The 72,089-nt window shown below is 43.6% G+C and overlaps 1 protein-coding gene and 1 long non-coding RNA gene across 2 annotated transcripts; both read left to right on the top strand.

The window, feature by feature from the left end:
• Nucleotides 1-30,921: 30,921 nt before the first annotated feature.
• Nucleotides 30,922-40,608, top strand: LOC137097369 (uncharacterized). Its single transcript, XR_010910166.1, has 3 exons — nucleotides 30,922-31,154; nucleotides 32,226-32,403; nucleotides 40,457-40,608. It is a non-coding gene; the product is annotated as an uncharacterized lncRNA (long non-coding RNA).
• Nucleotides 40,609-48,723: 8,115 nt separating this feature from the next.
• Nucleotides 48,724-60,571, top strand: LOC137097368 (gasdermin-A2-like). The gene is made up of 4 exons (XM_067470035.1): nucleotides 48,724-49,306; nucleotides 52,725-52,875; nucleotides 58,586-58,659; nucleotides 59,128-60,571. The coding sequence occupies exons 1-4, from the start codon at nucleotides 49,160-49,162 to the stop codon at nucleotides 59,359-59,361; spliced, it is 606 nt and encodes a 201-aa protein (XP_067326136.1). The 5' UTR covers nucleotides 48,724-49,159; the 3' UTR covers nucleotides 59,362-60,571.
• Nucleotides 60,572-72,089: the final 11,518 nt, after the last annotated feature.

The following is a 72,089-nucleotide window of genomic DNA, read 5'->3' as shown; positions in this document are numbered from 1 at the left end:
GAGACCAGGCTGTGCCTCCTCCCCGAACCTCCTCTGGCCCTTGGCTCCTTACCGCAACAGGAGGTCCATTCCCTCAGGGCAGATGCTGAGCTCTTCTAGCATCTCCTTGGAGGTTTCCTTGACGGACACCCGGGCCACCCTCTTCAGCAGCACGATGATGATCCTCGCCAGTTCTCTGCAGGAAAATGAAAGAACAAAGTTTACTTCCCAGTGGAGGGTTTGAGTCCCCCATCTGGCCCCCCAAAAGGCCTGGGAGCCCCACTGAGCCTTCCCCCCACCCTCTCCTTACTCTGGAGGAACGTAGATGCTGCTCTGGTCCCTGCTGGGCGCCTCCAACCCAGGCCTTGTGACCTCGATGTAGTTGGTCACCAAGGCGAGCAGAAGCTCCAGGAACCACCCCTCCAGGCGACTGCTGTCCTTGATATATCTCACGATCTTCCCGATGGCCCGCGTCGCTCTTGCCTGCGGAGAGAAAGAAGGAGGGTTAAATGCCAGGAGGGCTCCTGCTGAAGGCCAGGAAAGAGTGCCCCCTCTCCTTCCCCAGCCCCCCAAAGACAGGGTGTGGGAAGGGATGTCCTTACTGTGGCCGCATCCAAAGTGGGGCTCCGCTGTTCCTTGCCCTCCTTGGCCAGCCAAGGGCCCTCCTTCACCTTGGCCAGGAACAGGTCGAGCGCCGCCTCCGCGGAGCAGTAAGGTGAATTGAGAACGGCGCACATCAATTCACCACATTCCCTGCGAATGAAAATAGGGAAGAGGGAGCCAGGGTCATGGTCAGACTTGTCTCCAACCCCATGGGGACAGGGGAGTGGCACCCCCAGGCCCAGCTCTCTTACCTCCCGTTGGACTCCAGATAGTGGTCCGTGGCCATCTTGAGATGTTTGCGGGCCACGTAATCCACAGCCGGCATGGCCTCTGCAGAGGAGGGACTGCAGAGCAGCTGGCACAGACGGTGAAGGTGTTCTTGCGCCTGTAAGGAAGAAAGAAGGGAAACAGTGGCACTCGGGAGACATGGAAAGTCTCCTGGGACCAAAAGTGGAAGGAGAGGGATGGTGATTGTGTAGGAAACCTGTTGGGAGGCATGGGGCATTGGGGTCCCAACATACCTTTCCTGTGGCTAAAGAGAAGTCTACCTGAAAGCCGGACATCTCTAGGCCACACCTGCCACCTGGAAGGTCTATGCAGGAGGTCCCTCTCTGCGTCCTGAGGAAGGCGGTGGGCGATGCCTCCTCGGTGGTGGTCCCAGGCCTTGTGGGGGGAACTCTGGGCCTTACCTGCTCTAGGTCCATGGAGGACCATCTCCGAGGCTTCAGGGCCAGATCTTCCCCTTCCTCATGGCCCAGGGAGCTGGAAGAGAGGCATAAGGAGGCATAAGGAGGTGAGGCCTGATAGGCCAGGGACTGAGGACAAGGAGGGGCGCAATGGTCATCCCTCCCGGCAAAGAGCAACGCACCTGCTTGAACTGGGGAGAGGGTCCCACACCTCATCCTCCAGGCTGGGGACATCCAGAAGTGTTGCCTCTTCGGGGTCCTATAAAAGACAATTAGATAGAGAAGTGAAATAGGGGCAAAGGGGAAGGAACGGGAAGACAGCTCAGGGGAGGAAGGCTAGAGTAGGAGGAAGAAGCTTAAAGGAGGGGCAGGGAGAGGAAAAGAGGAGGGGGATGCAGAGGAAGGAACCCCCCTTTTTTCTGCTCCCTTCCCTTCCTTACCCTTGATGTCTTCTCAGGGGGCTCATCGACACTGCAAGGAGAGAGAGAGAACAAGGAAAGATCAGAAGGCATCCTCTCCCCCCCAAACCCCCTAGAATAAGGTTGCAGGCTCAAGCCCCCTTGGCGTCAATTGAAGGAGGGAAGGAGGGAAGGAGGGAAGGAGGGAGGGAGGGGATCTCTGACTGCGATGTGGCCCTGAACCTGGAAGGGATGTACCTCTCATTCTCGAGGTCCTGGGCCGCCCCCTCCTGCACGAACAGCTCTGAAGGAACACCAACGTCTTTGGAGCCCTGTTGAGGGGGAAGAAGAGGGAAGTGAGGGCTGTGGTCTTTGCCAAGCCCCCCCCCCTCTTTCTCCCAGAGAGAATTGGACTGAAACCCCCAGCCTTCCTCCCCAGTGACACACTGCCTGGGGCTGTTGGGACTTGCAGTCCAACAACAGTTTAGCAGTGTAGGAGGCCTCTTCAGCAAAGGGCCACCTAGAACTCAAGGGGTCTTGGGATGGCCCTGAGCCCGAATCCATTTCCCAAAGGACAAAGAGAGGCAATCTCCCCCCTTTCCAGCCTCTTTTTTTCACTCACCAACTCCCTGGATAGTTCTTTCTGTGGAGGAGTTGGGATTCTCTCCGATATGAAGCTGCTAGAAAGGCAAGGGGCAGAAGAGGAACTCAGCTTCTCCCTTCTATTCCCCCCAAGAAAGGCAAGCCCCATCCCAAGGATCTTGCAGCCCATGGGAAGAAGGCAACGTCCTGAGACGGCCCCCTCCAGATCTCCGGGCCCCAACCCCCCAGACCCCAGAATGCCCTCTCCCCAAAAACATGGACAGGAGGTACCTCTCTGAAGTCTCGTAGATGGCCACCAGGCTGCTAGACTCCAAGGGGGGTTCCTCTCTCCCCAGAAACTGCAGAGAAAGGAAGGGGGTCTCAAGACTTTACCAAAGAAGGGCTTTTCCTTCTGCCACAATCTCTCTCCTTCCACCCCATTATTTCTCCTAGGGCTGGCATCCCCAGACAGTGCTCGACTCCCACCCCCAACATTCCTCCCCATTGACCCTGCTGCCAGAGGCTGCTGGGATTTGCAGACAAACAACTCCTGAGGGCTCCAGAATTCCCTCCCCTCTTCAGAGAAGGCCCATCTGGGGACCAAAACAGAATAGCCCTACTTTCTTGAATGCCGACCACTGCCTTGGCCCAGCTTCTGTGAGAGACAGGGAGCAAACGATAAGGAGGAACCCAAGGGGAAATGGTGGCCATCTTCTGCTGGGAGTCACAGTCCCCATGGGACACTTGACCCACAACACATCTCCTCTTCATAACGCTTTGTCTCCCTCCAGAGGAGGGCATCTGTTCTGCTCTAGTCAGACCTTGCCTGGAATTAAACTGTGTCCAGTTCTTGGCACCAAAGGTCAGGAAAGATAAGGACAAACTGGAATCGATCCAGAGAAGGATGACCCAAAATGTGAAAAGTCTGGCAATTATGACTCCCTCTAAGGAGTGGCTGAGAAAGCCAGGAAAATTTGTCTTGGAAAGGCAAAGGCAGAGAGGGGACATGAGGGCCATGTTTAAATATTTGGAAGGGTGTCCCATTGGGTAGGAGGCAAGTTTGATTTCTGTGGCTACAGCTGCTGCTGGAGCATAGATTCACACATTCATAGAATCATAGAGTTAACAGATACCCCCAAAGGCCATCTAGTCCAGCCCCCTTCTGATAGGTAAACATGGCTCTCATATCCCTCTCGGCTTTCTTTTCTCCAAGACAAACATACCCTATTTCCTGAGCTGCTTTTCATAGGAATTCATGGTTTAAAGGCCTCATAGAAAGTGACCTGAGTGGCAGAAGGGGGTTGGCTTCCAGATCTATGATTGTATCCGTTGCCCTTCTCTAAACATATTCCAGTTTGTCAACAGCCTTCTTGATTCCCATCCACCCAAACATCCCATTCACCATGGAAAAAGAACATGAAGCAAAACTGCCATTTCTAGATGTTCTAGTCATCCACAAACCCAATCAACAATTGGGCCACAGAGTTTACAGAAAACTACACACACAAATAGATACCTACATAAAAACTCCAACCATTACCCAATATTTTTTTAAAGCACCATTAAAGCCCTGGCAGACCATGCAAAAAGCATCTGCAAACCCCACCTCCTCCAAGGTGACTTCAACCATCTAAACTGGCTTCTACCGGCCTATGGCTACTCCATCACCGACATCAGAAAACCTTCAAGACCGAGAACGAGCCACGAGAGTAAAGACAAAGATCCACCCAGAGGAAACGTGTTCTTACCATACATCAAGGGAACCACTGACCACAGAGAGAGAAGCTGATGAACTAACACAACCTACAAACTATCTATAGACCCACTAAGAAAATCCAACAAATGCTACGTTCAGCAAAGGATAAGAGAGATCCTCTCACCTCTGCAGGAGCTGCCGTATACCATGCAGCTGTGGATAAGTCTACATAGAGACCACCAAACGCAGCCTTGCCCAGACAACAAATCAAGGAACATGAAAGGCACTGCAGACTCATTCAACCCAAGATGTCAGCAGAGCACCTGAGGAACCAACCTGGACACAACATATTATTTGAGAAAACAGAAATGCTGGACCACACTAACAACCACATGTCAGACCACACAGAAAACCCACTGAAATCCACAAGCATGTGGACAATTTCAACAGAAAGGAGGGAACCATGAAAATGAACAATATCTGGCTACCAGTATTTAAAAAACTGTAAAATCAGGACAGTAAGTAAAGAATAACGCTAAAAAAACAGGGGAATTCCAGACAGGAAACAATCAGGGCCAGCTAAGCACCTCCCAACAAAGGATTCCCCCAGGCAGGAAACAGCCAAGCCTTGAGCTGCAAGGTTATTCAATGCTAATCGAGGTGATCATTTTAAACATTCACGCTTGCCTCAAACAGACAAGAGTTCTTTCTCCCACACGAGACATTTCACGGACATATAAACCACTTGCCTTGTTTCCAACGGACCTCACAATCTCTGAGGATGCTTTCCACAGATGTGGGCAAAACATCATGAGGGAATCTTTATGGAACATGGCCATACAGTCCGGAAAACTCCAAGCAATCCACTTCTTCAATGGCTTTGCCCAGAACTAGACACAGGGTTATTCCAGGTGAAGAGGTCTGACCAAAGCAGAAGGGAGTGGGACTAGGACGTCCCTCCATCTCAACACTGGGCTTCCATTGATGCAGCCTAGAACAGCCTGGACTTGGAAAGCTGCTGCAATAGACTCTTGACTCTGGTTCACTTTGTGGCCTATTAAGACAACTAATTCCGTTTCACATGGACTGTCGTCAAGTCAGAGGTCACCCATCCCATATCTAGGCATTTCATCTTTATTGCCCAAGTCTAGTACCCTACAGTTCTCCCGCTTGAAATCCATTTTGTTAATATTGGCCCACATTTTGAATCTCTTACGTTCCTTTTGGTCCCTTTTTCATGTGATTTTTTAATTTCATGAATCGGCCATGTAATTTTTTATTTATCTATTTATTTAATATATTTCTACCCGGCCTTTTTCCACAAGCGGACCCAAGGTGGCTTACAGCATATAAAACATACAATGCAGAAGTTAAAACATAGTTAAAATCAAATAGAATCATAGAATCATAGAGTTGGAAGAGACCTCTTGGGCCATCCAGTCCAACCCCCTTCCAAGAAGCAGGACAATCGCTTTCAAAGCACCCTCAACAGATGGCCATCCAGCCTCTGTCTATAAGCCTCCAAAAAAGGAGCCTCCATCACACTCCAGGGCAGAGAATTCCACTGCTGAACGGCTCTCACAGTCAGGAAGTTCTTCCTAATGTTCAGGTGGAATCTCCTTTCTTGTAGTTTGAAGCCATTGTTCAGCGTCCTAGTCTCCAGGGCAGCAGAAAACAAGCTTGCTCCCTCCTCCCTGTGGCTTCCTCTCACATATTTATACATGGCTATCATATCTCCTCTCAGCCTTCTCTTCTTCAGGCTAAACATGCCCAGTTCCCCAAGCCGCTCCTCATAGGGCTTGTTCTCCAGACCTTTTATCATTTTAGTCACTCTCCTCTGGTCACATTCCAGCTTGTCAATATCTCTCTTCAATTGGGGTGCCCAGAATTGGACACAGTATTCCAGGTGTGGTCTGACCAAGGCAGAATAGAGGGGTAGCATGACTTCCCTGGATCTAGACACAAGACTCCTATTGATGCAGGACAAAATCGCATTCGGTTTTTTTAACACCACATCACATGGGTCGCTTATGTTTAACTTATTGTCCACAAGGACCCAAAGATCTTTGTCACACGTACTGCTCTTGAGCCATGCGTCCCCCATTCTGTATCTTTGCATTTCATTTCATTCATTCAATCAATCAATCAATCATATCCTACCCAAAGAAAGACTCTGTGTCTGTGGCGCCACCAACACCGTTTGAAAATCTGAATCACAAATTACATAACTGCTGTTTGTATGAAAAAGAAAGGAAACAACATTTATGGCCTTTCATTCCTCATAAAACGAGCTGGGATGCAGCGACCAAAACCACATTTATACTAGCTGGTTATTATCCCGTTTTAACAACAAAAATTGCCCTTTATTTGTATAAAGCATCTAAAAGGAATATATTGATCAGATTAGTACACAGTGTAAGGGGGACGAGGACATTTGATGTATAGACTTAAGATTAAGGTATATTTGGTTACAAGTCCGCCACTTTTTCCCTCTGTACTTGTATATTTATATTTTTACTAGACTAGATGTATACTGCATGCTGTTTACATTGTTTACAAAGCGGGACTTTGATAATATCTCCTGGCTACACTATATGCAAATAAAGGAACATTATAATCAGGATTTATTTATTTATTTATTTATTTATCGTGTCAGAACAACCAGTCAAATTATATTACATTTCTAACAGAAACAAAGCAAACAAGCAGATTACAGAATTTGTGAATATGAGAGTTGATTAAATGTCCTTTGACCAGTATCTGGCCACTTGGAGTGCTTCTGGTGTTGCTGCAAGAAGGTCCTCCCTTGTGCATGTGGCAGGGCTCAGGTTGCATTGCAGCAGGTGGTCAGTGGTTTGCTCCTCTCCACACTCGCATGTCGAGGATTCCACTTTGTAGCCCCATTTCTGAAGGTTGGCTCTGCATCTCGTGGTGCCAGAGCGCAGTCTGTTCAGTGCCTTCCAGGTCGCCCAGTCCTCTGTGTGCCCAGGGGGGAGTCTCTCATTGGGTATCAGCCATTGGTTGAGGTTCTGGGTTTGGACCTGCCACTTTTGGACTCTCGCTTGCTGAGGTGTTCCAGTGAGTGTCTCTGTAGATCTTAGAAAACTATTTCCAGATTTAAGTCGTTGACGTGCTGGCTGATACCCAAACAGGGGATGGGCTGGAGATGTCTCTGCCTTGGTCCTTTCACTATTGGCTGCTACTTCCCGGCGGATGTCAGGTGGTGCAATACCGGCTAGACAGTGTAATTTTTCTAGTGGTGTAGGGCGCAGGCACCCTGTGATAATGCGGCATGTCTCATTAAGAGCCACATCCACTGCTTTAGTGTGGTGAGATGTGTTCCACACTGGGCATGCATACTTAGCAGCAGAGTAGCACAGCGCAAGGGCAGATGTCTTCACTGTATCTGGTTGTGATCCCCAGGTTGTGCCAGTCAGCTTTCGTATGATATTGTTTCTAGCACCCACTTTTTGCTTGATGTTCAGGCAATGCTTCTTGTAGGTAAGAGCACGGTCCAGAGTGACTCCCAGATATTTGGGTGCGCTGCAATGCTCCAGTGAGATTCCTTCCCAGGTGATCTTCAGAGCTCGGGATGCTTGTCTGTTCTTGAGATGAAAGGCACATGTCTGTGTTTTAGATGGGTTGGGGATCAGTTGGTTTTCCCTGTAATAGGCAGTAAGAGCACCTAGAGCTTCAGAGAGCTTCTGTTCAACCATCTCAAAGCTCCCTGCTTGAGCAGTAATGGCACGATCATCAGCGTAGATGAAACTCTCTGTCCCTTCTGGCAGTGGCTGGTCATTTGTGTAGATGTTGAACATGGATGGGGCAAGCACGCTCCCCTGAGGCAGGCCGTTCTTCTGTTTCCGCCATCTACTTATCTGACCCTGGAACTCAACAAAGAAGCTCCTGTTTTGTAGCAGGTTTCCTATGAGGCGGGTGAGGTGGTCGTCCTTTGTGATATTATACATTTTCCTCAGGAGGAGGCGGTGGTTCACAGTATCATAGGCTGCTGACAGGTCTATGAAGACAGCTCCTGTGATCTGCTGCCTTTCAAAACCATCTTCTATGTGCTGAGTGAGGTTCAACACTTGCGATGTGCAGCTTTTGCCTTTTCTGAAGCCAGCTTGCTGTGGGATCAGACATGGGTCTAGTTTTTCCATAATTCTATGCAAAATAAGTCCTCCAGAACTTTGTAGAGGTGGCACAACAGGGAGATTGGTCGGTAGCTTTTTGGGTCATTGCGGTCTTTGCCTGGCTTCAAGATGGCTATGACTCATAGCCATAATCAGGATAAAGAGATAGGCTTCAATTTAAAAAAAATCCATTTGGGATAGGATCTTTCAGACACAGAAAAAATTAATAACTAAGATTTATGATAAATTCTTAGAATTGTCTACAGAAACTGAGGTGGTAAAAAATTGTATGATTAGGTGGCTGGAAAATTTAAGAAGACCAATCCATCTGAGTGAATGGAAAGTAATCTGGAATAAAAACTAAAATATACATATGCGATGGATTTAAAAGAAAACTGGCTTAAGATGGACCCCCCCCCCCAAAAAATTAGGACTAGTGTATAAAAATATGGGGAAAAACTGTTGGAAATGTCATGACCTCGATGGAAGTTTCTTCCACATGTGATGGACTTGTAGAGAAGCCCAAAATATTGGAAGTGCATACACGAAGAGTCTCAAAAAAATTTGGGAATGTTATTCCCAAGAAAACCAGAGTATTACTTATTAAATATTACAGGCTCAGATCTAATTTTGGACCAAAATAAAGACATTTTATTCACTCACATCTCAACAGCAGCAAGAATATCATATACGAAAATTTGGAAATTAGACAAAATCCTAGAAATAGTCGATTGACTAAATAAAATACAGGACATTAGAGACATGGACAAACTAACGTTCTTTTTGAAGAGCAGCTCGGAAAGCCCAATAAAAATGACTGATTGGTCTTACTTCGAGAAATATGAGAAAGAGAAGAAGCAGAGAGACAGTCTTTAAAAATTAGACTTTTTTTCTCTTGTCAGTTTAAGGTTTTTATTATTATTATTATTATTATTATTATCATTATCTCATTTCTCTCTGATCTTTCCCTATTAATCATTATAAAGGAGTTTATAGAGCAAGATGAAAATACAAAAACAAGTAATTACATAATATTGGCAAAGACACAGAATGGAAGGCAAAGAGTTTTTTCTTTTTTTCCATTTTTTTCTATTTTTTATTTTTTAGGTATATATGTGTTTTTACGTTTCTTTTTTTTAAATCCATTTCTGTCTCCTCTTAAATATTTTCCTACTTTTCTATAATCTTAATGTTCTCCCACTTTCGATGTAAATCTAATAAAATTATGGTTTTCTTTGTGTGCATATAATAAAAATCAATTTTTTTAAAAAATGTTCCCACATCTACGGAACCTATTTTGTTTGTAACTTGGGAACTACCTGTATTTCTAAGAGGCCACCTTCCTTACCTCAAATGCTGGCAGTACTTGGATGAAGCATGTCCGGAGAGAGGGCTCCTCCGCACGGGTTCCTTGTGGCTCCGAAGAGCTGAAAGGGGCAAAAGAAGGCCACAAAGTGTGAGAGACTGGGGCATCCCACCCCATCCAGGGGTCCTGCAAACCCCCCGTCCCCTCCCTCCCTCCAACAGGGACCAGGCTGATGGTCCAGGAAGTGCACGGGCACCATGAGGGCATCCCTCTTCTCCACTCCGAGGGACTAGCAAGGGATTGACCCTTGGAACTGGCTGCCACTGGGAGAGAGGGAGGGGGAGGGAGGGTGATAGCAACTGGGGTCTGCATGCAGACTGAGTGGCAGGAGTTTGGGATTAGGAGGAGTGGTGGGATTTGCATGTGGCTGGTGACTGGCTGGCCCTTTCCACACTCACAATTCACTCACCCAATGAGCGCCTATATGCAAATTCCCACTCTGCATAGAAACCACTCCATTCCAAGGGCCCCTCCGGCTATCTCCTCCACCAGCCAATCAGCACCCACATGCAAATTCCCTCTCCCCTCACAACCCACCTCTGCAACCTAATATGCATACAGACCTCTCCCTCCCTGAGGCCCCTCCCTCCTGCCCCTCCCACAGCTAAGCCCCTCCCACAGGCTCTTAATTAATGCCTACTCACACTGGCTTCCAAACTGTTGCATGGAACCATAGAGGTTCCACAAAAAATCTTAACATCATATTTGAAAGGGATTTTAAAATCAATCTACACACAACTCAATATTGGATTACATAAAAGGAGGAATACATAAAAGGAATACATAAAATAGGAATACATAAAAGGAGGAACTTTGTGGAATCCCAATGCTTGGTTTAAAAAATACAGAAAGTTAGGGTTCTGCAGGAAATGAATGTCTTCTAAAGGGTTCTATGACCAGGAAGGCTTGGGAATCACTGGCCCAAACTATAGGCCTCTCTCACATAAAACATTCTAAGATGCTATCAATTGTAAGACTCACACTGATTTCAGCATCACCCAAAAGCTATATATAATAAAACATAACCATAAAATAAGCCCTAGTATGATATTTCATGATCCTTGTAAATAAGAACTACCCCCATAATAAGTCCCAGTTAAGATTGTCAGCTACATTGAGGCATTTACTGGTAATACATCCATTACAATACAAGACAGACATATTGTATGCTAAAATATTAATTTTAATATAGAATTAAATATTTATAAATAATAATATTGACATTATATTATGACAATGTAACAGAAGATGAAATGACTAGATTTGAATAAGTGTAGATATTTGTGCAAATAAGTCTAATGTGTCTTTTGGAGCAAAAATTAATTTCAGATCCAGTCATCTTTCTGGGGACATACGTTACATACACAACTTAAACTCTGCTGAAAAAGCCCTCCCTCGATCCCCTGGGCCTTAACCATCACAGACCAGTTTTTCTGTTCATAGAAACATAGCTACTTCTGGAGGGACAATGAATTCTATGAACAGAAAGATGGATTAGCCGTGGGGAGATCCCGGTCACAAAAAAATTCTACATGGAACACTTGGAAAAACAAGCCCTGGAAACAGCCACAAAAAATTCAGATATGTGGATGACACCTTTACCATTTTTAGCCATAGAGGAGAAGAACTAAACAAGTTCCTGGACAACCTCAACAGCATCCACACAAACATCCAATTCACCATGGAAAAAGATAATGAAGGAAAACTGCCATTTCTAGATGTACGAGTCCTCTGCAAACCCAATCAACAATTGAGCCACACGGTTTACAAAAAACATACACACACAGATAAATACCTACATACTGTGAAAGCTCCAACCATCACCCAAGTCAAAAAAGAAGCTCTATTAAAGCCCTGACTGGTGGTGCAAAAATCTGCAAATAGCACCACATCCAACGTGAACAGAACCACCTAAACTGGGCTCTACAGGCCAATCGCTACTCCACCACAGACATCAGAAGAGCTACAAGACCAAGAACAAGCCACGAGAGTAAAGACAAAGATCCACCCAGAGGAAAAGTGTTCTTGCCATACATCAAGGGAACCACTGAACGCACAGGGAAGCTGATGAGGAAACACAACCTACAACCTATCTACAGACCCACAAAGAAAATCCAACAAATGCTACATTCAGCAAAGGACAAGAGGGATCCTCTCACCTCTGCAGGAGTCTACCATGCAGTTGTGGAACCACCAAACACAGCATTGCCCAGGAAATGAATCAGGAAACATGAAAGGAACTACAGACTAATTCAACTAGAGAAGTCAGCCATAGCAGAGCCCCTGAGGAACCACCAAACTCTTCCAGTATTTTCTGTTGGTCATGGGTGTTCTGTGTTCCACATTTGGTTCAATTCCATCACTGGTGGAGTTCAGAATGTTCTTTCACTGTAGGTGAACTATAAACTGTATTGTGTATTTGTGCCAATTTTGGTCCAGTGCATGAAAATAAATCCCGCACATCAGATATTTACATTACAATTCACAACAGTAGCAAAATTACAGTTATGAAGTAGCAACAAAAATAACTTTATGGTTAGGGGTCACCACAACATGAAGAACTGTAATAAGGGGTCACTGCATTAGGAAAGTTGAGAACCACTGGTTTATCCCATTGCGCCACAACGGCCCATTAATCACCTAAGGAAGGGTGAGAACCACTGCACTAGAGAATGAATCCACTTTAAATCTGGCCCCTCTCTAAACAACAAACCCCAGAATTCTGCAGGCGGCAGTAACAGGATTTAAAGTGGATTCATTCTCTAGTGTGATGAGGTCCCTGGACACAGATATGCTGAACCACTCTAACAACCACCATGTCAGACTACATCAGTGATTCCCAAACTCCGATCTTCCAGGTATTTTGGTCTTCAGCCTCCAGAATCCCTGGTCATTGGTCAAGGCAGCTGAGACTTCTGGGAGTTGAAGTCCAAAATACCTGGAAAACTGGAGTTTGGGAAACACTGGACTACACAGAGAAGCCACTGAAATCTACAAGCATGTGGACAATTTCAACAGAAAGGGGGAAACCATGAAAATGAACAAAATCTGGCTACCAATATTGAAAAACTCTAAAATCAGGACAGTAAATAAGGAAAACCATCAGGGTCAATTAACACCTCCCAACAAAGGATTTCCCCGGCAAGAAGCAGTCAGACTTTGAAGCTGCAAGGACATTCAATGCTAATGCAGGTGACCAATTGCAACAATAACACTTGCCATAAGCAGAGAAGAGTTCTTTCTCCCACCCTGTAACAAATGCAACCTCACTTGCCTCGTTTCCAGCAGGCCTCACAACCTCTGAAGGTGCCTGCCATAAATGTGGGTGAAACATCAGGAGAGAATGTTTCTGGGACATGGCCATACAGCCTGGAAAACTCACAGCAACCCAGTGATTTCGGTCATGAAAGCCTTCGATAACATATTAAATACATAAACTAATAAGAATAATTAAGAGGAGCCCTTATTGATAAGATCTGGAAGAGAAGACAGGAAGAACATGGGACAACATAAGAAAAATGACAACCAGCTTTAACGTCAGATTTCAAGGCTATGCTCTATTTTGTTATTGACGATATATGGAATTTTGAATACTTTAGACAGTGTGTGTAATACTAATTGAGATCAAGAAAGAGATGCAATAATTGTAACAAATGCAAGGCTTCTCTTCTCCCCCAACCCTGTCGCTCTCCCTCAGTGACATATGGTACTATTAGGCAACCTTTGTAAAGATCTATTTAGCAACAAGAACTCCGCAAATCCTCTTTTTTTCCTTTTTTTTTTTTACTGAACTTGCTGACCAAAAGGTCACAGGTTTGAATCCAGGGATCAGCATGAGCTTCCGCTGTTAGCCCCAGCTTCTGCCAACCTAGCAGTTCAAAAACATGCAAATGTGAGTAGATCAGTAGGTACCGCTCCGGTGGGAAGGTAATGGCGCTCCAAGCAGTCATGCCAGCCACATGACCTTGGAGGTGTCTATGGACAACATCGGCCCTTCTCCTTAGAAATAAGAGATGAGCACCAATCCCCAGAGTCAGGCAAAACTGGACAATGTCTGTAGTATAGTGTGCCTTTAAGACACAGCCTTGGGTGGCCACACCGGCAATGCATTGTACTACTGGATGTTTTGATAAAAGCTCTCTCTCTGTAGTAAATGTAGTTGTTACCCCTACTCGTGTTGAATAAACATCGTTACCTCGGGAACTCCGCTGGCTGGTGAGTCTGTCACCCGAAGAATATTACATGGTGTCAGAAGTGGGATATAAACCTCTCCTGTGCTGCAACTCTGAAGCTAGAGTTCCCAGATAAGGAATACCAAGACATGGAGTCATTTCGTCCTCGTCCTCCTCTTGCTATGCAAGGCAATATGCCTGAGAACTGGAGACGGTGGGAACAGGCTTTTCAGTTGTATCTTTCTGCAGCAGGACTTGAAAGTGTATCAAAGAAGCGGCAGATAGCTATCCTGCTACATTGTGTGGGAGAGTAAGGAGTTTCTTTATATAACACGTTTGTTTTTGCCGAAGAGAACCCAAAAGATATTTCAGAGGTTCTGGAACAGTTTAGGACTTATTTTTTACCTCGGAAGAACATTGTTTTTGAAAGATTCTGTTTCTGGAACCATATACAGAGTCCTGGGGTTAAAAATGAGCAATTTATTGCTGAGCTGAAACTGAAGGCAGTCAGCTGTGAATTTGGAACGGCAATTAATGACATGATAAGAGATAAAATTGTCTTCAGCATCAAGGAAGAAAGACTGAAAGAAAGGCTGTTGAAAGAGGCTGATCTTACACTTGAGAAGGCCGTGGAGATATGCCGTGTTGATGAGATAACTAGAGCTCATCTGAGAACTATGGCAATAACATCAGAAGAAGTGTGTGAACTACAACAGACCCAGGGAGATAATCAAGAAATTGCAACTCAAGCTCTTAAAGTCAGAGAGTTAAGACACAGTGACAAATGGAAAAATCGGAACAAGTGTGGTTATTGTGGTACTGCTCATGAACTTCGTAGGTGTCCAGCGTTTGGAAAGATGTGCAACAAGTGTGGTAAAAAAAACCATTATGCCAAACTATGCAGGTCAAGGGTCACCAATCCTGAGAGCACACAAGCCAGACAACACATTCATGAGTTGAACGAAAGTAATCTAATGATAGGAAAGCTGGATGAAGTAATGATGGATACAGGTGTAGCAAATAAGGCAGGATGGTACGCTGATATTGCAATAAGAGATTGTATAATTAATTTTAAATTAGATACTGGAGCTGAAGCAAATGTGTTACCATTTAGTATATTTTCTAGAATACCCGGGACAAAGCAAATGTCTAAAAGTAATGTAGTGCTGGTAGCGTATGGTGGAACAAGAATACAACCAATTGGAACAGTTGAGTTTGAATGCACAACAGTAAAGGGAGCGTATAATTTATTGTTCTATGTGACAGATTGCTCAACAACCCCATTATTAGGTAGACCAGCTTGTGAGAATTTTGGCTTAGTTCATAGGGTAGATCTGATACAGACAGAGGGGTTATTAACACAAGAAAAATTGCTCAGCTTATACCCAGAAGTATTTCAAGGTCTTGGTGAGTTTCAAGGACATCACCACATACATATTGATCCAACAGTGGTTCCTGTTATCCAAGGATGTAGGAGAGTGCCCTTTGCCATACATGACAGGTTGAAAGATACTCTCAATCAGATGGAAAGTATAGGAGTTATAACAAAAGTTGTAGGACCCACAGATTGGGTGAGCAGTCTTGTCATTACTGAAAAAAAGAATGGGAATCTGCGTATATGTCTTGATCCTCGAGATCTAAATAAGGCAGTGCGAAGACAACATTATACCATCCCAACAGTTGAGGAAGTTCTAAGTCACCTAGCTGGAAAGAAAGTCTTTACAATAATAGATGAGAAAGATGGCTATTGGCAGGTAAAGCTGGATAAAGCATCATCAAGATTATGTACATTTAATACGCCTTGGGGAAGGTATTGTTTTAATCGTTTACCATTTGGGCTCAAGTCCTCAAGTGAAGTTTTTCAACAGAAAAATCAAGAAACATTTGGGCATATAAAAGGTGTATATATGATTGCCGATGATATGATTATAGCAGCTGCGACAAGTGAACAACATGATGAGATTTTACTCCAGGTAATGGAAACAGCACGTGCCAAGAATATCAAGTTTAACAAAGAAAAGATCCAGTTTAGGGTAGATTCTGTTAAATACATGGGCCACATTGTGACTGCAGAAGGAGTCAGGCCAGACATCGAGAAAGTAAAGGCAATTCAAGAAATGAAAGCTCCCAATGACAGGCAAGGGGTGCTTAGGTTTTTAGGGTCAGTACAGTATCTGGCAAAATACATTCCTAAAGAGGCAGAGTTGACAGCACCATTGAGAAGTTTGTTAAAGAAAAATATTATTTTTCAATGGATGCCAGAACATCAGAAAGCTTTTGATTCTATCAAACAAAGATTATGCAATGCACCTGTACTGCAATATTTTGATGTGACAAAACCAGTTGTTATTCAAGCAGATGCATCAAAAGATGGCTTAGGAGCATGTCTGCTGCAGGACAATAAGCCAGTGTCCTATGCCTCAAGGTCACTCAGTTCAACAGAGAAAAATTATGCCCAAATAGAGAAAGAATTGCTTGCTGTTGTATATGCAGTACAAAAGTTCCATCAGTATGTGTTTGGTAAAATTGTTTTAGTTCAAACTGATCACAAGCCTCTAGAATCAATTCATAAAAAACCAATAGGCAGCGCCCCGGCTCGTCTGCAAAGAATGTTGTTGCAGCTTCAAAGATATCAGCTTAATATTGTATATACCCCAGGTAAATTTATGTATCTGGCTGATACCTTGTCAAGGGCCACTGTTGATTTGCCTGGAAGTCAGGAAAACCCGATGGGAGATGAGAAAGTTATATATGAAGTCAACACCTTAGCCATGCACCCAGAAAAAAAGGGTATAGTGCAAGAAGCAACAAAAAGTGATCCCCAACTTAGGATGATTCAAACATACCTAAAGCAAGGATGGCCAAAATATATGCGAAAGGTAGCTCCAATAGCAAAACCTTTTTGGCCGGTTAAAGATCAGTTATGGTGTAGGGATGGGGTTCTGTTAATGGGAGAAAGAATAATCATTCCAGCAAATCAAAGACAAAATGTACTTGCACAGCTGCATGAGTCCCATCAAGGGATTCAGAGAACTAAAGAAAGAGCAAGACAGTTGATGTACTGGCCTGGCATGTCAAAAGATATTGAGTTGACTGTTGGAAGTTGTTCTGTATGTGCCAGTTTTGCCCCAAATAATCAAAAGGAACCACTTAAACCCCATGAGATTCCGGAAGTGCCATGGGGGAAGGTGGGAGTGGATATATTTGAACAGGACAACCATTCTTTTCTGTTGGTGATTGACTATTTTTCAAAATATCCAGAAGTAATAAGTTTACCTGATAAAACGGCAAGAACAGTCATTGTCAAGTTGAAATCTGTGTTTGCTCGACATGGAACTCCATTAGTTGTTGTGAGTGATAATATGCCATTTGCAAGTCAAGAATTTAAGGTATTTGCTAAAGAATGGCGATTCGAACAGTGTTTTAGTAGTCCAGGATACCCACAATCAAATGGAATGGCAGAAAGAGCCATTCAGTCCATAAAACAACTTATACATAAAGTAAGAAATGCAGGTGGGGATCTGTATGTAGCATTGTTGGAGTATCGGAATACACCTGTGACAGGATTATCGTACTCCCCTGCGCAAATATTGATGGGTAGAATGTTGAGAAGTAAACTGCCTATAACAACTGACTTATCATGTCCTAGGATTCCTATTAATGTGCGCCAAGATCTACAAAGAGCTCAGGAGAGACAAAAACATTTTTATAATCGAACAGTAAGACCCCTCCAGCCATTAAAAGAGGGAGATTTGGTATGGATGCAATCTAATGACCGCAAGGAAAGATGGCTTCCTGCCGTGGTAACAGAAAAATGCAAACAATTTCGGTCATATCTAATAAAGAATATGGAAGGTCGTGTATATCGGCGTAATAGGAGGCAATTAAAACTACGGAAACAGATACCTGAATCTATCATTCAAAGAAACACAACACATAATGGCTTTAAAGGGGTTTCTGTGAGCAAAAGTGATGCACACGTAACAACAGATAGACAGCCAACCTATGTAACATCATATGGCAGGCCAGTGTTTGAGCCTGTAAGGTACACTCCGTAGAAGGATGGTGGTAAAGACCATCTTCAACGGTGGGCTAAGTACTAGTGAGTAGTGACCTCTGGCCTCAAAGAAGACAAGTGTATTTTCTCATCTGTCTAGTTATGTTAATGAAGTTTGTAAATTTTAATGAGTTATTTCTTGTAATCTTGATATGTATTTTTAATACTCTTATAAAATGTATTCTTTGTAAAATGTGTAGTTATTATGTTGTGAAAGGGAGATGTAGTATAGTGTGCCTTTAAGACACAGCCTTGGGTGGCCACACCGGCAATGCATTGTACTACTGGATGTTTTGATAAAAGCTCTCTCTCTGTAGTAAATGTAGTTGTTACCCCTAGTCATGTTGAATAAACATCGTTACCTCGGGAACTCCGCTGGCTGGTGAGTCTGTCACCCGAAGAATATTACAATGTCAGGGGAAAAACTTTACCTTTTACCTCCATTACCCCGACGGAGGCCAAAAGAGGGCATAGACAGAGAGGGATAGTCCATTTTAGGACTTGGGTGGAGTTGAAGGAGGAAAACCATTTCCCCCGTTTTCACTGGTTATCACCCCTCCCCACTTCCCATTTCATCAACGAGGGCTAGTTCCATGATGGCAACATTGGGGGGGGGGGGGACAGAAAAACAGGGGAAAATGCTTTTACTTCTTCAAATACCCCCCTCTCCAGAGACTATCCTTCTCTGCCTAGCGTCCCCTTTTGGCCTCCACCCAGATAATGGAACAGAACCTTCCATTAGCCCAGAAAAACCTACAACAACCCAGAACCTTCTTTATGGAACATGAAAATCTATATAAATAAAAATGTAATGTTCGTTTGTGGGATTAACGTAACTCTAAAACCACTGGACGAATTACCGCCAAATTTGACCACAAGACACCTACTCACCCAAGGAGTGACCATCACTCAAAAAATTGATTTTGTCATTTGGGAGTTGTAGTTGCTGGGATTTATAGTTAACCTACAACCAAAGAGCATTCTGAACTCTACCAATGATGGAATTGAACCAAACTTGGCACACAGAACTCGCATGACCAACGGAAAACACTAGAAGGGTTTGGTGGACATTGACCTTGAGTTGGGAGTTATGTTTCACCTACATCCAGAGAGCACTGTGGACTCAAACTATGATGGATCTGAACCAAACTTGGCACAAATATTCCAATTGCTCAAATATGAACACAGATAGAGTTTGGGGAAAATAGACCATGACATTTGGAAGTTGTGGTTACTGGGATGTATAGTTCACTTACAATCAAAGAGAATTCTGAACCCCACAAATGAGATAATTGGGGCAAACTTCCCACAAAGAGCCCCCATGACCAACAGAAAATACTTAAGGTCACCCAGTCCAACTCCCTTCACCAGGGTAAGAAAACGTAATCAAAGCCCTCCTGACAAAGAGCCACCCCCCTGTAGATATCAAGAGATATATATGATTCACTCACACACACACACACACACAGATAGTATCATAGATTTGAAAGGGACCCCTAAAGAAGGACAATAATATGTTGAATGTTCCTGAGTAGGCAAACCAGACAATCTCTATATCAATACTGACAAAGAAACAGCAAGAAATACTGCTTACCCAAAGCAGAAAGAAATTACATATATTAGAAACCAACACTTTCTCATTACTTTATTTTCCAGATCACCAGACTGGGCCACAGCAATGCGTGGCAGGGAACAGCTAGTCTATATAAATAAAAATGTAATCTTCATTTGTGGGATTAACATAACTCTAAAACCACTGGACAAACTGACACCAAATTTGGACACAATACACCTATCAGCCCAACAAGTGACCATCACTAATAAAAACACTGAAAAACACAGTAGAAGAGACTTTAAAAGCCAAAAAAGTGCATTACAATGCATGCGCAAAACGACATATATACACAAACACACATATATACACACATTTATTTATTTATTTATTTATTTACAAAATTTATAGCCAGCCTTTCTCAGCTAAATGATGACCCAAGGCGGGTTACAGATTGGCATAATCCGATGCCAAGCATTCATAAAAGTGCAATTAAAGCAATCAACATGACAGTATAAAACATATATAGTTCCGTGTTATCTATTCCGCTGCATTCTCAAAAACTTGCTCCAAGAGCCAGATCTTTTTTCCAGAAAGTCAGGAGGGAAGGGACCGATCTAATACCCCTGGGGAGGGAGTTCCATAGTTGGGGGGCCACTACTGAGAAGGCCCTTTCCTTTGTCTCCACCAATCGCGCTTGTGAGGCAGGCGGGGTCGAGAGCAGGGCTTCCCCAGACAATCTTAAGCTCCTAGATGGTTCATAGGAGGAGATATGTTTGGATGGGTAAGCTGGGCCGGAATCATTTAGGGCTTTATAGGCTAAAGCCAGCACTTTGAATTGTGCTCAGTAGCAAATTGGCAACCAGTGGAGCTGACGCAACAGAGGAGTAGTGTGCTCCCTGAGTGCCGCTCCTGATAGTAACCTGGCAGCCGCCCGTTGGACCATGTGAAGCTTCCAAAAGGTCTTCAAAGACAACCCCACATAGAGCGAGTTGCAGTAATCTATTTGGGATGTAACAAGAGTGTGGACAACCGTGGCCAAGCCAGACTTCACAAGGTACGGGCGCAGCTGGCACACAAGTTTTAACTGTGCAAATGCTCCTCTGGTCACCGCTGAAACCTGCGGTTCCAAGCGATGAGCGATGAGTCCAGGATCACACCCAAGCTGCGAACCTGTGTCTTCAGGGTGAGTGTAACACCGTCCACACAGGCTTAACTCTATGCCCTGTTTGGCCTTTCGACTGACCAGGAGGACCTCTGTCTTGTCTGAATTCCAATTTCAATTTGTTCGCCCTCATCCAGATCTTCACAAATATATACACTCACAAAACACATTTGCACAAACACATGCGTGGCAGGGGACGGCTAGTGCTCAATACAAACTTATGGGGGAAAAGCCAAAATGCTAAGTTTGGGAGCCACAAAGCGGGGTGCGACTATTGCATAATGACAACTATTATGTACGGAAATACATCTCCCAAGGGCTCCTCCCTCTGCCCTCCACCAGCCAATCACCTCCCACATGCAAATTCACTTAAACTCAGAGAACCCACTTACCACAATTTGCATATAACCCCTCTCTTTCAGGGGCCCCTCCCTCCTCTCCCTCCCCCAGCCAATTACCTCCCACATGCAAATTCCCTTAAACTCACAATCCCCTCTTGCCACAATTTGCATATACCCTCCTCCCAGGGGCCCCTCCCTCCTGCCTCTCTCCCTCCCCAGCCAATCACCTCCCACATGCAAATTCCCTTAAACTCACAATCCCCTCTTGCCACAATTTGCATATACCCTCCTTCCAGGGGCCCCTCCCTCCTGTCTCTCTCCCTCCCCAGCCAATCACCTCCCACATGCAAATTGCATTAACTCACAATCCCCATATGTCACACTTGGCATTTACCCTTCCCAGTAGCCCCTCCCTCCTCTCCCTTACTGGCCAATCACCTCTCAAATGCAAGTGTCCCTCACAATCCCCTCCTCCCACCCCTCCCTTGGGGCTTGGACCCCCAAAGGCACTCCCTGACAGTTGCATTGGGACCCAAAGGGAGCAAGCAGCCCCCCATCTCCTCTGGGGACTCCTCCTTTCTTGGGCCAGGGCTTCCATTTGGGGGGGAGGGAGGGGAAGGGTTCCCAGGGGCTTACCTTGGAAGAGCCACAGGAACTTCCTCTGTGTTTTCAGGGCCCACGTGGCGCAAATGTGGGCGCCTCATCCAGGCATTCTGTAGAAGTGGAGGGAGGCAATGAAGGGGGCCCTCCCTGCCAGAGCAGGGCTGGCCCCGGGGCCCCAAAGGGAGCGGGAGGGGAGGGTTCCCCGAGGGAGCGTGGCCCTTACCCTGAGCCATGTCACCAGGGCCGTCCCAAGGGGAGCGCGCGGAGGGGCCTGGGTCGGAGGGGCATCTGTGGGGGGCGGCTCCGGCCGGACCTGCCTGGAGAGCCCTCTGCCCATGATGGCGCCCAGGAAGGCAATGGCAGGGCCAACCGACTCCTGGCCCTTTGGAACCCCCGGTCTCCATGGCAACCAGGTAAACACCTCCGGGCTTGGAACCTGGGCAGGAATGGAACCTTTTCAAAGGAAAACAACCCACAGCCAGGAAATGCTCTTGGGAGGGAGGGAGGGAGGGAGGGAGGGAGGGGGCAGAAGGAGGGGAGGGGGAAGAGTGGCCCTGTGTGCCTTCCCTTTTCCTGCCCCTTCACCTTGCAGGGTGGATTCAGGGGCCACAGGGCACCCAGGAGCCCAGGCAGAGACCCCCTTGGCTCCTCTTCTGGGAGGAAAGGTCTCTCCCTCCGGCTCTGGAGGCTCCCTGAGCAACGGCAGTTGAAGTGGTGCCAAACAGCATTAACTGTCCAGTGTAGATGCACCCTTATTCACAATGTTAGTAACCGTATATACTCGAGTATAAGCCAACCCGAATATAAGCCGAGGCACCTAATTTTACCACAAAAAACTGGGGAAATGGATTGGCTCGAATATAAGCCGAGGGTGGGAAATGCAGCAGCTACTGGTAAATTTCAAAATAAAAATAGATACCAATAAAATTATATCAATTTAGGCATCAGTAGGTTAGATGTTTTTGAATATTTACATAAAACTGTAATTCAAGGTAAGACTACCCAACTCTTATTCTAACCTCCTTCAAGGTAAATATGCTTACATGTCCTCCAATAATAATAATAATAATAGAGTAAAATAATGGAATGTAATAATAACAGTAATAATAGAGTACAATAATAAATGTAATAATAACAATACAGTAAAATAATAAATGTAACAATAACAATAATAAATAGAGTAAAATAATAAATGGAATAATAACAACAATAATAAAATAATAAATGTAATAATAATAATAATAACAACAAAGTAAAATAATAAATAACATTGACTCGAGTATAAAAAAGGACTGAAAAACTAGGCTTATACTCAAGTATATACAGTATATCATTCATTCCAGAGAAGTCTGTTTAGGATCCTTCTTCAAGAGCCGCCATGAATGTTCCCTTCACACTCCTTTCTGCCCCAAATCCAGGTCTTATTCTCGGGACTGAAAACAGGAGGAGTCTTTGTGCTCCCTCAAGGAAAGAGCCTTGGCTGGGAATCCCGTCTCCAGTCGCAACCATTTTGTCCCTCCTGAAGGGACCGAGGCAGAATGAAGAGACCCCAGATGGGGCCCAAGAGAGGCCCCGGGCCCTTCCTCAGAACAGGGATAGACTCTTCTCTTAAAGGCCTCCACACTGGAGGAGCGTGAAAACTCCCAAAAGGCATCAATATCTCCTCAGGATGGCTGAAAGGTTGCTGCAGGTGAGGAGGACTGGGCTGTGAGGACGCCTTCAAGGCCATGGAGGCCAATGTGGGCAGGAAAGGCCTCCATTCGTCCCTATTCAGGGCTCTGGGGGCTCCTGGCAGGCCCTCCTCAGACCTGGAGGATCCTGGGATTGGTCCCCATCTTCCCCTGAAAGCAGCAGCCATTTTGTCCTGCAGGAAGCAAGCAAGCAAGCCATAGGGAAAGAGCTGCCTCTGGCCTTCCTTTCAGGGGAAGAAGTGGGGAAGGAGGAGGGTCTCCATGTTTCAGAGGGGAAAGAGTATCTGTGCACCCTTCCACACAGCCCTATATCCCAGAATATCAAGGCGGAAAATCTCACAGTATCTGCTTTGAACTGGGTTATCTAAGTCCATATTTAGATAACGTGGGATTTTCTGCCTTGATGTTCTGGGATATAGGGCTGTGTGGAAGGGCCCTAAGAAAGGGAGTGCTGTGTTTGACAACATGATTCCCCAACCATTCAAAGCTGTGATCAATGTTTATCCTCTGAATGGCCAAATTCCCTATTGGGGATCGATACCAAGAGAAAACCTGAACCTCAAGCAGCTATTGAATGTCACCTGCTTCCCCATGTCCTCTCTGAAACTGCTCCCCCCCAGGTCTCAGTTAAAAGCGATTTCAGCTATGTGTCACCAGCCCAACAACCCCCAACTTGATAATAAATAATAAAAACCATCTGGGGTCTTTACATTTCTGGTTTTTAGAGACCCTCACACCATTAACAAGTTTGAATAAGTTTGACTGCCCTCTGATATTGCAGAGGCACAGGTGTCCCAGTTTTCATCTGTCAAATGTTGGAAAATATGCATAACCATGAATCCTTCAAAACTGCAAATCTACAACTATGCCTCCTATTTAAAACCTAGCTGGGAGAAATCATTATCCGCAGGTTCTTGCAAAACTGCTATACATTTCCAGTCAGCAAGAGGTAAATATTGTGACTTTTTTACGATTTGTCTAGAGGCCTTATTTTTTCACTATCGGCTCCAGTAGTTCAAATCACTTCTGCAAAAGGGGAAACAATGAAATGTCAACCTTATCACCCTCCCAACCAATTTCTACTGGCTGCACCCCGTCTTCCAAAATGCCAATGGTAAGCAGCAGAGAACCAGGGCAGTGCAGCATCCACTGGGACCTCCCCAGGATCCTTTGGAAATCCTGAAGGGCAAAATCAGTGGTATGTCTAGTAGGTGTGTGCAATTTTTTCATTAGTTGTCATAAGTCGGATAAAATTTGTACTTATGATGCAATAGCTGGTGCATGGGTGTGGTCCACGCCAAAAACTTAAGAATCTAAACTTACCCAATACTTTGTCATGTGAATTTTGTAAACATCGGAAGCCTCCCAAAGTCAGTTTTATTTTAGTGCAAGCAAGCAAAGCAAAGCCAACAAGGCTGCCATTCCTCTTTATTCCTCCCAAGTCCTAGTTCCATGGGCAGCAGAAAACAAGCCTACTCCCACTTCTTTACGGCATCCTTTCACATATTTATACATGGCTATCATGTCTCCTCTCAACCTCTTATGAAGGCTAAACATATCCAGCTCTTTAACAACCTTACCAGATGGCCGGCAGCAGGAGGTGGCAGCACTCCACTTTGCTGCAAGGCATGGGGAATCCAGTGCCGCACTCCTCACCTCGCATCACACGCATCGCCCACCGGAAAGGCAATGGTGCGCACAGCTTCTTCCCATAGACCAGGCAACACAGGAAGCCTCTGGTGTTGCCATGGTGGTGGTGGCATGCCAATTCCACCCCTCTGCATTTGCTGAGCCAGCATGACATCATCTGATAGGGGCCGGATGGTTCTGTGAGTGACCGAATTACAGTCGAATCTAGCCTATAAGATAAGGTGTTCAGACACTCCTAATAGGGATTCATGGTCTCCAGACCTTTGATCATTTTAGTTGCCCTCCTCTGGACACCTTCCAGCTTGTCAATAGCTCTCTTGAACTAGACACAATATTCTAGGTGAGGTCTAACCAAAGCAGAATAGAAGGACACTATGACTTCCCTTGATCCAGACCAGTGGTTCTCAACCTGTGGATCCCCAGGTGTTTTAGCCTACAACTCCCACAAATCCCAGCCAAATTACCAGCTGTTAGGATTTCTGGGAGTTGAAGGCCAAAACATCTGGAGACCCACAGGTTGAGAACCACTGATCTAGACACTATAGTCTTTCTGATGTAGCCTAAAATCCCATTGGCTTTTTTAGCTGCAGCATCACATTGTTTGCTCATGTTCAGCTTGTTGTCCACAAATTCTTCTTCACAGGTACTCTTATCGAGTCAGGCATCACCCATTCTGTATCTTTGCATTTTATTTCTTTCTTCCTAAGTGTAGTATCTTACATTTCTCCATGTTGAAATTCATTTTGTTAGTTTTGGCTCTCATTAAGCTCTCTAATCAGTTGAGGTCATTTTGAATTCTGATCCTGTCCTCTGGAGTATTAGCTATCACTCCTCATTTGGTATCATTTGCAAACTTGATAAGCACACCCTCTAAATCTTCATTCAAGTCATTAATAAAGAGATTGAACAGTTCTGGGCCCAGGACTGAACCCCCCTAATCACTTCTTAGCAATGTGAAGAGGAACCATTGGTGAGCACTCTTCGGATTCGGCTTCACTATTGAAAAGGTGGAGAATGGTTTGGGGCAGAGAGCAAGACTATTTGCTTTAGTCATGGACAACAAATGGAGTAAACTACATTATAAAGAACCAACAACCTGTTCTAACATCTTTGGAGACAACATCAACTTATTTTATTCAGGACACTCCCACAGGGTATAGGCATGAGACCTTGGAAGAGATGGATTGTGTCATTAAAGTTTCCCAAGCCAGTCCAGATCACCTACTCATTTTAGGAAAAACAAACAGCTTTTTTTCCCAGGAGGGTCTCACCAGAGGACAACTGATAATTAAACATCCTCTCATTATCTCCTTTATGTTGTCGTTCATAAAATCATAGATAAGGACCATCCAGTTTAACCCCCTTCTGCCACACTATCAAAGCACTCCTGACGTATGGCTATCCATCCTCTGTTTAAAAGCTTCAATTGAAGGAGACTCCCCCAAACTTTGAGGCAGAGTATTCCACTATTGAACAGTTCTTATCATCAAGATGTTCTTACCAATGTTTAAATGGGTTCTCTTTTCCTGCAATTTGAACCCACTGCTCCATGTACTGTTTTCTGGAGAAGCAAGAAAGTAGTCTTCCCCTTCCCCAATATGATTTCATTTTCAATACGGCTATCGTGTCCCCTCTTATATGTTGTCTTCTCTAAACTAAAGATGCTGAGCTCCCTAAGCCTGAGCTTGGTTTCCAGACCTTTGGTCATTTTGGTTGCCCATCTCTGGACACATTCCTGCTTTAGGATCGTGTGATTGAAATCTTAGGGAGAGGCATTTGGCATACCAAACTACAAATACCAGGTTCCCATAAAAAGTGGAATCTTAGGGTACAACTGCATAAAAAGTAGAATCATAGTGGTACAACTGAATACTGAGAAAGAGCCTCTAGAAATTTAAAATACCTTATAAAGCAGGAAGGTAGCATTAACAGGAAATACATGGAATTTAAACAACAGGAGGAGATTTTCCAACTGTGTGTTGTTTCCCTTGCTCCTTCTTTTATTTGTTTATTCTTGGTTAATATTTAGCCATTACCTGGAGAAGGATGGCATATACAAATTCAACATTGAATAGAGCCCCTTTAGTTAGGCACCCCAAGGCTGGTGACAGAAAGCAAGCAGTCTCAGTAGGTGAAGCAAAATCTCTTTATTCAAGTGTGGCCACACAGGGAGAAACAGCCAAAACAGACCACTGTCTTCAAAGAAGGCTGTCTCTAACATTTGGATCTTTCAGTCACCTTATATACATGTCTTTTCGCTGTGTCATGGGCACATACCTCTCTTATTGGATCAACCTTTCAAAAACATGTTTTCTCATATTTTGCCACTTCGGTGCCTCTAAACTGATAACCTTCTACAAACTACGTAAACACACATATTATTGTTACAGATAAGCATTTTGGGTGTTTGGGTGTTAACCCACCCTGGGTACTCCCTGAGCGTACTTGACAATAGAGCATCTTGTGTCTTCCAGATACAGTATCTCCTCTTGGCTTTTGGTCTTCTGCAGGCCAGAGGAGAGGGACAAACCCCTCTTTAGGTTTGCATTTCAGCATTTCAACATTTCTAAGTTCTGTTAACTCTTTCAACATAAGAACAAACCTACAGAACCTATGTTGTTCGTAACTTGGGGACTGCTTGTATTAAGGCATGGCAGCTAAAGTGCTGTCAAACTGCATTATTCTGAGTTGTTCAAGGCGTTCCTAAGAAGTCAATTGTTTACCAGGAAAGGAGATGAGTTGAGTTTTCAGCTGAAAACAAAACTACTTTCAGAGGAATTCAGAGGCAGCCAGATAGTACCATGATGTTGCAACAGGAAGCATGGAGGGCTTGCTTTCTTCCTGCTAGTTATTTGAAATGAGGAAAGAGACTTCGGACCCTGTCACTCACACTCAAGGACCCGAGTTTGACAGATCTTTAAGAGCCAGAGGTAAGACTGTTTAAAAAGTCTCCATTGCACTTTAAGTCATGCAGAGCAACTGCTTGGCAGGTTCCTCTCTCTGTGTAAATCTCAGTTCTTGAATGGAGATGAGAAAGCAAATAAGGGGGAATGCATTGACGATGGGAGGAGACAATAATAGAGGCGCTAATAAGAGAATAAAGTTTTGCTACGTGCTAAATAATAGGAGAAAAAGTCCACTATAGAGGGTCATGGTCTCCTTTACTAAAATACATGACCTCCTTATTAAAATATGCCAAATAAAGACTTTGTAGTGTTTATGGTATACGCTGCAAAGATGGAGTAAGTCAAACTATGGAGAAAAATGATACAATTTCTTGATACATGATTGGCAACATAGAACATGAGCCATAGCTTTGTCTGAAAAATTAGAGGGGAAATGAAAAAGAATTTATTCAGGGTTATGCGGGGTGCATCCACATTGTGGAATTGTTGCAGTTCAATACCACTTTCACTGCCATGAAGTCCTGGGATTTGTAGTTTTGGGTGACGTCAGCCCTCCATGGCAAAGAAGGGTAGAGATTTTGTGAAACTACAGTTCCCAGGATTCCATGGCATTGAGCTACAGCAGCGAAAGTGGCATCAAACTGCATTAATTCTATAGCGTACTGTATGTGCTCCCATGGAAACCATTTGTCAGTGCCAAAGTAATAGCAATTTGAATGATTGGGTTTTTGTAGGTTTTACGGATTGTATGCCATGTTCTAGAAGCATCTAGAACATGGTCATACAGCAGAAAAACCTACACCAGCCCAGTGATTCTGGCCATGAAAGCCTTGACAATAATTTGGATGATCCTCAGATCAAGTGAGGTTTTGGATAAATGACTAGAGGAAAATATGATGATTATTAATAAAACTGGACCCTAAAGTTAAGGATAATTTATTCGTAAGAGGATCAAGTAAGTCGTTTGCAAACATCTGTGATGCAGCCGGGAGAGAGGGTGAATAGGAAAAGGCAAGATTTTAGGATGTGATTTGTTGCTGTTCTGTGGTACAATATGTAAGTACAATATGTAGCGGTTGTAAATGTTGTGGAACTTTAATTAAAATATATATTTTATTTTTAAAAGAAAGAAAAAAAGACAAAACAGAATGTGAACAGGGTTATTAAGACGGGTAAAGTTGACTCTCATTATCAAAAAAAATTGAGACAAAAAGTGTTTGAGATTTTGGATTTTTCAAGATTTTGGAATACTTGTACTCGAATACATTTTATTGATGTGTGTATTCTTATAAGTATTTTAAAAGTGTTGTGTTTTATCGCTCTGTTTTAACCTCAAGCCAAAAGGAGAGGCGGGTAATACATTTATTTGTAATAACTTTGTGCATGAAACAAGGTTTGCATACCATAAACTATCGAAAAGCAAAGATGTCACTCCTTCAGTTATCCAACTGGGCAATTTTGAGGTTTTTTTCTTATTCAGAATTTTGGGTAAGGGATGCTGAGCCTATAATATTTACCTAAATTATAAAATGGAAAAATAACTTGTTAAGATGTTGTTAACCTTTAATAGCTGTTTTTACCAAATATATACATAGAATTAAAATGGAATAAAACATAAAGCACATTTTCCCCATCTCTGTTCTATTAGGACTTCTAGGTCTTCTATCACTGTTCTATGGAAACTGAATATAAATTCACATTGGAGGAGTTATATATTTTTAAAGAGGTATTCTCTCCGGAAATTCTTCCAACATGACTGGAGGAAGTTGAACACGGAGTCACACTGGAGAACCTAAAGATCCCTAGAGAGAACATTTTCATCAAATCCATGAAATCAGATCTGCAGAAGTCAAAACCCCAAATGTGGGGGGACTCCTGTATATTCTTTGCATGTTTTGGATGTGTTTTTGTGGGGGTTTTTTTGTCATGTCCGGAGCGACTTGAGAAACTACAAGTCACTTCTGGTGTGAGAGAATTGGCCGTCTGCAAAGACGTTGCCCAGGGGACGCCCGGATGATTTGATGTTTTTATCATCCTTGTGGGAGGCTTCCCTCATGTCCCCGCATGAGGAGCTGGAGCTGATAGAGGAAGCTCATCCGTCTCTCCCTGGATTCGAACCTGTGACCTGTCGGTCTTCAGTCCTGCTGGCACAGGGGTTTAACCCACTGCGCCACCGGGGACTCCATGTTTTGGAGTGCCAGAAGCAAGGAAGGAGTTGTCAGGAAGGGATGGGACAAAAACTTGACCATCTCATGCTTTTTCAGGAAACTGATTCAGGAAACTGCTGGTTCACAGACTCCATGGTAGAATTTAGTGGTATCATGAACTCACTGGGGCCAGGTTGTTTTGAAGATATAATATCTATCCCAGCATGGAACAAGACTATGAAAACATAAATTCAACAGATGTGCTTGAAAGTTCCCCTAATTCGATTTCAGAACTTAGGTTTTGACATAAGTAAGAGTTGACTTGAAGGCACATAACAGCAACAGAGCTAATATTAACGTATGTTATAATAGAGATCATCAAACCATTATTTAATGAAACGGTCATAAGCGTCAAGCTGTGTCAACTTTCTGGAAGAGTTGTTGTCCACATTCTGAGGTTAATTATATTAACTGCATAATTATACCATGGGAAGCAGAAATGACAACATGCTTTCTTTACATTCATTTGAAGAGATGAAGGAATCGCCATTTCCAAAAAGGATGTTGTGCAGTCTTGGCTCTGCCTTTTCCTCTCCTTTGCTTTAGTTCCCCCTGTTTCTAGGCTTTCCCAACAGTGTAGATAAGTTCCTTTGTATTAGTTTTTGGGTGGAGCATAAAATCCCCACAAAGATCAACCTTAGTTGGTCTATTCAATTTGCCCATATGGAGCTCTTTTGCTGGACTCCTTTTTTTGCAGCAGAGCTACAGTCACTAGAGGCTTGGGGCATTGTCTGGCAATCCTAGGCCCAAGCAATCCAAAACAGGCATCCTTGGCACCTGCATTCAACAGTATTCTTATACCATCAGTCCCAGAGAAAACAGAAGCTTTTGACCAGCCTAAGCTTCATAAGAAAGAAGATTGAGAGAGCTTATAAGCAACAGCTTTTAAACCATCGCTTTGCACCAGAGGCAGAAGACTCCGGATAGGTGACTGCAACCAGCAAAATCTCCTTTTGTAATACATTGTTTTAAGTTACCTTATACATATTGCCCCCTGAGTAAAGCCAGACACTATAGTTTTTCCCAAAGGCTCAGGCATTCCATCCCAGATGTCTTTCCTCTGCTAATTGCACGATGCACGATGCAGTGCAGTTCATAAATTTGTTCTTTTTACTGTTTCTCTATTTTAGGTCAAAATTATCTTCGTGAAATGACATTCTATAAGGCAACCAAGTCTTTGGCAAAAGAATTGGACCCAGAAGGAAATTGGATCCCAGTACTCAGCAGTGCAGACCATGACAAGTATCGGCCTTTTTACCTGCTTTACAAAAACACAAAGACTTATTTCTGGATGACTAAATCTTTTCAAAATACTGGATACAAACTAACAGATGTGGTTCGTTCTGGCGGTCACGCTGTAAAATTAGGTAACATCTAAGATTCAGTTATAAGAACCTAAGGATGGTGCTGAATTGGACAGAGACCTTTCTAGTTCAACATTTTGTCCGTGCTCAAGTTTTATTCACTGATCCATTTACAAAAGTGGAAGATATTCTTAAAAATTATTTCACAATGTATTTAACTGCAGAACACACATACAACATGTGGCTAATCCATGGCATCCCTTGGAACCTGAAAGGAAGCTAATATAGACAATATATTCTTACTTAGGGATGTCTTAATTGTTTTCACAATACAATAGCGTCTGCTTAATGATACGTTTTTAACCAATGAATAAGAGAAAAACTTGGCACTGACATCTGGTTTGCATTGAACGTTTTCTTACACTCAACACGGGAACCTAAATGACAGTAGGAAAACTCACAACGTTCATAATTATCATCATTTCTGTTTTATTGAATATTAGGAAAACAAGGAAGCCATTATTCTCTATGTTATCCAAATGAAAGTCATTTCTTACCTTGCAAGGCATCCAACATCATTCATGCTGTTTATACAATGGAAGAGACCAGTTGCTTAGCTCAAGTACTCTTCCCTTTCCCCAAAACTTTCACTCAACGTGGCTTATAAAATTCTATGAGTACAACAACAGAATTAAAACTTTTAAAATCCTTCAAACATCAAAATGTTGTGATGTACTAACTGAAGGAGAGGAAGGACGGGGTCATCCTGATCTCTCTAAGGGTGGGGGGGGGGGGGGTTAGTCCCAAAGTCTGGGAGCAGCCACCAAGAGGCCCTCTCCTGAGAAGTTGATGAAGGCCTCTCCAAAAGATGGAGGTTAATAGGCTCATAAAACACATAGAGTCCAAAGGCACCTACAAAAAGTGTCCTTTCCCATGCCCCTCCCAGCTATGTTCAGTCTTAGCTTCTGTCCCCATCATCTCCACAAATCCCTGGTGTGAGGCTGTTCATCTGATTTGGTAGAGGCAGCTATTTTCCTATACCTTATTAGAAAAAGATGTCTTGATCCTCCAAGTTATCTTCCTTTTTTCTAATGCATCTTTCAATCACATACTTTATCCATTTTTAATTTCCAGATATCAAAGATGGAGATAAATTTATCATTAAGGAAGAGGTAGATCAAACAGTGGGAGGACAAATTTCTGCACCTGATATAGCCTCTATAGAAGCCAGTGTGACTACAGACATTAAGATGTCTGTGAAGGTGAAAAGGATAGAATTATGTTCCACAATCATAAATTCTGTGAAACAATTGTAAGTATATTGATCTTGTGCACCTGTTTCAAACTCACTAATGCATGATATCTTGTATTGATAGAAATATAAAAGCTATAGTAAAATAGTGTGGGTTTTTTAATTCTTTGATACTAGAATCGAAATCCTTGATGGTCACGAACTCAATTCAATAACACCTGGCAAATGGTGGAACTCTTGCCGTTAGCTTTTATATAACCACTAGCTGTCCCCTGCCATTCTTTGCTGTGGCCCAGCCTCGTGATTTGGAAAATAAAGTAGTGAGAAAGAGTTGGTTTCTAATATATATGATTTCTTTATTCTTGGGGGTAAACAGTATTTCTTGTTGTTTCTTTGTCAGTGTTGATGTAGAGATTGTCTGGTTTGCCTACTCTGGAACATGCAACATATCATTGTCCTTCATTAGGGATTCACTTTCAAATGTATAATATTATATCTGTCATATACATATGTGTGTGTGTGGGGGGGGGGTGTTTCTATGGCTGGATGGCTGTTTGTCAGGAGGGCTTTGGTTATCTTTTCTTGTCCTGGTGAAGGGAGTTCGACTGGACGGCCTTAAGGCAGCATTTCTCAACCTGGGATTGGGAGCCCTTGGAAGGTTGCAAGGGGGTGTCAGAAAGGTCACCAGGGGTCCACAAACTTTTTAAACATAGGGCCAGGTCACATTCCCTCAAACTGTTGGAGGGCTGGATTATAATTTGAAATGAATGAATTCCTATGCACACTGCACATATCTTATTTGTAGTGCAAAAACAAAGCCCACTTAAAAACAATACAATAATTAAATGAAGAATAATTTTAACAAATATAAACTTATTAGTATTTCAGTGGGAAGTGTGGGCCTGCTTTTGGCTGATGAGATAAAGGCGTTGTTGTTGTGTGCTTTCAAGTCATTTCAGACTTAAGCTGACCCTGAGCGAGGGCTGGGTAAATGACCTTGGAGGGCCGTATCCGGCCCCCAGGCCTTAGTTTGAGGACCCCTGGTCTAGATTCTTCATTGTTTGAGTCTACAGTGCTCTGGGTATAGGCAAACTATAACTCCAAAACTCAAGGTCAGTGCCCACCAAAACCCTTCCAGTATTTTCTGTTGGTCATGGCAGTCCTGTGTGCCAAGTTTGGTTTAATTCCATCATTGGTGTAGTTTAGAATGATCTTTGATTGTAGATGAACTATAAATCCCAAACAACTACAACTCCCAAATGACTAAATCAAAATTTTTAGTGATGGTTGCTCATTGGGTTGTTATGTGAATTCTGTCCAAATTTGGTGTCAATTCATCCAGTGGTTTTTGAGTTATGTTAATCCCACAAACGAACATTACATTTTTATTTATATACACTAGCTGTACCCTGCCACGCGTTGTTGTGGCCCTCAGAAAACAGAGGAATTCCAGTTGAAGCAAGAACAAATGGAAGGGACATTGATAGATGGAACAGAAGGTAGATGGATAGAACATAGATAAATAGGTATATAGATAGATAGAGAGTGGTAGATGGAGTGATTGATTGATGGATAGACAAACAGACAGACAGCTTTACAGCCAAAGGGCATTGGACTAGATGGCTTCTGGGACTCCCTTCCAACTGGTTGCCTATCTGTTGGGATGGCTTTGATGTTGTTTTTGATGTTGGACCGGATGGCCTTTGGGGCCCCTTCCTATACCTCAAAGGGTTTCCTGTGCCCATCCTTCCGTGCATGGCATCAAAGGGCCCCTTCCCTGGGCAATCCCCCCTCCCTCCCCACCCTCCCTGCCATGCGTTTCTGTGGCCTAGCCTGGTGATATGGAAAATATTTGAAAAGTAAACAACTAAATACTTTTTAAATTAAAATACTAACAGTAAAATATTTTAAAGTTAATTAAGTACCGTATATTCCGGTGTATAAGACAATTGGGCATATAAGACAACCCCCACATTTTCCAGTTAAGATATAGAGTTTGGGATATACTCCTCTTCCGTAGCCGGCTCTTAGGCTTAGAAATGGAGATGACCACCAACCCCCAGAGTTGGACAAGACTGCACTTAATATCAGGGGAAAACATTTACCTTACCTAAAGTGAGCCCAGGGCCAGTTCCAATGTCCTTTCCCCAACAGCAACAACAATATTAGAACCCTAGAGTTGGATGGGACTCCCAACGGCCAGTCTAACCCTAATTCTGCCAGGCAGAAACACACATCGGGATGATAGGTGGCCATCCTGCTTTGCTTAATAACAACCATAATAACAACCACAGGAATATTGTGTCCAATTCTGGGCTCCACAACTGAAAAGAGATATTGACAAGCTAGAATGTGTCCAGAGGAGGGTGACTAAAACGATCAAGGGTCTGGAGAACAAGCCCTATGAGGAGTGGCTTAAAGAGCTGGGCATGTTTAGCCCGAAGAAGAGAAGGATGAGAGGAGACATGATGAGGGCCATGTATAAATATGTGAGAGGAAGTCATAGGGAGGAGGGAAGAAGCTTGTTTTCTGCTGCCCTAGAGTCTAGGACGCAATGGAACAATGGCTTCAAACTACAAGAAAGGAGATTCCATCTGAACATTAGGGAGAACTTCCTGATTGTGAGAGACATTCAGCAACACTCTCTGCCTCGGAGAGTGGTAGAGGCTCCTTCTTTGGAAGGTTTTAAACAGAGACTGGATGGCCATCTGTCTGGGGTGCTTTGAATGCAATTTTCCTGCTTCTTGCAGAATGGGGTTGGACTGGATGGCCCATGAGGTCTCTTCCAACTCTATGATTCTATGATTCAAAGCAGGGACATCTCCAGCCCGTCCTCTGTTCGGATTTCAGCCAGCAAGGAAATGCCTTAAATCAAGAAATAGCTTACTAAGATCTACAGAGATACTCACAGGGATACCTCAGCAAGCAAGTGTCCAAAAGTGGCAGGCTAAAACCCAGAGCCTCAATCAATGGCTGATACTAAATGAGAAACTCCCTCCTGGGCACAAGGAAGACTGGGCGACTTGGAAGGCACTGAACAGACTGCGCTCTGGCACCACGAGATGCAGAGCCAATCTTAAGAAATGGGGCCACAAAGTGGAGACCATGACATGCGAGTGTGGAAAAGAGCAAACCACAGACCACCTACTACAATGCAGCCTGAGCCCTGCCACATGCATGATGGAGGACCTTCCCAAAGCAACACCAAAGGTATTCCTAGTGCCCAGCTTCTGGTCAAAGGACATTTAGTGTAATGCCAAGTTTTTTAGCTCTGTTTGTGTCTTTTTAAATACATGATAACTGTACCGCTTCTGACATTATAAATACAGTCTATTGTCCCAATCTCACCACCATGGAATGGCAGTGCCATGTTGGCTGTTATTATTATTAAAAGCCCTGTTTACCCAAGCATTAACTGGCTTGCACAGCGTGCTTCTTTTAAGCCTTTCACATTACAGCCATCTTTCTGTATCCATGGATTTAATCAGCCATAGAAGAAAGTATTTATTTAATTATCTAAGAAACAAACCTAGAATTCACCATCATTTATACGAGTTGTAAGTACTGGGATGTATAGTTCACCTGCCATCTAAGAGCACCTTGAAGTCCACCACTTATGGACCTGGAACTAACTTGGCACACAGAACCCTTATGACCAACAAAAATACTGGAGGTCTTTGGAGGGATTTATAGGAGTTGTAGTTCACCTACATCCAGAGCATAGTATGCACCCAAACAACAATGGATCTGGACCAAACTTGGTATACATCCCCAATATACCCAAATTTGAATACTGGTGCATTATGAGGAGAATTGTCCTGGGCATTTTGGAGTTTTATATATTGGGATTTATAGTTCACCTGCAATGAGCACTCTGAACTCCACCAATGAAGGATTGGGAACTAATTTGGCACACAGAGCCCCCATGGCCAGAAAAAAATACTGGAGGCCTTTGGGGAAAAATTCACCTTGATTAGTGGGAGTTGTAGTTCACCTACATCCAGAAAGTACTGTGAATCCAAACACTGATGGATTTGACCAAACTTGGCACACATACTTGATATGTCTGAGGAGGAGGTAGGGAGGAGGGCAGAGGGGGTGAGGAGGAGGAGCGGCAGGCTTCACTAACAAGCCAGCAGCGTGGTAGCCTATCTGGCCTGTCTTCACCGTCGCCGGCATTGAGTTGGCTCCACCTCCACCCTCAATCCCAGAACAGCTGCTGCAGGAGCCAAAGCCGGAGCGGCAGGGGCGGGAGTGGGAGAGGTCGCCTTTTCTCAATTTTCATATTCATTATATCTTCTATTTCTCTAAATACTTTCCCCCAAAAATTATTTACATATTTACATTGCCACCACATATGTATATATGTTCCTGGTTCTTGACACCCTCTCCAACAATTTTTTGAATTAATTTTATTTATATATGCTAATCTTACTGGTGTTAGATACCACTTCCATATTAACTTATAATAATTTTCTTTAACCCGTATTGATAAATTTTTTAGATGTCTTTGTCTCCATAATTGTTGCCACTCTAATTCATTTATTTTTATCCCTAAGTCTTCTTCCCAAACCTCTTTAAGGGTATTGTTTTTTGTGTTTCCTTCCTTTATTTCAATTATTACCTTGTATATTTTACTAATTATTCCTTTCAAGTTTTCATGCTCTTCTACATCCCTTCCCTTCTGTATTATTTGTTCAAATTGATTAAGTTGACTTCCATTTTTATTGTTTTTTTCCCAATTTTTAAGCCATTGTTCTAATTGTATACAATGGAACCATGTCAATCTTATTTCTCTAAACTCTTCCATAATCTTTTCCTTCTTCATTCCAACCTTTGTCCAGTCCCCTATCTTGTCTAGATTTTTCCCCCCTTAACTTTTTATCCATTACTTTTTTTAGATTTTTTGGAAACTTCTTTTCCATTACAATTGGAGTAATAATTGACCCATCCTTTATTAACTTTCTCCTATATTTATTCCATACTTCTAATGTACTGCTCAACATTGGATTTCTAATATCCCTAATTTCTTTTCTCGTGAACTGTTTGAAGAATATATTCCACATTTCTTCTTCCACTTCTTCTGAGTCCTTACTAAGCCAATCGACTCCTTCTTTTTTAACCAATCCTTCTATAACCAATCTTAATCTACTCGCTTCATAATATTTTTTAATATTAGGTAGTGCTAATCCTCCCTCTTTTTGCAATCTATACCATAACTGTTTATTTAATCTATTTCTCTTACTACCATTGCAATACTTATTTATCATTTGTTGCCATCTATTTAGCTCTTCTTCTGTAATTTGTAGTGGCATCATCCTAAATATAAAATTTATCTTTGGAAGTATTTTCATTTTTACTAATGCTATCCTTCCAAACCATGATAAGTGTATATCTTCATACTCTATTAACATTTTCTGAACCACTTTCCTCAATGTTACTACATTTACCTCTTCCATTTCTTTTAAATCCTTTGTTATTATTACTCCCAGATATTTTATTTTATTCTTAGTTCTTATTCCCATATTACTCTGTTCTATAAAGTCTTTTTCTTCTTTCCTTGAATAATTGAGTAGCATCATTTCTGACTTATTCCAATTAACTTGTAACCCTGTTGTTCTCCCAAATATCTCCAAATGATCCTTTATTTTATCCATCTTATTTACCATATTTTCTATAAATAGCAATGTGTCATCAGCAAATAAACTCACCTTCTGTTTCTCCTTTTTTCCTAACCCTTCTAAATTCTTGTCTTTTCTAATGGCATTTGCAAACAGTTCTATCACATGGCAAATAAAATTGGCGACAGAGGGCAACCTTGTCTTGTTCCTCTTGTCACTTTTATTTCATTTGTCACTCCATCATTTATAGTTACCACTGCTGAATTTCTTGAGTAATATTGTTCTAGAATTCCTTTTATTCTACTTCCCATTCCAAATTTGTTCATTATTTCCCTTAATGTCTCCCATTCCACACAATCAAACGCTTTAAAAATGTCTAATGATAGTATCCCTACTTTTTTCTTCCCCTCTTTAGCCAAACAAATTTTATTTAATGCTCTCCCTATCAAATTTGACATTTGTCTTCCTTTTACAAATCCACACTGATCTTTTTTTATATACTTATACATGCATTTACTCATTCTATTGGCTATTATAGCAGATAAAATCTTTGCATCCTGATTAACTAATGATATGGGCCTATATGACCCCAGGTCTATTAAGTCTTTATCAGGTTTTGGTATTAATATTATTAGTGACTTCCTCCATGATTCTGGCATTTTACCTCCCTTCATTATTCCATTATACAATTCTAATAATTTTGGAGTCAAAACTTCTCTAAAGCTTTTATAATATTCTGTTCCTAGTCCATCCATGCCTGGAGCTTTCCCAACTTTTAAATTCTTAATAACTTCCTCTACTTCTGTCTTCTTAATAGGTTGTTCCAGTAGTTCTTTATCTTTCTCCTCCAACCTACCCTCCCAATTTTCCTCCACATATTTCCTGATTGCTTCTATGGAGCTAGCTTTTGTTTGGTATAATTCATTATAAAATTCTTCAAATACCTTCGGTTTTTCTTTCATAGCTCTACATAATTTACCTGTTTTATCTTTTATCATATTTATCATGCCTTCCATTTTCTTTTTTTGTGTGGATTTAGCTAACATCTTTGAATTCCTATCACTAAATTCAAAAAATTCCCTCCTTAAATATATTAGGTTTTCTTGTACTTCGTCTATTTCTATTTTATCCAATTCCTCTTTTTTTGCTCTCAACCTTGCATAAGTTTGTGTATCTCTCTTTATAACATATTCTTTTTCAATCTCTTCAATTTCTTTTTCTAGATTTTTTCCCTTTCTTCTTGCCTTTTTTTTTTTTTTGAGATTAATTGTCTCTTTTATACATATAGAATGTCTTTAGCAGTGTTTCTAAACCTTTTTAATGGCACAACCCCTTAATGCAGTTCCTCATGTTGTGGTGACCCCCAACCATAATACTATTTTCATTGCTACTTCATAAGTGTAATTTTGCTACTGTTCTGAATCATCATGTAAATATCTGATATGCAGGATGTATTTATGTTGAAAGCCCTTCGACAATACATTGTATTCTGGCATAAGGGAAAAACACATCAAAACATTCCTGATAGATGGCTATTTAGACTCTCCTTAATAATAATAATAATAATAATAATAATAATAATTCCTTTCTTCCTCCCTCCCTCCCTCCCTTCCTCTCTCCTTTCCCTTCCTTCCTTCCTTCCCTCTCCCATCCCTGCCTCCTTTCCTTCCTCTTTCTTTGCTTCTACCTTTCCTTCAATTCATATCCTTCTCTTCACCAATCCTTTTCTTCCTTTCTTCTCTCCTTTCTTTCCCTTTCTTCTTCCCTTCCTTCCGTGGCAGTTTGTAAGGGGTTTTAAAGGGGGGGGGGTTGGTGGGGGGGGGAGGATGAAAGGGTGGAAGAGGGGGATGTAGAGCCCAACTGGAGGAGTTGCTGGTCTCCCCATGGTTCGCATCCTCCCTTCACTCAACGGGTCCCAAGTTGGGGGGGGAGGGGTGTGTGTAGCCACTCCTGCAGCCAGGCTTATCTTGCAATCCTCTGGTTTTGGAGGGAGGGGTTCCCTGGGGGCCACTTGGGCCTCAAGAGGCCTCTTGCCTCGCCAAGTCTCCATGCCCTCCGTCTCTCCTTCCTTCCCTCTTTCCTTTCCTCAATCCCTCCCCTCCTCCCCAAAAAAGCGGACTCTGCCCTTCTGCTTGGAAAGGGACTCTATGGCTAGGCATCTCTTTCCTCACAACGGTTGATATGTCAGTGTTCTCGCGCACCCCGGGGGGGGGGGGGGCTTTTGCGCATGCTCTGTTAGGTATTTTGAGGACGGGGGGGGGGGGGTTAAAGTTATTTCTACTTCATTTTTAAAGATTTTTTTTGTTTGAAAGACATATATTGGATTACTATGTGTTTTGCAGCCAAATTTGGTGCCAATTGGTCCAGGAGTTTTTGAGTTCTGTTAATCCCACAAATGAATATTACATTTTATTTATATAGATAGATTGTTCTGTGCAATTTGTGCTGTTACTTATATTTTGGATAATGGATGTATATTTTTTCTGCTTCAGAAAAATTGACATGGATCATGAGTTCATTAAACAATCAAAGGAGCATAAAAAGGACCTGTACATTGTGACTGCAGCAGTAGAGGCTGTGGAATCTGCACAACTTGAGACATCCAGCCAAATGGGAGGCGATATCTTTTATCAAGCCTGTCTCAAATTGGGGCTGAAGGTTGGATCTGAATTGCTTTAAACCATTCACAAATTTCAAGGGAATAAACAAAGTACCTGCTTTCACATCAATGCCATTTTCCTTGTAGTTGATCCAGGGTTTTGTTTTTTCTCTCTCTTTTCTAGGGTAGTAGCAGTAGTAAGAAGACAATTGGTATCCCAGAATCTTGCACCCTGGCATTCAGAGCCAAGAAACTAAAAATAAAAAAGGAATCAGTAGGTAATAGATGTTTATTTACAATCTGATCCTTAACAGAAGGATAATCTTCCATCCTCTCTTTACTTGTATGTTAATCCTGAGCATGGTTATAACTTGTAATAAATTCATTGCAAATAACTTTGGAGGGGACATAAGGGCACAACAGTGTTTCTTTTGCTTATCCTTTCTATTAGATGAGAAACATTTGATTCATTGCAATGCCCATCAGGGGGTGGCAAGCATTGCTGCTTTCTTTACTTACACATATGAGATAGCTAGCAAAAACAAGACTCACACCGTGATCTCAGGTCAGAGTCAGGAACTTGGTAGGGCCAGGTGATTTTAGATATGATGTATTGGTAGGAATGAGAATGTGAAGGCCCAATTCACATATCCTTTCTCAAGCCAACTGTTTTTACTTTCTCGTCTGGAGGAATCCCTTACTCCATAACAGTATTGCTCATTTTTCACCTAATGCCTTGGAATTCGTTACAATACATTGACATAGAATCATAGAATCAAAGAGTTGGAAGAGACCTCATGGGCCATCCAGTCCAACCCCCTGCCAAGAAGCAGGAATATTGCATTCAAATCACCCCTGACAGATGGCCATCCAGCCTCTGTTTAAAAGCTTCCAAAGAAGGAGCCTCCACCACACTCCGGGCAGAGAGTTCCACTGCTGAACGGCTCTCACCGTCAGGAAGTTCTTCCTAATGTTCAGATGGAATCTCCTCTCTTGTAGTTTGAAGCCATTGTTCCGCGTCCTAGTCTCCAAGGAAGCAGAAAACAAGCTTGCTCCCTCCTCCCTGTGGCTTCCTCTCACATATTTATACATGGCTATCATATCTCCTCTCAGCCTTCTCTTCTTCAGGCTAAACATGCCCAGCTCCTTAAGCCACTCCTCATAGGGCTTATTCTCCAGACCCTTGATCATTTTAGTCGCCCTCCTCTGGACACATTCCAGCTTGTCAATATCTCTCATCAATTGCCCTGTATTAATAAAGCAATAAAAACAGTTTAATAAAATGATTGATCATACTAAAATACCTACTCATGCTGTCTACTCAGAGATTAATCCATTTGAGTTCAATTATACTTGCTTCTGGTCCCAGACAACTGCTTAAAAGCCTATTTTTGGATGATACTCCTGCCTTGGTGTCATTTCCAAATTTAGAAGATTATTGGCAATGTTTGTAATCAAATGTTAATCTGCAAAACTCATATTATTCATTGCAGTTATGAACATTGTTTTGGTTTTCCTTAGATATTTTCTACTATTCAGATGATAAACTAGGAACTTGGATTAACGATAAGCCGGGTAAGCAAAGTTTAGCAAATTTGTTTAATATTTTATTTCTCAATATTATTCACACATTAATAAAAGTGGTTTCATAGTGCCAACATTCTTGCAAAAACATACCAAAGAGACAAATGTCACTTTTTCACCTGATGCCTTAAACCATCATTATAAATATTTGCCCAAATCTAAAGACATTTCAAAATTCAAAACAATTTAATAAAATGAGAAGGTCTCGTTTGTCATTTTAGTCTGAAATGAAAGCAGCCAAAGTCAATCTCCACAGGAGACCATATGTGGCATCTTAAAGTTAATTTGATTGGGACCTAGGTATTAATCCACCATTTAAAATATCTGGAAACATATTGGTAGCTAATTTGAGTCTTATCACATAAGAATAACATGATGACTTGGGCTAGCTTTCATCAGTAGTTTGGTTGCTGTATTCCAAACAAGTTGATGCTTCTTACACACTCTTCCTAGTCAAGATCCACATCCATCTGATATCCTCACCCCACTATGCTGTTAATAGCCCTATATTCCATTTTTACTGCCATTAAATTCTGGGATTTGCAGTTTGCAGAGAAGAGCTGTGCAGTCTAATTCAAGGTAGTTCTTAGGCCTCACTATACTATGAAGCCCAGCATGTTGTCATGGCAATTAAAACAGAATACAGCACTAGAGTGGTGCAGTGTAATAAAGGAACCACTTAGATGTCACTACAACATGGATAATAATAAAACAGCCAGATTCCTCTCTGTGGAACTGAATTGAGCTATCAACCCACTCAATGGGAGGTGTTTAGAAGGTGCACCAGATGTGAAATCTGGAAGCCCCTAGTCACAGACTGGCACATGGGCGGTGGGTACGGACTCAGTCGTTCTACCTCAAGGTCCGAGGCAGTTGAGTAGTTCGGCAGCTGTATCCGCGACTGAGCAGCCCTTTTTAGGACCCACTCTGCTCACCCCATACGGGGAGGGGGCTAGAAAAGGTGCCCTAAACATAGTCTGCCTCTCTTATCCCTGACTGGACTGCCGCGTCCAGTGGGGTCACCACCCTGCGGCCAAAAAAGGAAAATGAACTTCAGTATTTATTTATTTATCGTGTCATCCGCAACCAGAACATTGTATTACATTTCTAACAGAACAAAACAAACAAACAGATAAAAAAACCCACACAAATTTTGCAAACTTGGTAGCTGATTAAATGACCTTTGACCAGTGTCTGGCCACTTGGAGTGCCTCTGGTGTTGCCGCAAGAAGGTCCTCCATCATGCATGTGGCAGGGCTCAGGTTGCATTGCAGCAGGTGGTCAGTGGTTTGCTCTTCTCCACACTTGCATGTCGTGGATTCAATTTTGTAGCCCCATTTCTTAAGATTGGCTCTGCATCTCGTGGTGCCAGAGCGCAGTCTGTTCAGCGCCTTCCAAGTCGCCCAGTCTTCTGTGTGCCCAGGGGGGAGTCTCTCATCTGGTATCACAGACGGAACTTCGGTACGTGGAACATACGGACTCTGATGGACAACAGTGGCAGTGAACGCCCCAAACGCAGGACTGCCATCATAGCAGCCCTTCAGGAGACCCGGAGAGCAGGAGAGGGACAACTGAAGGAAGAAAAAGGAGGCTACACCTTCTTCTGGAAGGGACTGCCTGAAGAAGACCAAAGAATTACCAGAGTTGGCTTTGCTATCAGAAATGATCTGATGAAACATCTGTCCGAATTCCCACTGGCATCAACGAACGACTCTCAACCCTCTGAATTGATCTTGCCAAAAACCAACAGGTAACCATCATAAGTGCCTATGCACCAACACTAGATGCTGATGAAGACATCAAGGAAAAATTCTACTGTCAGCTGGACACCATCCTATCGGGGATACCTAAGGAGGACAAAATCATCCTCCTGGGGGACTTTAATACAAGAGGCGGGCGAGACTTCGACCTGTGGCCAAGGACCATAGGAAAAGACGGGGTTGGAAATAACAACTCGAATGGCATCCTGCTTCTCACCAAATGTGCGGAACACAACCTTGTCATCACCAACACGCTCTTCCACCAGAAAAACAAGTGCAAGGCATCATGGAAGCACCCCCGGTCAAAGCATTGGCACCTCTTAGACTATGTAACCACACTTGTCAGAGACCACCGTGATGTGCTTCTCACAAGAGCCATGACAGGTGGTGACGACTGCTGGACTGACCACAGGCTAATCCGATCCACGATGGCTATCAAGATCGCCCCCAAGCGCAGACTCCAAGGAAGAAAGACAAGGCGCAAAATGAACACCCAAGCCCTTCAGGAGCCCTCCAGACGAGCCCTTCTCCAAAAAGCACTCAACGACCATCTACACAAAGAACACCCCGAAAATGTTGAGGAACATTGGAACAAACTGAAGACCTCCATCATCACAGCCTGCGAAGAAACCATTGGATATCAAACCAAGAAACATCAAGATTGGTTTGACGAAAATGACAACGAGATCCAACAGTTAATTGACAAGAAATGGAAAGCCTTCCAAACATGGCAAAGAGACATCAACTGTGCTGCTAAGAAAAAGATCTACGCCAGTGCAAAAGCTGAGGTCCAAAGAAGGACAAGAGAACTCAAGAACATCTGGTGGACAAAGAAGGCTGAAGAAATCCAACACCTGGCAGATACCCATGATGCTCAGGGATTTTTCAAAGCCACAAAGGTCATCTATGGTCCAAGAAGCCATGGCATACAGCCTCTCCGCTCATCAGATGGAACCAAACTCCTGCAGGACCAAAAGTCAATCGCACTACGTTGGAAAGAGCACTACCAAAGCCTCCTGAACCGCATCTCCAATGTGGCTGAAGAGGTCCTCTCACAAATCCCGCAACAACAAACCAGGGATGAGCTTGCAGCACTGCCTAGTTTGGAAGAAGTCAGCAATGCCATCAGCCAACAAAAGAATAACAAAGCCAGCAGACCTGATGGGATCCCTGCTGAAATCTTTAAAGAGGGAGGACCCGAGCTGACACAACAACTCCACCAGCTCATAGAAAAAGTGTGGGTGACCGAGAAAATCCCAGGAGATTTCAAAGATGCCACCATCATCACCCTCTTCAAAAAAGGGGAAAGAACAGACTGCAGAAACTATAGAGGTATCTCCCTCCTAACCTCCGCTGGGAAAATCGTCGCAAGGATCCTTGCAAACCACCTTCTACCCCTCTCAGAAGACACCCTCCCAGAATCCCAGAACAGCTTCTGCCCCTCCAGAGGAACCGTGGACATGATCTTCACTGCACGACAGCTCCAAGAAAAATGCAGGGAACAAAACCAACCTCTGTACATGGCATTTATCGACTGTGCAAAGGCATTCGACACAGTGAATCACAGCGCTCTCTGGACCATCCTCCAAATAGTCGGGTGCCCTAACAAATTTATGAACATCCTGCGGCTCCTCCATGATGACATGATGGCAACAGTCTTGGACAGCAATGGCTCCAAAAGTGACCCATTTAAGGTGGAATCGGGTGTCAAACAGGGATGTGTTATTGCCCCAACTCTATTCTCCATCTTCATCGCTATGATACTCAGGGGCGGCTCGTCCATTACGCAAAGTAAGCAGTTGCAGTACACTTTTTTTGACAGGGGCGCAGAGGCGCCTCTGTAAATGCCCCTCGACCACCACTTGAGGAGCGCCCCCTTGGCTCACAACAGTCCTAGCAGTCCGGGGGGAGCCTCGGCTTCCTTGCCTCACTGCCGAGTGATCCTCTTCCCGAAGGGGCCGGGCACTTTAGCCTCGTCTCGCCCCTCTCGTTCCTGCTCCATATCAATTATTGGTTGGGGGTGGGGGGCGCACCAAAATACTGTTTGCTTACTGTTGAAAATTACCTAGGGCTGCCTCTGATGATACTTCACCTTGCTGATGGGAAGCTTCCCACCGGAGTGGAACTCATCTATCGGGCAGATGGCAAGCTGTTTAACCTCAGCAGACTGAAAGCCAAAACCAAGGTTACAACAACATCTGTTATAGAACTCCAGTATGCTGATGACAATGTCATATGTGTGCATTCAGAAGCAGATCTACAAGCCACTCTAAACACCTTCGCAGAAGCATACATGAAGCTTGGCCTGTCACTGAACATCGAGAAAACCAAAGTGCTGTTCCAGCAGTCACCAGTCATCCCCTCTCCAATGCCAGAGATACAGCTTAATGGTGTAACATTAGAAAATGTTGACCATTTCCGCTACCTTGGCAGCCACCTCTCCACCAAAGTCAACATCGACACCGAAATACAACACCGCCTGACCTCTGCGAGTGCAGCATTTTCCCGAATGAAGCAGAGAGTGTTTGAGGGCCGGGACATCCGTAGGGATACCAAGGTGCTTGTCTATAATGCTATTGTCCTCCCAACTCTGCTATATACCTGCGAAACGTGGACTGTCTAGATGTCACATGCAACTCCTGGAACGATTCCATCAGCGCTGCCTCTGGAAAATCCTGCAAATCCTGGGAAGACAGGCGGACAAACGTCAGTGTGCTGGAAGAAGCAAAGACCACCAGCATTGAAGTGATGGTTCTCTGCCATCAACTCTGCTGGGCTGGCCACTTTTGTCCGGATGCCTGACCACCGTCTCCCAAAGCAGTTGCTCTACTCTGAACTTAAGAATGGAAAACGGAACGTTGGTGGACAGGAAAAGAGATTTAAAGATGGCCTCAACGCCAACCTTAAAATCTCTGGCATAGACACTGAGAACTGGGAAGCCTTGGCCCTTGAGCACTCCAGCTGGAGGTCAGCTGTGACCAGCAGTGCTGCAGAATTCGAGGAGGCACGAGTGGAGGATGAAAGAGAGAAATGTGCCGGGAGGAAGGCGCATCAAGCCAACCCCAACCGGGACCGCCTTCCACCTGGAAACCAATGCCTTCACTGTGGGAGAAGATGCGGGTCAAGAATAGGGCTCCACAGCCACCTACAAATCCACAAGGAAACCCATGATGGAGGACCATCTTATTCGTCCAACGAGGGATCGCCTAAGTAAAAAAGTAAGTAAAGTCTAGAACAGCAAAATTGATAGGTATTCCCTGATGAATGATGGAGGTGGAGAATAGCCATGAGTGCATGGATGTGAATGGTTATTATAGGAATTGTGTACTAACTGTGTATTAGATTAGGTTATTAACTGTTTTTTATATTGGTGCATTGAATTTTGCTGTTTCCTGTGTGTTGTGAACTGCTGTGAGTTGCCTCCGGTCTGAGAACAGCGGTATAGAAGTAAAGTAAATAAAATAAAATAAAATAAATAAATAAATAAATGTGTTGAGGGAGGTTTTCTTCTCATGTGTTCAGTTGGGGAGGTGACCCCCAACACCCATATTGCCACTGCATGTACAGAGCCATTCTTTTGATGGGGAAGGAAATAAAACTTAAACATGACAGTATAGTACAGTCTCTATGTCCATTAAAGATTAAGATGAGATGGTTTTTAAAAGAAAGTAGCAAGTAAACTATTGTGCCACATACTACGCGATTCAGGAGGGTGTCATTGGATGCTTTGGACAATTTCTTGAATTCCAAAAGTGCACCAAGCCAGTTTGAGACCAACTAAAACCATCATTGCAGCATAACTGTGTTAGAAGCTCTTGGAGCGCCACAAACATTCAGTTGGATCTGTTCACACTCTGTTCTAATTCAGATCACATGAATAATATACTTGACTCTGTTGTTCTTATTATGCTTGCTTTTTCCATAGAAAAAAAGACTTTTTTGGGAAAGAGTTGTGAAAGTAAGTAAAGTTCATGTTTCAAAAGTTGGGGTTTAATGCAAGCTCTGAAGTAAGTAAGTTGAAGACCACTGTTTTAAATAAGTTCATTGTCTGGTTTCAATAATATTTCAGGAAATATGAGGTTCTGAAAAACACAATATTACTGCAGTGTGGGATTTTTTAAAAAAAAACCCTCAGGGCAAAGGAAAGCCATACTATACATATTTTTATCACTTAAAAATGGCGAACTGATGAATACCTTAGGAATTTGTGCCATGGGAGTAGACTTGTCCATCATGTCTATCAAGGTGAATGTTGTGAGTCAGACATGGGATACCGGGGGCTCGTCCAGACAGGACCTTTACTGCGGGAACTCCCGCAATAAAGGAGGAGCTGTCCAGATAATGTTCTTGAAAGTCCCAAATTAATTTACTACAAACCAGGAAAAACTAATTAATTTGATAGTGGATTTATTCTGTGCCTTCTTGGAAGGTGTGGGGTAAATCCACTATTTCCAAATCTGGATTGCAGTACTCAGACAGTATTCCCACAGTTTACTGGGCTAAATAAACCCAGTAAACTAGGAATGCCCACTCCCACCCCCCAAGCCCCCAGAAATTACGTGCCAGGAGAGTGGGGGGGGGGATTTTACTCCTCCCCCCCCCCTGGCTTCCCTGGCATGTCATTTCTGCACACCAGGAGAACTTGCCGAGACTTCTAATGGAGGCCACATAAGTTTTTATTACTTTTCTAAGGGATCTGGGGGCTTGGGGTGAGGAAGGGGGCCTCCATCCCGTCTCTCAGGCTACTCCTGAAAGAACATCTGAACACCCACCCCAGAAAGTGTGTGCTTTCTGGGGTGGATGTGGAAAAGCCCCCAGAAACATCTACTTTTTTTTTAATGTGGATGCTTCTGGGATAAAGGCCTGCCTTGATCTGGCCTAAAGATATCTTTAGGTACCTGAAGATGCCCTGTTGGAGACCCTTATCTTAAAGGCCTTCTAAATCCAATATTAATCGATTTCAATACAACAAATAAGTCAAACCTTCACTCCTGATGAGGATATGGATTTTAAAGATTCTAACCATTTAAGAAAGGTCTGAAATTTAATTTTACCAGTGAGATGCCTCCTTGTGCTTGTGCTCTTTGCTGAGAACATTTTATGCTGGGTTTGCATGGTGACATAAATGTAATATTTTCAAAAACATGAAGTATTACCACTAATACCAAATACCTAGCTCTGGGTTACCTTTTTCTTAAATGGGTTCATAACATCTGATCCTGAGCTCTCAATTCTCTTTATTAGTACCTATAATGTCCAGTATATTAACTATACATTGGGCGGTTGAAGCTACATGTGCACAGTTCTCATCATTATCTGAAAATCTGCGAGGTGTGTTTCTAACTGGCTTTGTGGCTGTAATGAGGAACACGGACCTTCTACAAAAGCTAATGTTCCAGGTAAGTAGTGTGTTAGGCTCTTCCTTTGAGTCTGAGGATTTCCTCACCATTTGTTTCCAGCACATTGGCCCTTCCTTCACAAATCCTTTGCCATATTGTCTTTGTGGATCTCTCCCATTTGTGTCTTTCCAGCCCAATATCATATTTGGAGATATTCAAGATTATTCTCCATTTCCCATTGTCAAGTGTAGCTCCAACCAAAAATGTATCTTCTTTAGCTTTGGGGGAAAATAGGTTAGCATTATCACCACTGTGGTGTTTGTTTTCCTGTCTGTGCTCCTGTTCAGAAGATCTCACTTCACTTTCTCTCCCTGTGATAACTGAATTTTGAAAAAATGTGGCTTGTTGTGGAAACTAGGATTGGTGATAAAGCTTCAGTGGAGACACCTTTCCCCCTTCATAACTCTTCAAGAGCGCAATTCTCTTCTTAGGGGTAGATTTCTCTCACTTCCGTTTGTCGCAACCCTGTTCTTACCTGAGTAAGTTTGTAACTTGGGGACTGCTGGCATCTATTGACTGGAAAATGTGTAAAAGTTATTTACAAATTCTTTTGTCCTTTGAGAGAAAGAGTGAGAAAATCACTCTTTAGAAACCAATGTACTTTAAAACACAATGCACAACATACATTGTTCTTTGCATTAAGTTGATGGTGTTTTTCCCCTGCAAAATCCAAGATTCTTTTGATAAAAAATTAAAATCTCCAAATATGAAGAATAATTGAAAAAATGTGCAAAAAAGGAGTGTTACTGTTTTTGTTTTGATTACAGTCTTTTTTTAAAAAAATGCTTCCTTTCCCCCAATCCTGAGACTCAAAGCTAACATTAATTTTTTTATTAAAATGTCATTGTTAAAAACCATTGAAAACATGCTATGAAAAAGAATAAAAGAGCACTAGAAAGAAAACATTTGCAACTCTTTTGTTCTTGCAGTAGAGGATGAAATATGTGTAGATTTTCTTCTCTGCTCCGCAGCAGCCATTGCTTCTCTTTCACAGAATAATAGTATTCCAAGGAAGCCCCTTCACACATCCTTCAAGGGAATCTTATTGGCAGGGATCTTTAGGAGATTATCTGATTTATAATCTCTTTGGCAGGAAAGTTGAAACTAGCCAGTGGCTGTCTATTTCATGTTTGCATCAGTCTTTTCACATGAGAACTGATTTAAAGGACAGAACCAAACCAAATTCATCCTCAAAATTACTCCCACTACTCCATGCTCTTGATTCAAATTTCATCACATAGAACTAGGCTTGGTTGATTAAAAAAAATGGGTCAAAACTTGTTTCGGATGTGGGGTTGCTGCTGGTTCGATTCTAAAGTCACTTCCGACTTTTTTAAAAAAATGAAAATTTCCGAAACTTCCGAATCACTTTGTTAATGGCAGACACGCATGTGCAGTAGGAAAAAACCAGCACTGGAACTGGGGAAACTTCAGGGGATTCTCCCTCCCTCATTTTTAGACCAATCCTGGTTAAACTTGCTACAGTTGTAGAACACATGGACCACTGTTAGCTCACCAAGTTTCATAACTTTTGACTTATCCATGGATTTATGGCAAATTTTCAAAGTTTTTATAAAAAGTTTTTATAGACTGACCTGGCTTCCCACTGGGAAGTGAAAAAGTTCCAAACTTCTATTTGCTACAAAGTGGCCGGTGGCTCACTGAGAGAGCACACCCCTTCCAGAACCAGGAGGTCATGTGTTTGATCCCTGCTAGGGATTTTTTTTAAAAGTTTTTATAAAAAAAACCATTTTTAATAATAAAGAAAATCTGTTCCTGGTTTCAAAGTATTATTTCCTTTTTTGGGGGTGGTCTTTACTTTGGAAGTAGTTGTTCTCCTCCAGAAACTTTGTGTGGCACAAACTGTGTTAAATTGGAGGGGAACAGAAATCATAGACAGACCTCATCAAGGGACATCTAGACTGACCCCCTTCTTCGGCATCAGGAACATAGTTTCCTGCGAAAGGGAATAGATTAGGGTCTCAGGAGCACAAAACAATGAGACAACATAACACATGGGCAAGTAGGAACACATAGGAAAAAACAGAGCTTTTTGGGCAATTTTATATGCACAAAAGATGTATTTTCCCAAAGTACCATAGCAAGCCAGACTCTCCAGCTCATCAATCCTAGGGGATTATAAAGGGAGGGATGAAGAATCAGAGCCAGAATGGCCCCATTAGAGGGAAAAGAACTGGCTTCCCACTGGGTAGGGAATATAAGTATAAGTTCCAAATTGCTGTTTGCTGTTAAGTGGTCAGTGGCTCACTGAGAGAGTGCATCCCCCCCCCCCCCCCACAGAACCAGGAGGTCATGAGTTCGATCCCTGCCAGGGAAAAAAAATCAGTCTTTATAAAACTCATTTTTTTACTAATAAAGAAAATCTGTTCCTGGTTTAAATGTGTTAGTTCCTGTTTCATTGGGTGGTCTTCACTTTGAAAGTATTGTTCTACTCCAGAAACTTTTTGTGACACAAACTGTGTTAAATTGGTGGAGCACAGAAATCATATACAGACCCCATCAAGGGATGCCCCCCCCCCTTTCCTGCTGGGAAGTGAATAAGTATAAGTTCCAAATTGATATTTGCTACAGGGCAGTTGGTGACCCAGAGAAAGTGCACCAACCCCAGGACTGGGAGGTCACAAGTTCGATCCCTGCTAGGGAAAAATGGCGAAAAGAAAAAATCATGGCAAATAATGGCAAACATCAGGATGCAGGGCATGGGGAGCCAAGACACACGTTTTGCCGAAAAGGAAGATGTGGAGAGTCATGGAGGCTCCCCTTTTGTGGTGGACACGTATCTTTACTGCAGGGATGATAGAAAAAGAAAAGGTTAGGGTTGCTTTGCTGCCTTCTCTTTAGACACCTTTGTAGATTCAATCCGTTTATTTTATATTAAGATGAAGACTGCTACAGACAGCTATTGAGCTATAGGGGTCCTACAGCCATTTTGGCTAATGAACAACAAAGCGGTGTGGGAAATTTTGCAATCTCTACCATTGGGGGCCTAGCCTTCACAAACTACAACAATGGCTGTGCTTAGCCATGCCCACCTCATCCCTCTTTGCATCACCGGGGAAGGGAAACCATGAAATTTTAAAACTGTTTAGGCTTTACCAAAGTTGCTTAATGGCTGTGAAAATTAAAATAACTTTGGGAGACATCCGAACATTATGGAATATTTCTGAAAAAAAAGGTAAGTGGTTCAAATTTGGATTTGCCCCTCCCACATTTCCTGCATGATTCAAAATTGCTTTGAAAGCCCCAAAGTCGAAAGTTTTTTACGAGTTTCAGGTTCTTTCGAATGAACCTATCCAACCCTAATAGCAACCCTTGCTGGCATTTGTGTGCCAAATCCCTGCATTTAAGTCCATGTAACTGGTTGGCATTAATATCATTTTTTTCTTTATACTATTAGCTGGAGGAGGCACTTGAAGCCCCTGGCCAATGCAAGCTGAAGGCTAATGGCCCAGAATTACAAGATCTGGTGGAGAATTTAAATGATGGCAGTGGAGTCATCATCATTGAACTTGCAAAAGCAGTTCACTATTTTCTCAAAGCCTTAGATGGTAAGGATCACGACTTCGAAAATACAGGGACCATTTGAATGTATGCCACTAAAGGGCCTTTTAACTCATTAGCCCCTGCTGACTCAGTTGCACAGATGTTGATCTTGCAGATAAGTTCTGGATTTCTTTTTTTAAAATATGTTTTTATTGCAGACCCAGGTAGAATAATATCCCAACCCATCACCATTTTAGAATACATATCAAATATTATTTTATTAGTGTTCTTATCCTTGTCTAATCTACCTTTATCTCCCAGTTGTATCTATCGATTTTACACCCCTTCCCCCCCCCCCTTTCTGGGAACAGTACTTTTCTTCATTCAAATATTATTTTAATTGAACAATCGTAGAAAGAGAATGGTTCAGTTCTTTATATTTTTCTTTTCCTTCAACTTTATCTATCAATCTTCCCTATTTCAGAAGTCAATTATTCTTAATTCGACCTGATATATATTTGGTTCTTATTTCTCCTGTGCTGGTTTATGACCGAAATAAAGAATTTGGTTCTTCTTTCAAGGATGTAGTTCTGGAGCATAAAGTCTGCTAGGTATCCATACCATTTTTAACTTCCCACTTTCTATGGTCTTTCCAACCCAAGGCCACATTTGCTTGGGCGGCAACTAACATGTATTTTATAATTTCCCCCAATCCTTGATGTTTTCGTTCTTGTCTAATTTCTAGGTGAAAAAATCTTTTTTTATTCAAAACCAATGTATGCCCTATTAATTCTTCCATTTCCTTCTTTACCTTATTATAAAATTCTTGTACTCTGTTGCATTCCCACCATATATGTATATAGGAGCCAATTTTTCCACATCTATGCCAATTTTGTGGTTGATTTAGTTATGTTTATCCTTATATACTTGATATTTTTGATTGATCCAGTATTCAGTGTCTAAATCATTGTTATTCAGGTCCTCTTTCCACATCTCTATCAATGTTTGTTTCAATTTATATTGATTTCCAACTAATTTCTTGCATATGAAACCCATCAGGCCTTTCTCCTTTTCTAATTTCCACTTTAAAATTTGATCAAAATCTGTTTCTGTGCCTTCTTGTTTCCTCCACTTCATGATCCTTTGTTTCAATCCATTGAAAGGAGCCAGTTACATCGCCCACAATTGTTTTTTATTGTCTCCCAGTCCTTAATTGTCCCATCTGAGTTTAGGAGATCTCTTATCAATTTCAATCCATTTTGTTTAAAATGTGTTACCACTTTGCCTAATATATGTTTGTTTTTATTGTCTAGAAACCCTACTGGGAATATATCTACTTTATTTATTGGGAATTTACCCTGCCATTTTTTCCAACACTCCAGGGATGAGATCATTGCCGCCCTTTAATTTCTTTTAGAGATTTGTTGTCAATCCATCCTTTTAAGCACAAGCAATGATCCCATCCGTTAATTTTTTTTTCAATTCTGACCCAATTCTTACCTACAAAGCCCTGAACGGTTTGGGACCATCCTATCTGCGTGACCGCATCTCCGTCTACGAACCCACGTGTTCACTTCGGTCATCTGGAGAGGCCCTGCTCGTGATCCCGCCTGTGTCGCAAGCGTGTTTGGTGGGGACACGAGACAGGGCCTTTTCTGTGGTGGCCCCCCGACTCTGGAACACCCTCCCCAGAGATCTTAGACAGGCCCCTACACTGGCAGTCTTCAGAAAGAACTTGAAGACCTGGCTGTTCCGATGTGCCTTCCCAGAATAGGAAATCTCCAATACCAAGTCCCATAAGCACTTTATTAAAACTAAGATTGCCGCACACTGCACACTGCACTTGCCCTATAATCCTACATACCTCCTGTCACATCAGCACTTTTAATCCTGTACCCATTACTCTGGCCCGGCTCAGTTTTATTGTGTCTTAGTGTATTGTTTATTGCTTGTTGTTTATATTGCTTTAATTGTTTTTAATTTGCTTTAGGTTTTGTATTGTTGTATTGTGTGTTGAGGCCTTGGCCTTTGTAAGCCGCATCGAGTCCTTCGGGAGATGCTAGCGGGGTACAAATAAAGTTTAATAATAATATTCTTGAATCATCTAAATCTAATTCTATTAATCCTGTTAACTGGCAGGCCTCAAAATAATTTTGTAAATTTAGTGGGGCCCCCTCATCCTCCATTTCCTTCTGGAGAGTAAAATATTGAGTTGGCAATTCTATTTTTATTTGTTCCTGCTATTCAATTTTAACTTATTTGTCCCATTTCTTGATTATTTTTCTGGGAATACTATATGGGAGAACTTGGAACAGGAATAAAAATTTGAGAAAAATCATCATTTTGACAATCTTAATTTTGCTGGACATATCCCAATTTCAATTTTTCCAATTGCACATTTGATTTTTTACTTTTTTTACAGAAATTGTTATAGTTTGATTGAGTTATGTTATTTAATTTTTTGGGAATATAAACCCCTAAATATTTTAACTTCTTCTCCCCCAATTTTGTCCCTGTGATGGTCTGTATTTCTTTTAGCTCTTCCGGAGTCAGATTTTTATGTAATATTTCTGATTTTTGTATGTTAATAGCCAACCCTGATAAGTTCTTGAATGTCTTATGGTATTAATAACTTATTTTATAAAGTCCTCCGGTACCTGCAATAAAACTATGGTATCATATGCAAATAAATTAATTTTAATTACCTTTTTCCCAATTTTAAATCTTTTGATTTTGACATTTTTTCTAATAAAATTTGCTAAGGGCTCTATTGTCAATGCAAAGAGGATGGGTGAGAGAGGGCAATCTTGTTTAGTCCCACTTTTAATCTTAATTGTTTTTGTTCTGATACCACTGATCAATAATTGTGCTTGATTATCTTTGTAAAGTTCCTTAATTACTTCTCAGAACTGTCTCCCCAGATTAGAGTCTTTATTTCATCTTTTAACTTCCTTAAATGTAACCAGTGGATTAAATCTCCACTTGTATTTCTTCTTCCTACTACTGCATCCCAGCTTAAGAAAGAGAGGTGCCTGGTCCCCTGGCCATCTACTTCCTTATGATGCTTCAACTATAGGCAACACATTATTGTTGCTGATGAAAAAATAATCTAATGTGGAAAATGAATGGCAGAATAATGTGTGGGAGTATTAACTCTTTGTCCCATTCTTTCATTAACTTCCCAAATATTCTATTTCTTAAAATTAATGTTACTTTCTTCCCCATTATTAATAGCCCTCTTATTCTTCCTTTTCTTATATAGATCTAAATCCAGTTATTATATCCCCTTCTGCCTCCTGTTCTATTTTTTTAAAAGATTTTATTAATGAATCTTTTTTGCCTCTGGTTGGGCCCATAAACACTAATAAAAGAAACTTTGCAATTATTTAGTTTTCCACATACCATTATAAACCTGCCATCCCCATCTGTAATGATTTTCCCTGTTTTGAAATCTAGGTAATTTTTTATAATAATGACGACTCCCCGAGATTTAACACTTTTGATCTCCCTTTTTCGTGGTGGGTCTCTTGCAAAAGAGCCACCGTTATCGGATTTTCAGTTGTTTGCTAGTCTGTCTTTTTTTTAAGGCTGTTGGTATTCACTAACATAATCCATAAACCAGCCATCAACATTTAAATGATTCACTTTATAATTCTTTATGCTTTCCATTCCCCTTATATCATAATTCTGAGTAACTGTTCCTTCCCTTCCCATCCCTTCCTCTCCCCCCCCCCCCCCCCACCAAAATCTGGATTTCGATTCCTCCCTGCTACCCATGGGAGAAATGGCAAAGAAGAACCTACTTCTTGCCATCTCCCAGACAGATTGTTCAGGGCCGATATCTTCCCTACCCCCTCCCCGCCTTACTTATTTTAGTACAACACTACTGATCCCTTATCTCAGACTCAAGGACAACGTCCTCCCAGTTTTATAACTCCCAATGTCTCAAAGGCAGTCACCTCCCCCTGCACACTTATAAGATGAATAAAGACCCAGCCATGCCCTAATTATGGATTGTTCCTTATAATTATTCACATTCTTCACTTTAAACACCAGTTATGTATAACATAGTTCTCCTGCCCCTTTAGATTTAAAAAAGTTAATTATGGCTGATTGTCTGTGCTTCTAGTTGCCATATATTGTTGGTGCTCTTCCTTCCCAGTTTTATGTCTTGTTTACTCCCTGCCTCTTCTCCTCCTCCTCTCTCCTCTCATGGGGTGTCCTTTGGCTCCTCTCATCTGTCTTCTGGCACTCTGCCAGATGTTTTCTCGCTGGCCATGTCTCGGGAAAGATCAAACTGTTTGAACAGTTCAGCACCTTCTCCCAAAGTTTTAACTGCATGTTTTTCCCCATCTTTATAAAATAGTATTGTGGCAGGGAAACTCCACATAAATCTAATTCCAGCCTTGTTTAGACATCCAAATATTGGTCATAGAGCTTCCCGTCTTTCCTCGTTTTCTTTGCCAAATCTGGGTATATGAATATTTTGTGATTCCTGTAACGTAAGTTCCAGATAGTCCTCATCTTTTTGAAGATGAAATCTCAGGGTTTTTTTCTCTGGCAAAAGTCACAATGGTATTGCTGAGGGATGCAACCTGAGGATTATTGAAGTGGGGAGGAATTTATGAGCTCTCTCCATATCATTCTTGATAGGTTTAGGCCATAATTAGCACACAGTTCTAGCACTAACTGGCTTATGATGGTCCTCCAAGTTCATTAATGGCTTAAGTCCTTAATATGTTCTGGCACCCCCTTCAGACGAATATTCTGACAACGATGACAGTTCTCAAAATTAATTAATCTAGATCTCAATATCTTTGTCTCTTTTTCTAACTGCTCAATTTCTTGATTCATTATTATCTTCATGTTTAATTTCTGACAAAGTTTGTTTAATCTCTACAAATTCAGATGCTAAGCTTCTAATAGAAGAGTTTGTTTCATTCATTAATGCCATTAAATAGCCCAGTTTGTCATTTGTCGACCTTCTTTGAGGTGTCAGAGTTTCCTCCAGCCTGATCCATGATGATTTATGATGGCTGGAGTCAGGAGTTGGGAGAATGCCTGGCTGATTTATTTCTATCTCGCTCTAACTGCAGGGAAAACCTTGAAAAACTCTCCCACTTTCTGCACTGAGCTTTCAGAAAGACTTGCAGATATCTTTCAGATAGCTATAAGTTGAATGTATAGGGTTTAATTAATTATATTTCGGTGGAAAGACAAACACGGGTCTAAAACCGTTCACTTCCCATGCTCCGCCTCCTCTAGTGTTTATAAGATTGCAGTGGAGTCATCATCACTGAACTTGCAAAGGCAGTTGTTTATTTTCTAGATGCCTTAGATGGTATGTATCACAACTTCCAAAATACAGTGACCATTTGAATGTTTGTCACTAAAAGACCTTTCATCCCATAAGGCTCTTCTGATTCTGTTGTACAGAGGTTGATCTTGCAGAAAAGTGCTGGATTTCAAATCTCAAACTGCTTGAAATTTCCCACGGCCCTCTTGAAAGGCATCTAGATCTGTTCAGTAATAATACATCATGGACAAATAACTCATTGCATATTCTCCTAGAGTTTCTCACAGATTTGCCAATGACTCATAGTTACTACTGTGAGAGGACAATAACTCAGCTTCATTTGCATGTCCCAGCATGCTAGAGCAAACTATGGCTCTTTCTTATCGTATTGCTGATAAGAATACCAGCTCTCTGCTTCAGCCATTCTGCCCTAGTGTGGAACCCTTACCTTCCACTGATTATTTTGCTCTCTTTCTCAGAACTGGAAGAAGAACAATTGATGCTCTTGGAAGAATCTGTGGAAAGGAAGATTGTGCCCAAGCAGCTGGCACTGGTAAGTGAGAACTCTAATTACACATTCCCTATATGTTTTGCCAGACATGTTAATAGATTGTAGATACTCCTTTTACAAAACTGAAATAAATGTGAATTCTATGGAATCCTGGGATTTACAGACAGTTTTAAGTTTTAATGCAGCAGCAACAACAAAAAACCCCCACAGGATTCCATATGATGCATCCATGCTGATTAAAGTGGATCAATGGCACTATAACTGTGTGGTGCAAAAGGGCATGAGTTCATATGAGCCTTCTATATACCTCTGCCTTTCTAAAATGTAAAATGTATTGTGGCTGCTAGCTTCTCAGCACTGGCAGAACTAACTATGGTAAAAGAGTTCCATAATCAAATTGTGATACATGGCTGTGCGCTATAGTTTTTCCAAAGAGCAACAATGACTTTTTATTTACAATGAATATTTTGATTTGTGTGGTTTGATTTTGCTTCTTTTATGTTTCCAAAGATCGATATAATATTAGACAATATTCTAAGCAATGATGAAAAGAAATTTACTGTAGACATCCAGCTCTTATCTGAAGAAGAGATGCTTATAATGGGAGCAATGATTGAAATGAGTGGAGTGACCGTTCAGGAAACCGAAGCTCAACTTACTGGAACAGGAGAGCCTGAAGCTTTGGTGCCCTTGTTTGTGGTTCTTTATGTGCTCTCTCTTCTAACTAAGCAAGAAGACGACTGAATTCATCATGATATCTGCATGACTAAGGTGTACACATTTATCTGGGAAAGTGTCATTTATTTCCAAGCTTGAAAATATATATTTTGGGTTCAACTCCCACAATCATGGGTTGGGCAAATTGCGGTTCAGAAAAGTAACTTTTTCAAGACTTTCCTCAGTGCAGCTTAGTTCTGAGCAAAACCGGTATAGGGTTATATTGTAGTGCAAATAGGTATATACGGCTTTGCTCTTAAATCTTCTTTGCACTGTATATCCTTCTTTTCAGTCACATTTCTCTCTTGTAATGAAAATTAGTAGTAATAAAATCATTTATTTTCTTTGCAAAAGACCTTAGGTTACATGCCTCATTCAGCCCTTACCACTTGCAATATTCCTTTTCTGATAGAAATTATATCTCCTGATGATGGTAGCCATCATGACCATCTATCTCAAATAGCCGCTGCAAATTATGGCTAATTTTCTTCTGAACCATCCAGTCTCAATTAAATGGGATGGATAGATAGCTAGATTGTAGATGGTCATATGCTTGTTTTACCATGTTGTAAACATGAAAACACCATACAGGTCCTGCATGTATGACATATTTCTTTTTTCAATATCCTGACTACTTTAAAATTACCCTGTTTCTTTTATTCTAAGATAATAACAACAACAACAACAATAATAATTTTATTTTTATACCCCACCTCCATCTCCCCTAAGGGAATGGGGCGGCTTACAAGGGACGAGCCCAGAGAGCACAAAGTTAAAAACATAACTCCATAAGATGCCATCAAAATAAAACTAAATGAAAACATATGGCAATAAAACATAACATACAAACAGTACCATACAGAACGATAAAAGTGCTGAGTTCAGAGGGCTCTGGGTTTGTGCAAATTCCTAGACAGAGCTAAGGGAAAGTGCATAATTCAGAAAGACAGGGCTGGGAGGATAATGTTCATGGGCATTAAAATGTCAGGATTGTAGAGCGGAGGGCCATGTTAAAGCGCGGAACTTAGGTAACATTGGGCCAATTTTTTGGAACTGCCTAGTCACACTATTCCTCCTTGTAAACATCTCTACAAATAGGGTGCATCTTTATATACATAAATTTGTTTGTATATATGAATAAAGCTTTTTTCTCTGTTGCTGTTACTGAAATTGTTACAATCAATGCTATTTTATAATCAAAACAGGGGTTTTGGTGGCAACCAGTTATCCCAGGATGATGGTGGGCATGGTTATCGCCAAAACATTTTAGATTGTAGAAGGTTCCAAACAGTGAATTGTGTGATTCACGGAGACCACGAAGAAGAGGTGTGTGTGTATGTGTCTGTGTGTGTGTGTATGTTTGTTGTTCATTCGTTCAGTCGTTTCCAACTCTTCGTGACCTCATAGACCAGCCCACGCCAGAGCTCCCTGTTGGCCATCACCACCCCCCGCTTCCTTCAAGGTCAATCCAGTCACTTCAAGGATGCCATCCATCCATCTTGCCCTTGGTCGGCCCCTCTTCCTTTTTCCTTCAATTTCCCCCAGCATCATTGTCTTCTCTAAGCTTTCCTTTCTTCTCATCCTATCCTACTTCATCCTATCCTTCCCTCCAATGGGCAGTTGGACATTTTATATATATATATATATATATATATATATATATATATATATATATACACACACACACATATACACACATATACATATATATACATATATATAAATATAATGTTCGTTTGTGGGATTAACAGAACTCAAAAAACACTGGACGAATTGACACCAAATTTGGGCACAAGACACCTAACAACCCAATGTATGTCCTTCACTCAAAAAATTGATTTTGTCATTTGGGAGTTGTAGTTGCTGGGATTTATAGTTTTCCGTACAATAAAAGAGCATTCTGAACCCCACCAACGATGGAATTGAACCAAACTTGGCACACAGTTCTCCCATGACCAACAGAAAATACTGAAAGGGTTTGGTGGGGAGTGTCCTTTGGTTTTGGAGTTGTAGTTCACCTACATCCAGAGATCACTGTGGACTCAAACAATGATGGGTCTGGACCAAACTCTACACAAATACTCAAAATTCCCAAATGTGAACACTGGTGGAGTTTGGGGAAAATAGAATATTGACATTTGGGCATTGTACTTGCTGGGGTTTATAGTTCGCCTACAATCAAAGAGCATTCTGAACCCCACCCACGATAAAATTGGGCCAAACCTCCCACACAGAACCCCCATGTGGGCCACAGCAACACATGGTAGGGGATGGCTAATATATATCTGGAGATACACTTTAAAAAGGTATACAAATTAAACTTTAGAACAGACCTACAGAACCTGTCTTGTTCATAACTTGGAGATTGCCTTTATTAAGGCAGACACAGTGCTGTCAAATTGTATTAATGAGACGACGTAGACACAGCCTGAGTTGGTCATGGCGTGCCTAAGAAGCCAATTGTTTTCCCGAAAAGGGGATGAATTTTAAGCTGAAAATGAAACTAAATTCAGAATCTTGAGGTTCACTGCTGTTTCCTCTTCTTAATTTTTTTTTTTCAATATCACTTGAGGAAGGGAGAAGATCAACTGGGCGATCTCCATTGAAGCTGCGGAGATTTGCTGGAGCATACGGGCTTGAGTCAAACGGCTGAGCTGGGGGTGAATGCTCGTGTGCAGGGACTTGGGGGCTATGGAGTGTGGGCTACTGCTGGTTCTTGGGAGGCACAAGGGAGGTCATGGGGATGGAGGCCATTTCCAATTCATCTGGACTTCCATCCTTGGGAAACTGCAATTCCCACAGATCAAGCTATGTTTTCTTTTAATTAGGGGTGGGATTGGGGGTCTTCAATAACAAAGAGAAACATCTTCAGGAGAAACAGGCAGCTGGGGTTCAATGTGTTCAGCTTTGGCTTCTTTCACTTTCCTTCCTGGAATAAACACTGGCACTGCAGCACATGGCAAGGGCCCCCTGGAGGACAAGAGGAGGAACTGACTCACCTGGGGAAAGGCACCTGAACACCAGGGAACCCTGGGAGATGTAGTTTGACAGGACTTCCGCCTTCTTTGCCCAAAAGTGCCAGAAACAGAGAGGCAGCTTGGTGAATTGGTTAGAGCTCTGGACTTAGGATTAGTTTGACCCCACGCCGACATTCGTGGTCCAGTGCGATGGAATCCTGGGAGTTGTCGTTTAGTTTGCAAAGCATTTCACTTTCTCAGCATTCTTTGACACAGAAGGCTGCAGACCTTGCAAAACTGCAATTCCCAGAATTCCATAGCATTGAGCCATGACATTTGCAGAGCAGATACACCCTTAAGAGAGAGAAATGTATTTTGTTTGTAAGGACTAAAGGTTCATCTTCTACAATGTAGAATTAATGCAGTTTGACACCACTTTGATTGCCACGGTTCAATGCTATGGAATCCAGAGATTGCTAATGTGGAGTGGCACCAGAACATTTTGATACTGTAGGTATTCTAAAATATCACCACAGTTTTTAGACTATTATTATTATTATTATTATTTCTACCCGGCTTTATCCGTCTAAAAAAAACTGCATTCATTTTACAGTGTAGATGCATTCTTCAAATCCTTGAATGATTATTGACAGTGCCGGCTAATGTCACCCTGCTTACATGTTTTCCTAGGAAGTTACTTTGGAAGAGTCTTTAGTAACAGTCACAAGACCAACTCCCTGGAAGTAAACAATTCATAAAATAGTTGCATTTAAGTGTTACTTTTTTACATTACAGCTATTGAAAGTAATGTATGTTTGTTAACACAAGTCACTTGAGCTGAAGCATGCGCTGGAGCTTGATCCGTACCATGTTTCTTCTGCATTATTTGACAGTACGATACAATAAAAGGCCACCTGGACTCATCCATATATATCTCCATAAGTTAAAAGACTGTCTTTTACTTCAATAGCGAGTTAATTCTATAGCACAGATGCACTTTAAGACTCAGGCCCCATCTGCACTGACCCTGTCAGCTAAACTACAACTCCCAGGATTCCACAGCCTTGAGGCAAAGTAGTTCACATGGGCTCAAAGGGCATTTGTTCTATAGTGTGGTGTCACCCTAAGACTAGGAAAGCTACATATTCATTGCTTTGTCTTTTTTGGGCATTTGCTCAAAGAGACTGGTATCAGCCGACTCCTTACATCCAGTGTGTTCTTCCCTGGGATGTCTAGTTTGGCTCTGAAAAGAACAATCTGCAAACATTCATTGACCCTTTGGGTGGCCCTTCCTTCTCTGGACACTTCGGCCTGTCCCTTTTCTTCTTGGATTGTTGTCTCCAGAAAGGAACACAGGATGATCCCAGTGCAAGCAGAATGGGACTGTGGCTCCCCTCCATTGAGGCATGAGACTCCTACTGATGCAGCCTAGATTCGCATTAGACTTTTTCGCCACAGCTTCACAGCTTGGACTAAGGAGCCCCGGTGGCGCAGTGGGTTAAATCCCTGTGACAGCAGGACTGAAGACCGACAGGTTGCAGTTTCAAATCCAAGGAGAGTGTGGATGATCTCCCTCTATCAGCTCTGGCTTCCCATGCAGGGACATGAGAGAAGCCTCCCACAAGGATGATAAAGCACCAAAATATCTAGGTGTCCCCTGGGCAATGTCCTTGCAGATGGCCAATTCTCTCACACCAGAAGCGACTTGCAGTTTCTCAAGTCACTCCTGACATGAAAAACAAACAAAGCAACCATCCAAAATTCACGATTTCTGACATAATGGGAGTAGAAAGATTTTAAAAAGAGAATCAGAACAAATGTAGCAAAATAACTGTATTCTCCGATTTTAAATATAAAAAATTGGACTCTTGTGCATCCACTTATGTTACTGCCAACATAAGAACAGGCACCTCTTTTCTTGAAATGTTCACTATCTTTAATACAAGCAGTTTCTCAAGTCGCTCCTGACACAACAAAAAAAAACACAAAAAAAACAAACAAACAACACTTTGGACACATTCTCCATTTGCAGACTACTAAGAACAGGGTTCGCTACTATCTACACTTTTGCATTTCCACAAGGACAAGATCCCCCCAGCGAAGCATTTTAAAACACACACACAAGCAGTTCTTAATGGAATTTAACAAACTTTATTGGCACAGCCATGTCATCGTGGTCACAACATGATCTCAACATGACACAGTTTAATGACACACACATTTGCACAGACTACGATCCCTTCCACACTGTCCCATATCCCAGGATCCTATACCAAATAATCTGTTTATCCCAGATTATCTGGAAGTGCAGATTCATATAATCCTGTTTAAAGCAGATAATCTGGGATCAGATCCTGGGGAACAGGGCAGTGTGGATCCATCTTACATAGTAGCATTGTTGTCTTCTCTCACTTCTTCCTTTTAGGCCCCACCTACACTGCCATATCATCCATTATGAACTGCATTTAATCCAAATTCTAAAACTGGATTATACGGCAGTGCAAATGAGGCCTTTGGCTCCATCTAAACTGTACATTGCATGCATTTTGAACTGGATTATATGTTCAGTACAGACATATATGGATGAGTCTACACTCACCCTACAATGCAGATCAACCTGCATGAAAGGGTCAGTGTGGATGGGGCCTGAGTTGTAAGTCCTGAGTTGTAAGGTCTCCCTCCCCAAAGGAATCCAAGGAAAGCGCCACATTCAAAAGAAACGGATACATTTATTCTAAGCAAAGATCTTTTAACACTATAGAGCAGACATTATAGAAATGGTTACAGAAAGTAAACAAAACAGACTATAGAATATTAAATCACAACTGATGTCAGGGTTGCCCAACATGACAACCCTGGTTACAAAGCCTATACAACACAGACTATATGCCATGGCTCCATCTACACTGTCATAGAATCCAGTTTGAACTGCAGGTAATATGTATTCTGAAACGGGATTCTATGCCAGTGTTAATGGAGCCTAGAACCTTACCTACATTATCATTTCATGTAGTATGAACTCAGGCTGGATCTGCACTGTCCCATATCCCAGTTTCTGGTCCCAGACTATCTGCTTCTCCCAGTATAGACTCATATAATCCAGTTTAAAGCAGATAATCTGGGATCAGATTTTGAGATATATAGGGCAGTGTAGATCCAGCCTACATGGGAACATTGTCATCTCCTCTCATTTCCTCCTCTTAGGACCCATCTAGGGTCCTTCTACACTTCCCTATAATCCAGAATATCAAGGCAGATATTCCACATTATCTGTTTTGAAATGGATTACCTGAATCAATCTACTCTGCAAAATAATCCAGTTGAAAGCAGAGAACCTGGATTTTATAAAGCTGTGTAGAAGGGGCCCTACACTACCAGGTTGAACCACAATTAACAAGCATTCTGAAAACAGATTATATGGCAGTGCAGATGGGGCCTATAGCTTTATCTACACTGTCATTTCATGCAGGTAGAACTGTATAAGATGGTCAGTGCAGACTCAGGCTGGATCTACCCTGCCCTACGTAGCAGAATGTGATCCCAGATTATCTGTTTAACAAAGATTATCTGGCAGTGCAGACACATAAATTCAGTTCAAAGCAGATAATCTGGGATCAGATCCTGGGAGAGAGTGAAATCTAGATCCAGCTCATATGCCGTTCAACCTGCATGGAAGGGTCAGTGTGGATGGGGCCTGAGTTGCAGGTCCTGGGCAGTTTGGGTCTCCCTCCCAAAAGGAATCTAAGGAAAGTGCCAGATTAAAAAGAAAAGAGTACATTTATTCTACCCAGACATTAAAGAATACAATATTAGACTACACAAATCCACAAGATAAAACTACAACACACAGACTAGGGGGCCTCTCTCACTGCGCTGTCCAAGGGCGTCTCTTCTCCTCTAGCGGCTGGGCTGTGAGTCCTGGGATTTGCAGAGGAGGGAGGGGGGCCTTGGATCAGCTGTTGCAGGCCGAGTGCCTGCCTGTGAGCCAGGAGCAGCCTTATAAAGGCTGCCCCCGGGAGGGTGAGGCCAGCTCAGGCCTCACCTGAGGTGGGCGTGGCCAGATGCCCCATTGGCCCCCTGCCCCACCGGCGGGAAACCTTCCCGCCATCCGAGGGGGCTTCTGGGAGGAAGAAGCCCCCCTCCGGCAAGAATGGCGGTGGGGAACGCCCAGCACCGCAACTTCTTTGGCCAGGTAAGTCTGGCCATGCCTTTTCTTACAGGCGCCAGTCAGGGTCCCTCAATGTCAAGCATCCCTCGATGGTTAGGGTCCCTCGATGGCCAGGGTCCTTTGCTGATCAGGGTCCCTCAATGTCAAGCGTCCCACAATGGTCAGAGTCCCTCGCTGATCAGAGTCCCTTGCAGTTCATGTCCCTCGATGGGTCACTGTCCCTTGGCGTCCTCCATCCGGGAAGGCCCTGCAAAAACCACAAGCTGTGTCAGTGACCCCTCCTCTTCCTGCTTCTCCTCCTCCATGACCCCCAGCAGCCAGGCCTCCTTCCAGGTGCGTCCAGGTGAGGTGGGGTGGGTGGAGGGCCCAAAGTGAACCCAAGGAGCATCAAGGCCCATCGGGAGACACAGCTCCAGAAGAGGGGGGATGACTACCAGGCAACTGGCAGCCACTAATGGGCCAGCCTTCCTCAGGGGCTACACTGGAAAATACAAATGCAATTCCAATGCAGCCCTTGGGGAAGGTGTTTGGGGAGGGGGTTTCTTACATTTCTGGGGCTCCAGGAGCCCAAGAAATCCAAGGTAGATTGTATAGAGGGGAACTGGAAGTCGCACGGCGCAATTCCCAGTCCCATCTACACCGCTCCCTTACCTGGAAAGACACAGGTCTCCTGAAAGACCCATGTCTTTCCAGCAGTTAAATTACCTTGAAACAAAGCAGGGTTTTCCTGCTTTGTGAGGAATGCATTCACGTTTACGTGGGCCGTCATCTGACACCTCTCAGAAAAACGCAGGAGGGCGCACATTTTGTGTCCTATCTGGATAGCCCTTCAAATTGTGCTTCTCAACATGTTTTGGAGGTCAGTTTGCTGAAATCCCAGTCAGCTTACTAGCGATTAGGATGATATGAGTCAAAGTCCAAGAGCGCTTCCAGGCAGCCCTTTATCCCAGGAGCATCTGCATTTAAAAAACGTGGATGCTCCTGGGGGCCTGTCTACACCCATCCCTGCTTTCTGGGGTGGGTGTCTAGACGTTCTTCTGGGACTGGCTGAGCAGAACATCTGCAGACCCTAGCCTCCTACCCCACAGCCCCCAAACCCCTTTTAAAAGTAAAATAAACTTACTTAAATTTATTTTACTTTTAAAGGAGGTTTGGGGGATGTGGGGGAGGGAATGGCATTCCCACAGTTTTCCGGACTAATTTAGTCCAGAAAACTGTCAAAATGGTGTCTGGACTTCAATCTAGACACCGGAAGTAGTGGGTTGATCCCACGCCTTCCAAGAAGGCACGGAATAAATCCACTATCTAATAAATTCACCACAAACCAAGGTTTTCCTGGTTTGTGGCGAATTAATTGCGAGTTGACTGTAAGTTTCTCAAACTGCTCCTCCAGGTGTTTTGGGGCCCATCCAGATGGGTCCTTTATTGTGGAAAACCCTGGCTCTTCCTTCCTTCTCCTTCCTGAGTCCCTATAGAAAAACCCAGGGAGGAGAGACCCCAGGTCTCCTTCCTTAATGACCCATGTCTTTGGAGAGTGTCTTATACAACTCCAGACATTCCTGAGATAAGATCTGCATGTGGACCATGTTCTGCAGATTAATGTGCACATCTAAATGGGATGCACTGAACATTTGTCCAATCAGTGCATCCCCAAAAAGGCCAACTCCATTAGCGGTGAAACCGCCTTTCACCAATTGGAGTGTGGTCTCTTGATTTCCCTGGACAGGTGGGGCTGTGGCCCGTGACCCTCCTCTTGATCCCTGCCCTCCTGACCCTTCTGACTGGGTGGGGACAGGGGACAAAGGGTGTGGTTGGGGGGAGGGGCTCAGGAGGAGGGAGGCCTGGCTGCACCTGGAGGGGAGCGGGAGGAGGGGCAGCACACCTGGGCTGGGCAAGGGGCGGGAGGTGCCCTTGTGGGGATGCCACCTTGGAGGGAGGGAGGAAGCGGTGGTGGCATCCCAGGCCGAGAGGGAGGGGTCAGGGTGGGGGAGTCTGGAGGTCAAAGGAGGCGGGGACCAGCCCAAGGCTTGGAATGAAGGCCCAGGGAGCAGGTGGTGGCCCCTCCCCTTTAGGCCCCCCAATCTCCCACAGAACAGAACAGAGCTCAACAGAGGGGCCTGAGGGGGCCCAAGCAGTCTTCCTTCTCTGCTCTGCTCCAAGGGCCTCTGGTGGCAATGGGGCCCAGAGCGGGGGCGGGCCTTCTGCAAAGGGGCGGGGATTCCCTGGGCCAGGGCTGGGCAGACTCCCGCCTCCTTAACGCTACTTCCCTTTGGTGCTGCGGCACAGCTGGAGCGAAGCGGAGGTCTTCCTGTGACACGCGGGGAGATCGTGGTGTTCCTGCAAAGGACAGAGAAAGGAGGACTGGGTGAAGGAGACTCCTTTCTTCTTTCCTCAATTGCTCCCTCCTTCTCTCCTTCCTCCCTTACTTGCTTACCTGTCCATCAGGCGGGTGGGCCCTTGGCGTACTCTGGGGGGTACCTTTCTCGCCCGCAGCCTGCCACCAAGCGCCTAAAAGCAGCTCGCAGCCCGTGTCGGGAGTGGAGGGCGGAGGCCCTGGCAAGGATGGCCTTGGTCTGCCAGCCAACTCTCCTGACTTCAGGGTCATGGTCGGCGAGGAGATCGGTCAGCCCTGGAAGGAAGGGAGGGAGGGAGGTCAGCAGGTGAGGGACGGCACACGGACTCCCCAGGACCCTCTCTTCCAAGGCCCAGTCCCTCTTGGGCTGACTTACAGGCCTCGTAGGTGCAGGTGTTCCTCTCAGTGCAGATGTTGCTGTTCTTGTGAAGCACGTGACCTGGAGAGAAGGAAGGCGGCAGAGAAGAGAGGGACCATCTCCCTGAGCAAAGACCATTCTGGAGTTCCCTGAACCCAACACTATACTCAAGGGAGGGGGATGCCCCAGAGGAGGCTGGGGAGGGGGCTTTGCAGGCAGAAGGAAGGGAGAGAAGGGGAGGAAGAGGACCCTGGTCTTTGCTCTCCCCCCAATAAGGCTCTGGGTTCCCAGAATGAGCTCGAAGGGCCATTCTACATTGGCCCAGGGTGGAGGGAGAGGGGTCCTCTGGGGAAGAGGGCACTCCTGCTGCCCCAGAGAGTGAGCTAGAAGCCAAGAATGGGCACAAAGGGGGCCAAGCTCCCTCCCGGTCCCTTACCGAGCAACATGGCTGCTGCCTTTTTGGCCGAGGGAAGCTTGCTCTTGAAAAAAGGCAGGCAGCCATACACCTGCTCCTCCAACTCACTCCTGGAGCTGCAGTGCTGGATCTAGAGGAGAGAGAGAAATGAGGTCAAAAAAGGGGTTCCCTATGCCTGCTGGGCATAAGGCCTCCCTGACTCCCAGGCTTCAGGACCGGCACTGACCAGGCGTTTGGAGATCTTGTAAAGCAGCTCCTGCAGGCTGAAGGTGTCTCCCGCCAGAACGCTGTCCTCCAGGTGCCATCGGAGGACCTCCGCTGCCTCCCTGAGGGTCTCTCTCGCAGTCTTCAAAGAGGAGAAGGAGGAAGAGGGAAGGAGTCAGGCTCACTTGGAGGGCAAGTGACCCCTTCCTCCCCCCCTTGACCCCTGTTCTGAGCCCCAAGGCCTTGAGGGGCCAGCGCTGGGCCTCCCTCCCACCTTGGCCACCTCCTCGTCCTCATCCTCCACGTGAACCAGCACCGTAAGGAGGTCGTGGATGGTGTTGTGCTCCTCATGTTGATGTTCCAGGCGCCAGAGAAAACGCTGAAAGCATTCCAGGGCTGCCTTCCTGATCTTGGCCGCCTCCTGAAAAAACAAAGGAAAAGGAGACTTTCTTTCCCCCCCTTTCTTTGTGTGAAGCCCCTTCTCGGGGCTTGGGGAGAGGGGAAAGTCTACACCCCCCCCCAAAATGGACCAGGGGCAAAGACTCACGTGGTGGAAGAGAGGGCGGCATCCGGCAGCCAGGTGAGCCTTCGCAGGGCCCTGGTCTTCCTTGTGCAGCAGGGCCCCCAGCTGGCCAGCCAGGCCCAGGAACTCCAGCACGACGTTGATATGGGGGGATTGCAGCCCCCCAAGGACCCCGTCCAGGAGCTCCTGGAGCCTCATGGTCTGCAAAGAGAGAGAAAGGAGGGCCATGCCTAAGAGGTCCCCTGCGGAGAACGCCTAGACACAGGCCTCCCCCCTGATTGGGGAAGGGACCCCCTAGGACTTTCTGCATCGTACATTCTTCCAACGACTGCAAGAGCAAGGCCTGCTGGATCTAGACTCAGCTGACCCTCTGTGTGGTGTGTGGAGCCGGGGCTGTGCCTGACTTACCTCCCTGTAGGTCTTGCACAGAAGCAGAAGGCCCTGCCTGCTCTGATGTTGTACGGCCAGGCTGTGATGTTGGAGCCAGGCCGTGAGCAGTGCCCAGGTCTTCTCCGGGGAGTGTGGGCGCTGGCCAGTGTGCAGCAGCTGAAATAGAAAAGGAGAAGTGTGAAGAGCTGGAGCCAGGAAGGGAAGCACTGCCTCTCCCCTCCTCGATTCCCCCGCCCTATCCTAAGGCCCCCTTCCAGCCCAAAACCCATTCTGACCAACCCTCCTCACCTGGATATAGAAGGCCACCACTCCGGCCGAATGCTCCAGCGGCGCTTCTGTTTCCCAAGTGGAATACAGGTGCTGGAGCAGGGAGGAGGAGGACTTGAGGAAGCTCCTGGAAGACAAAAGGGACCCCGTGAGGGAAGGCAGCCAGAGAGACCAGGCTGTGCCTTCTCCCCGAACCTCCTCCGGCCCTTGGCTCCTTACCGCAACAGGAGGGCCATTCCCTCAGGGCAGATGCTGAGGTCTTCTAGCATCTCCTTGGAGGTCTCCTTGAAAGACACCCGGGCCACCCTCTTCAGCAGCACGATGATTATCTTCGCCAGTTCTCTGCAGGAAAATGAAAGAAAAAAGTTTACTTCCCAGTGGAGGGTTTGAGTCCCCCATCTGGCCCCCCAAAAGGCCTGGGAGCCCCACTGAGCCTCCCCCCTCCTTACTCTTGAGGAACGTAGATGCTGCTCTGGTCCCTGCTGGGCGCCTCCAACCCAGGCCTTGTGACCTCGATGTAGTTGGTCACCAAGGCGAGCAGAAGCTCCAGGAACCACCCCTGCAGGCGACTGCTGTCCTTGATGTATGTCACGATCTTCCCGATGGCCCGCGTCGCTCTTGCCTGCGGAGAGAAAGAAGGAGGGTTAAATGCCAGGAGGGCTCCTGCTGAAGGCCAGGAAAGAGGGCCCCCTCTCCTTCCCAAGCCCCCAAAGACAGGGTGCGAGACGGGATGTCCTTACTGTGGCCGCATCCAAAGTGGGGCTCCCCTGTTCCTTGCCCTCCTCGGCCAGCCAAGGGCCCTCCTTCACCTTGGCCAGGAACAGGTCGAGCGCCGCCTCCGTGGAGCAGTAAGGTGAATTGAGAACGGCGCACATCAATTCACCACACTCCCTGTGAATGAAGAGAGGGAAGAGGGAACCAGGGTCAGGGTCAGGCTTGTCTCCAACCCCATGGGGACAGGGGAGTGGCACCCCCAGGCCCAGCTCTCTTAGCTCCCATTGGACTCCAGATAGTGGTCCGTGGCCATCTTGAGATGTTTGCGGGCCACGTAATCCACAGCCGGCATAGCCTCTGCAGAGGAGGGACTGCAGAGCAGCTGGCACAGACGGTGAAGGTGTTC

This window comes from Anolis sagrei, chromosome 6 (assembly GCF_037176765.1).
Source record: "Anolis sagrei isolate rAnoSag1 chromosome 6, rAnoSag1.mat, whole genome shotgun sequence".
NCBI classification, from domain to species: domain Eukaryota; kingdom Metazoa; phylum Chordata; class Lepidosauria; order Squamata; family Dactyloidae; genus Anolis; species Anolis sagrei.
This window is presented reverse-complemented; position numbering and strand designations above follow the sequence as displayed.

Coding starts and splice junctions, on each gene's coding strand:
- LOC137097368 (XM_067470035.1), top strand. CDS start 49,160: ATGTCCAGTATATTAACTATACATTGGGCGGTTGAAGCTACATGTGCA. Junction 49,307..52,724: donor TACAAAAGCTAATGTTCCAG/GTAAGTAGTGTG, acceptor TTATACTATTAG/CTGGAGGAGGCACTTGAAGC. Junction 52,876..58,585: donor TTTTCTCAAAGCCTTAGATG/GTAAGGATCACG, acceptor TCTCTTTCTCAG/AACTGGAAGAAGAACAATTG.